Here is a 72,089-nt window from a genome sequence, read left to right as displayed (position 1 = left end):
CCTGCGATTGGAATGGCGGGCAACCAGTTCAGGGTGTACTGCGCCTAACTCGGACATGTCCAGCTCCGGGCCTGGAGGGCCACTGTCCCGCCTGTTTTCCAGCTCTCCCGGCTGCAACACACCTGATTCAGATGATCAGCTCATCAGCCAGCATTAGAACGATCCTGATGATTTGAATCAGGTGTGTTGCTTCAAAACCCTCCTCAAAACTCACTTGTATTCTTTGGCATTTGATTCAGCATGACTTAGATTTGTTCTTGGTTTTACTGTTTGGTGTTTTCTATCGTCTTTATTACCGATTTGTTTTACTGCTTATTGTATATGTTAAATTGCTCCATGTAAATCCCTTTGTATGCAGCGATGGATGTTTGAAAGTGCTCTACAAATAGTTGAATTGAGTTGAGTCCTCTATGATGAATTCCACTTTGTCCAAAACAACAGTGGCGCAAACTGACACTGATGCATTGACCTTGGAGATCACTTTGAATTTCTTTGGAGGTTGTTCTGTGCTCTTTTGTTACCATTTGTATTATCAGTCTAAATTTGTCACAGATTTTCTTCCTCTGGCTACATCCAGGGAGGTTGGCGACATTTTCAAATGTGTGACTAATCTGTGCAACTCCTGTCACAGGAATATCCAGCTGCATGCACATTGACGCATAGCCTTTACGTTGAATGTGATATCGTCTTGAATAATTTTCTTTCTCTTTCTTTTGAAGCAACTCTCTTACTTCCTGTGGTCAATTTTTAGGGTGTTTACGAGTTATGTCACCAAACTGAAAAAATGGATCTGCTTTTTTGAAGTTGGAAATGTGAAGACACGGCTGTGATGCTAATGAGAGGACACACCTTGGTTGCACATGTCCCGGCAGTCAAATTATTTTCAATCTTGTCATTGCTGTCCACTCCTGAGTTTATTTTTTTAATTGATGAAGTTGAACCACAATTCGAAAGCATCTCAATTTTCATTCTCCTTCTTCTTTTTTTCATGAACAGGGGCATAATAACAATTATGTCTATATGTGTGTACGTACGATAAGTATGCATTTCGCTCCGAGAATAGTTATCATTATTACCGTAAATGCCATAACATCCATCTGTCAGCATTAAGGTTCACTGTGTGATGCAGTTTGAGTTTTAAGTGCTTTCCAATGTGTCTCTTTGACTCAGGCGCACAAACCGTGTCCACCAATCCTGGTTTTCATCAGGAGTCAAGTTATGAAAAAGCCAATGTTGGACAAACTTGGCTAGTCATAACATTCCACAATTTGACAAAAGGCTGCTTGGACTGTACATATTTGGAGTACGGTACATGACTGTTGTATATATGACTCCAATCGCTTGAAGTAGCTTTCCTATAAATGCCTTTACCGATATCCAGTATTTGTGCAAGTAGTTGATTCTGATCACTGGTTGACAAGAATGAAACGCATGGACCTAGTGTTATTTCATTTATGTAAACTAGGATGTAAATCTTGAAAGATTATAATTTAGTGACAACCACCAAGATGCTGTGCTTCCGGCTGGCCATCGTTACAAGGATTGACACGAGTCAACGCTGGGAGAGGCTCCAGGTTGCGGATGTCTGAAGTCTTCAAGACAGACCGATGGCGTGTCACAGTCTGTATGTTAAGAATATCTTCCAAATTCATGCATTTAATGTTTTTTACCTTTAATCTACAAAACACGAAACATGTTTTCATGTCAGTCACTAGCGTGCTTGCTGTTGTTTATCCCTTTGTGAATGCCTGACATCATTTCAACCACAGCAACCAAATAATAGAGTGCACTGTAGACACACACACACACACACACACACACACACACACACAGTCCTCCACGCGCATACACGCACGGATGCACACACGCACACTTCATCCACTCCTTTCATCGCACACCACATTCACACTTCCTGTAAAATTCCGGCTTCCTAAACGATGGCTCAGAAACCAAGATGGGTAACAGGCCTACTTCTTGTGGGCTGCCACATGATAAAGGGTCCTCATATCATTAAATGAGCAAGCGTCCTGAGCTGTAGTGCTCATTTAGGATTTAATAGGTGACATTTTGGTGAAAGTCCCAAAATATGCCATTTTATTTTTAGATCCGCTGCTCCTTTCCCCAATCACGGAATTTTAAGTTGCAGTTTTGAGTGTCTCTGACCCCATCTCCTGTCATGGTCTGTCTTTGTTGAGTTTGGTTTCAAATTTCAAATTGACTCTAATTTCATATTTTCCTTGTGTTCCTCTATCTGCCTGTCTCATAGGTTATTGATACACTCAATTTACTCTGTGTGACTTGTCCAGGTGTTCCTTGTTGTCTCGTCAGTTTATTTGTTTTTCATTCCATGTTGCCGTTCGTCGTCCTTGTTACGTCTTGTTGAATCCATTGCCGGTTTTGGTTTGTTACTTTGAATCTTCCCTTTTGAGCTTATGTGCATGTAGTATTTCTGATTACACACGCCTTGTTTTCCTTTTTGTTGTATTTTGGGAGAGTAAATACATTTTGCTTTTTGAATACATCCCGCATCGCCGTCCTGCTTCCTTGAACTTGGGTCCTCAACTATGCTGCAACATGACAGTCTCCGACATTGGTTTTATAACCTGTTATCGTGACATCATTATCCTTTATCTAGAAACGTTACTGGAGACAAAGCTTTGGGCTACATGACTTCAGTTATTTAACTTACGCAGGCAATCACAAATGTATGTCGTTAAGTGAAGCAAAAAAACTAAAGCCTTAAAATGAGAAGTGCAAGACATGAAAACAACTTTATACCCCCACTAAAGCCAATAATTAACTAAATAATATATCATTTCGTTTTTTTCCACCATGTCATTGTTGATAATGCTTGGGAAATATATTAAAGCCTAAGCTCAGCTTTTATAATGTACCACAATTGTCTTCATCGGAAGTAATTGTTCCATGCCTTGGCTAAATTGAAAACACTGGTGTATGATTTAAAAACAGGATGAGGCATAAAATTAGTATTGACCACAATAAAGTGGAACCTCCAAAGTTAAACTCCCTCGAAGTTGTACAGAAGTTTTCTGGAAAAATATACATTCAAAGACAAATCCGCTTCATGTGTGAAGTCTAAATGCCAGCACATCGTACTTGTTGAATTAGTAGATGTTCACTGTGTCTTTTTTTTTTAACTTTCTTTCATGGCTTTTTCTGATGTCAGCACAACACATATGTGAAAGAACAAAAGCGTAATGATAACCATAGGACCAGACATTATAGTCACGACAACGAGACAAAAAGAAACCGAGAGCAATAATTTAAATATCAGTTCCAAACACATATTTACATAGATGCAAGTGGAACACATAGAAATGTATTATTAACTCCAACATTATGAGGTGCTGTAGGTTCACAGGGTTTTCTTTTCTAAAAAAAAAAAAAAAATGTGGAAAGGCGATCCAAGTCTAACATGAAAGAACTGAACATCGCAGTTCAACAACTACTCTACAGAAGTGACATCCGAAATATTTTTCTCGCCCTATTTTGCTATCGCCAAAACGCATCTGTCAACCAGAACATGATAACTGAGTGTTTTGGTACACACACACACACACACACACATAAACTAACAAACACACACACACACACACAAACAGATACAGTCCCAGCAGATGTTTCGTCCGCCACTGCCTTCCCAGAAACCCACAAGTGAGCGCATTTTCCCGCCGCAGGGTCGGGGAGTAAAACCACTGGAGAGGAGACCGCAGTGCTCCAACAAAACTCCAGAGGGAGAAAAATGTACAGAAAAACCTTTCAAAAAGGAAAGCAGGGGAAAAAAAGCAAAGGATTTTCTAATCCATCCTTTATTGAGGTGGCTGGTTTTCGGCTGGGCAACTTTTTTTTTTTTTTTATGTGTGAGAAGGCTGGCCTGTAATTTTGGTAGCCACGGCGACCAGAGGGACTTGTAATAAAACGAGACTCTATTCTGGGATGCTCTGTAATAATGGACGCCACCATCCATTCCTCTTGTTAGAGATGGAATGATGAATGGAGGGATGGCGATGGATGGATATATGCTTGGATGGCAGTGGCATGAATGGATGTGGACAGTGTGTGAGGGGTGGTCCAACAGCAGGGGGTCCAACAATAAGCACAGTCACGATTCAGCTGACGCGCGCACTTCTGACCTACAGGAATAAACAAAACAGATGGAATGACGTGGAAAGGAAACAACTTCTTGAATATTTAAATTGCCCTATACATTACGCGCTGCAGCTTGAACAGATTAGTTCTTTTTTTGGAGGGGGGGGGGGGTTTGCTGGGTCACCCTGAGCCTAGCTGCTCTGATTGATACACATCAGGGCCCATTATGACCTCACTCTTTACAAGACTGTGTGGTTGAATTTCTGCGTTCAGACACCTCTCTATAATCGTCACGCCATGTTAACAGTCAGCCATTAAGCCAAAGCCATAATTAGGAAATTACATTGGCACACATCCTGTCATTAGAAGTGTCTATTGCTATTGCATTGTAATTACATTTTAGTAGGTTGTTATTACACCATTTAGAAGCTGTCCGTCTTACCTCAATCTCCTCCTTAATTGGGTATATTGGCCTCTCCTAGCCCCCAGGTCCGGCCCACCTCTTAGATGGAACATTCCAGTGGTTTTAGATTTTGAAGATGGAGAGTATTATACAAGAGACTAATACGCCACATAATGAAAGAAAAGGAGGAGGGAACATGGCCGAAGGGTGGAGGAAGAGAATTGGTTCAAAGAAAGAACTTGGTAAGCAAAGCAAAGTACTGTGAAGAAATATTGAAAAGAACTAAATCGGGGTGGAATGGGGTGAGGGGAGGTATGGGGGGGGGGGGGGGCGAACAGAGTTTTCTCGCATGACAGTTTCCCTCCTCGCCAACTGAGGCTTGTCCTTTAATACCCAGAGGTCTTCATGTGGCTTCTCAACGAACGCACATAAAGCAAAGCTGGCCACATCACTGCCGTGCTGCTTGTTAGACTGTTGCTCACACGCTGCATGCATGCTCACGTGTGTGTGTGTGTGTGTGTGTGTGTGTGTATGTGTGTGTGCGCGTGTGCAGGAGCAACATCTGTCAGACATGCAGAGCACTCAGTGTGACTTGCACATCTTAATTTGTCAACACCACTGTGATGGACAGGACAGGGTAACATTTTGGAGGAAACAGACTTAGTAGAAATATGATGGTTTCAAGATGACTGGAACTGCAAAAGCTTCTTATGAATATAGTTGCATGGGAGATTATTTGTGCATTGTCATCATTTCCATATATTTTTTTTAAAAAAGACAATGAATTTGAGGGTATCTGACCATGTACATTGTGTGTGACTTCTATTAATGAAGGTCACAATAAAATGAAGATAAGATCATCAGGGAGCCCCAAAGAGTGGCTTCCTTTCAATGTTATCACCTCCCACTATTTCATATTTCCTTCAACACTATTTATCATCATCAAAACAAAAGCCTGGCGATATTAGTTTTTGGGTCATCATTGCAATTAGTATTGTAATTTATTCTAGTGCGGTCAACTGATTAAAAAATGTTAAGTTCTACATTCTACTAAGTGACTCCTAACTCAGACCCAAAATGTTTGCATTCCACATTTTTCTGACATTTGCTATGGTGTGTTTTCATGCATATCGGTGGCATCCAAATCGCGTGTCCTGTGTTTTTGATATGTGCCCCTACTGCAACACACCGGATTCAAATGATTAGGATAAAAGTCATGTCATCATGTCACTTACTGTAAATAGGAAAATTAACCCAAAAATGGTCCTTACAATAATACATTTTATGAAGCCCTACTATCTAAACACATCATTCTAATTAATATTTCATTTGTGGAATATGAGTTCAGCAGTAAAGTCTACCCGTCTTTGTTCATTTTGCCACTTTTAATTTTTTTATTATTATTTTTTTGTTGCAACAAACATTCATGGTGCAGCTTCAGAAAACATTGTAATGCATGATTGGTCATTATCTGAGCCCTGAGCAACTGTGACGTCAACAGAAAGTGGCAAAGTGGCCGCATTGTCATGAATCTGTTTTTGTAAGATTAAGATTTGGTTTTGGATCATAGTTTTGTTTCCTCGTGTGCATTGGTCTTCCTCGTTTGGTTTTGTTGACTGTGCTTGTCATCCGAGTCCCTCGTGTGAACCAATCAGCTCCCTCCACCCTTTGTGTCCTGTCCAGGTGTTTCTTGTTGATTCGTCAGTTTCCTTGTATTTATGTCCCTGGTTTCTGTCAGTCTCAGTTGGGTCGTTGTTACTGTCATGTTGTTTTGTGGTGCTGTGATGTTTTTAAAAAATTTTTTGTTGCTGTCATGTTGATTTACTGCCATGGGTTTTTGTTTGTTTGTTACTTTGGTTAATGGGGTTTTTCAGGACTTTGTGTTTTGGATTTAGTTTTTTTGCAGTGTACCCTTGCAAGTGTTTTTTGTCAAGACATTTTGTTCGGTACGCCCTGGTTTCCCTGCCTCCCAACATTTTTGGTAGTGATGGGTCCATGAGGCCTCATGAGGCGTGTCGACACACTGACACACTGTGTTGATACTGTGCTGATACTGTGTCACTGACCACTGCCACCTGCTGGACCTTCAAGATCCCTGCAGCCAACCCACTTAACAGACTGAACTGACTGAAATTTATTTGTATATTGAACATATAAACATACAATTCGGTAATAAATTGGCAAAAAGTGAAGGTAAGATATAAAAAAAGGAAAAGAAAATAGTCATCATCACAAATATGTGTTCAAAGGAGTAGAAAGAAGTAAAAAACCTACCCCGAGTCCTACCCCTTCTTATATATGAATTGATCATTTTTCAAAATAGCAAAGAAAGTCTACATATCAACAAATGCTTTTACCCTTATGTATGCTGTACTTATACATTTTTACAACTTTAGGTTTGTATATACAGTACATACTCATTGGAGCCCGTGTATATGTCGATTTTCTCATATTCATAATGGATGCTACATTTCATTAATATATTAAATCTCATCAATGTATTTCTGATGTATTGCTATATTTCATGAGTGTATCGAATTTATCAGCTTAATTCTGATTTGTGTAGTTGTCTTGTACTACTTTGGAATTCATTTTTAATCTCAGCAAGAGAGGTACTCATTTTACTGGTCCGTTTCAGAATCATTCCACAGATTTACACCTATTACAGGTACACTCCTTTGCGTGATGTTTGTTCGTGTTTTGGATTTTTTTGTATAGGTTAGTACCCCTTAAATGATGACAACTTTCTCGAATTTTAAAAAGCTTCTGTATGTTTTGGCAAAGGAGGTTGTTGTGTGCTTTGTACATTAATTGAAGTCAACCAGGCCATGAGATTTCATTGTTTAATTTGATAAACAGTGGATTTGTGGGTTCCGTCTATTTGGAGCCAGTGATTGTTCTGATTGCTTTGTATTGTAGTTTTAAAACAGAGTGCATTTTACTGGCATTTCCCCATATTTCCACACAATAGGTCAAATATGGAAGTAATAAAAGTATAATGTGTACAAGGATCTCTTATTCAGCACATCCTTAGTTTTTGGGAGTATCCCTATGGTTTGGGATATTTTTCTTTTATTATCCATTATGTAGCTGCCAGCATGGTTTTGCATCTACAACTGTTCCAAGACATTTTCATAAGGTCATTCATCGATTTGATGATGAAGTGTATACAATATCATTCACATCCATGCATTCATTTTGCAACATTCAATGTGTTCAAATAATGTGAAGATCATTTGAATGAGGATGCTCGTGGGCTTTTATTTCACAAATTTTTATTGAGAAAAATAAGATGCTCCAATGTTTTAAACTTCAGCCTGTAGCGTCTTTTACAAGCGATTTCTCCTGCTGTGGAGAACACACGCTCACAAGGGACGGATGAGGCTGGCGTACAAAGGAACTCCTTTGCGAGGTGGGAGAGGTTTGCGAAAGAAGTGTGTTGGTCCTTCCAGTACAGCTGCTTCCTGGAACCTTGATTGTCAAACATGGAGTGGAGAGTCAACCAATATTAATTACTGATTGTCAATTAAATCATCAACATAGCAACCGTGAAAAGATGAGTGAACGTTTGTATACCTGGCGTAATACTGGGTGTATCGCGAACTTCATTCTCATGCTTGGCCCGATAATGCCTCAGCATGGTGGAGGTGCTTCTGTTGGTGTATGACAATTCGACTTGGCAAATTCGACATTTCACCTGTAATGAAATGTGAATAAGAAGTAACTAAGAGTTACCTTGAAATGTATTCGGATTAGAATGGTACAACACGTCAATAATCTGAGAGGAATTCGGCGAGTGCCTCTCGCCGAGAGGCTCTCGGCGACAGAAGGTGATTTGAATAAATAAATAAATAAATAATACCTTATTCTCAAGGACATCAAAATGTCCCACACGGCGGATGATTTGCGTCTCTGCTCCATAATCGGCAAGGAAGGCAAGGCACGAACACGAAGTCTGCACTGACACGAACTTCGACAAGCGAGCGTGAGTGAGGTCTGGCTTGTTTCGGCAGGTGGCATTGTGTCGCCAGACGCACTTCCTTATAAACACTGTGCGGCGGGCTTTTGCTGCGTCAACGCCCTCTGCACTGAGTCGATGCTCCCTGGACTAAGTGGCGCAGCCTGGACTGTGCCAAGCAGCCGATGCAGTCTAAACTGTGACGTAATGAAGCAGCACATGCATCGACACGTGGTTTGCTCTGTGAGCCCGGCGCATGTGTCAATGCATCGGTGTCGCTGGACCCATCACTAATTTTTGGGTCCTCTACCATCATGGACACATGACACGCTCCCTGAGATGGCCAAAAATGGGGAGGGGGGGAATTTTGCTAACAAAATAATATATATATATAACATATAATAATAATAATAACAATAATCATAATACATTTTATTTGTAGACTGCTTTAAAAACACTCAGTCACTTTGCATAGTAAAAGACAATAAATTTTAAAAATAATAGGAAAACATCTTATCCTGGGTTCGATCAAGCCCTACGGGTTTGGTAAATATTTCTCAGGGGTTCGATGAAGCCTCTGCTATGGAGATGAAGACTCACCCGAATCAAGATGTCAATTAGTTATGACATGCCCGTTTGGCCATCGTCGGTTGCAGTTGTCCAATTCGTACTGTAGGAAATTAAGTTTGCTCAGTAGTCACTGTGTGACTGTCATACATTTTAAAAACCAATACTTATACCATGTAATTTTATTTACTTTTTTCTGTTTTTAAACTATGTGTTTTTCAATGTTTTGAATTTGTAAAAAAATCATATTTTTATCTTTGACTAATGAAGGGTTCGGTGAATGTGTATATGAACTGGTTGGGTTCTGTACCTCTAACAAGGTTAAGAACCACAGATATCGCACCTCAACAGCTGCAGCTATAAAAAAGAAAAGTGCAAAAAAAGCTTTACAGAACATCCATCCATCCATCCATTTTCTGATCTGCTTATCCTCACCAGGGTCGTGTGGCGGGCTGGAGCCTATCCTGTTTTTGGGCAGTAGGCAGGGGACACCCTGAACTGGTTGCAAGCCAATTGCAGGGCACACAGATGAATAACTATCCACGCTCACACTTGGACCTAGGGACAATTTGAAATGTTCCATGAACCTGCCATGTATGTTTTTTGAATATGGGAGGAAACTGGAGTATGGTATGGAATAGGGTAGAGCCATCAATAGAGTGAGAAATCGGGGCAGGTTGTGTGATTTCGGGCCAATGAGAATTTCTGATTTGTTGCCATCGAGTTTGAGGAAGTTGGTCTGCAATCAGTGGCTATATGGCTATAAAGCAGTTGATGATGGTAGAATGAGTGGAAATCAGCAATGATGGATTTTGTGGAGATGTAGAGCTGGGTGTCATTCGCGTAGTAGTGGAAATTGAGACCATTGTGGCGTGTGATGTGACCAAGGATGGAAAGGATAAAAAGGAGGGGGCCAAGCACTGCGCCTTTGGGGAAAGAGGCTATGTCGAAGATGTATTCATGCCGAAGAATAGGTTGCGGTCAGTGAGGTATGATTTTATCCAGGAGAGAGCAGTGCCAGTGATGTTAAGAGAGGACTCAAGACGAGAGGAGGATGGAGTGATTTCTGGTGTCAAAATCAGTGCTGAGGTGAAGTTAGATGAGAATGCTGTTGTTGAATGCTGAGGGAGTGGTTGTCAGAGAAGAGGAAGAGGTCATTCGTGGCTTTAAGAAGGGCTGTTTCTGTGCTGTGATGAGATCTGAATCTGGATTGAAATGGTTCATCGAAGTAATTGGAGATGATGTGGGTTTTGAGTTGGAGGCAATAAGTTCGTTCAAATATTTTTTGACAGAAATGGAATGATAATTTTGTGAGAGTTCAGGGTCAAGGCTGTTTTTTTTTTTGTAGGACAGGTGTAACAGTGGCAAATTTGACGGCAGGGGTTGACAGACCCAGTGGTCAGAGAGGAGTTAATAACAACAGAATCTGTGGGGTAAGAGCAGGGAGACAGGCTTTGACTAGTGTGGAGGAGGGGATAGGGCTCAGGGTGCAGGTTGTGGTTTTTATGTTGGAAAGTCATGTACCGAGTTCAGAGGGGGGCGGGGGGCAGAGAGAACTGGGTGAGTGACTGATCAGTTATTGGAGGAGTGACAAATTCTGGGAAGCGTGTGAAGGAAGTGAAAGTGGCCAGTTGGTTATAGATGGTGTCATTTTTTTGCCTGGAAGAATGATAGGAAGGAGTTACATTTGTCTGGTGAGCAATCGTGGGAAGTGTTCTCCATGGATTTGAGAGGCTTGGGGCTGTTGGAGTCGGAGTGGATGATGCTGGATTGGTAGGGAGAGCGTGTAGTGTTAAAAGTGTCTTTATATTGCTGGATGGCATCCTTGTATGTTATGGTGTGAACTGTGAGTCCGGTTTTGTTGGCTAGTCTTTCCAGTTGACCTTTCCTGGTTTTCATTAGGCGGAGTTCAGGGGTGTACCGTGGAGCACTGTGGGTGAAGGAGACAGGTCTGGTTTTGAGGTTCAAGTAAGAGAACAATGTGTTTTTTGTAGATGTTGACCAGGTCCACGGGGGACGTGCTACAGAGAGGAATGAGGGTGGATAATTTATCAGTGGAGCCAGCTGCCAGGGAAGAGTGGCAGAGCGACTAGATGCTGAGGGAAGTGATGATATGCTAGAGCTTGCGTTTGGGGGTGAGAGAGAGAGTTGTATAGCTTGTTCAGAAGGAGATTGTGAGGATTATTGGTTTGCAAGTTATTCAACTTGAGTGATTAAATTGAGTTAGTTTGTCAGTCACGTAGTTATCCATTAATTCATTTAGACCCAGAGAGAGAAAGTTCATATCGAGTCAGTCACACAATTAGTTTGGTTGTCTGTCTTTCTATATATACTGTGTGTATATATATACCGGTACATGTGTGTGTATAATGTATCTATGTGTATATATGTTGTCAAGTCAACAGTATTTATAGAGCACTTTCAAACAGCCATCGCTGCATACAAAGTGCTGTACATGGAGCAATTTAGCATGCACAATAAACAGTAAGACAAATCGGTAATAAAGGCACCAAACAGTAAAACCAAGAACAAATCTAAGTCATGCTGAGTCAAATGCCAAAGAATACAAGTGAGTTTTGAGGAGGGTTTTGAAGATGGGCAGCGAGGAGGCTTGCCGAATGTTCAGTGGGAGGTCATTCCAGAGAGAGGGACCAGCAACAGAAAAGGCTCGATCCTCTCTGAGCCGCAGTTTAGTTCTTGGTACTTCTAATAATGTCTGGTCCACAGACCTGAGGCGCCGGGCAGGTGTGTAGGGGCTGAGCTCAGAGAGGTAAGGTGGCGCAAGATTATTCAGAGTATGCACTGTATTCATATGTATTCGATATGTGTGTGTGTATATATATATATATATATATATATATATATATATATATGTGTGTGTGTGTATACATATGTGGAAATGTATGTGTGTGTGTGTGTGTGTATATTAAAAAATAAATATATATATATATATAATATATATATATATATATATATACACATACTGTATGTATAGGTGTGAGTATGAGCGCAGATTTGTTTTTGTCTCTGTGTGCTCTGCGAGTGGCTGGCAACTGGTTCAGGGTGTTTCACGCCTCCTGCCCGAAGACAGTTGGATAGACTCCAGCACGCCACACGACCCTTGTGAGGATAAAGTGGTTCAGAAACTTGATGAATATATATTTATAGTTGAGTCATTCCGTTTATTTGCAATGCATTGTTTACAGAGTGGGCGGCCCGGTAGTCCAGTGGTTAGCACGTCGGCTTCACAGTGCTGTGGTACCGGGTTCGATTCCAGCTCCGGCCTCCCTGTGTGGAGTTTGCATGTTCTCCCCGGTCCTGCGTGGGTTTTCTCCGGGTGCTCCGGTTTCCTCCCACATTCCAAAAACATGCGTGGCAGGCTGATTGAACACTCTAAATTGTCCCTAGGTGTGAGTGTGAGTGTGAATGGTTGTTCGTTTCTTTGTGCCCTGCTATTGGCTGGCAACCGATTCAGGGTGTCCCCTGCCTACTGCCCGAAGACAGCTGGGATAGGCTCCAGCACCCCCCGCGACCCTAGTGAGGATCAAGCGGCTCGGAAGATGAATGAATGAATGAATGTTTACAGAGTATTGTGATTATTTTATTCAAACATTAATACACGGAATTTGGTGGGAAGTGACATTCTTATCTCTAATACAAACTGCAAGACTGCTCAGGGTGCAGCAGGGGTACTTAAAGAGTGAATATGAATGAAACATCGAGTAATGAACCATTGGCTGATACATGAGGGACAATGTCTCTTTGATTCATGAGGCTTTACAATGCTCATTATTTCGCAACAAACTCATAACAAAGGGAACAAACTCATAACAAAGGGAAACCAGACATGACTCAGAGAAGGATCGATGACGACCGAAACGGAAGCCTGCTCGAGGGAGCTGATTGGAAGACGGACGGGTGACGAGAAGAGGTGGAAACAAAAATAAAACAAGCGAGACAGGAAAAACACCACATGATGAAAAACATGGTTGGTCAGGCATAACTTATGCAAAAGGGGGATGATAGGTTGCATTCAAGCACCTTTCTTGAACGTGTGTAAAATTTGCACGATCCTGTCCTGCAAGTACTTCCGGTTCATCTCATGGAATGCAAACATTCAGCAACCTTGAGCAAAAGTTACTTCTGACCAACCTTTATGAAAAGTTAATCACCCACAATTATTTATGGTAGCAATATGTAAAGCAAGCTAGCGAATTGTTGTCATTAATATTTATTCAGAAAACTGAATCTCCAAACACAATCAATATGTGGGGGTGACAAAATCAGTGGCAAAAAGACAACCCATCGTATTACAAAAGAGCAAATGGAATACATCTAAGGTTTTAATGCCCTCTTAAGCTAGACTGTGAAACCAGGCCCTGGCCTTCACGTGTGGAGTTATCTAGCTACACCCGTGCTTGTATGGGTTTTCTGCAGATCCTCGGGGTTCCTTCCAAATTTCGAAACCATCCATGGTTGGATAAATGAAGACCAAATCAGGGGCGGGCGTCTCCGATCTTTGAGCTCCACTATCATGCATATTGATGTGATGCATATTTCCCTTCTCCAACACACCTGATTGAATGCAGGATAGCGGCCCTCGAGGACCGGATTTGCCGACCCCTGCTATAACTTGTGTTTTGGATGAAGAAATTCCATGAAGAAAATCAGTGTCTGGATACTTACATAAAATTTCGAGTATTTAGAAAGTTAAAACCCCACATTTAAAACAATATTATCCATTTTAATAATTATTGCAGTTTTTGAATGAACCGTTGCTTGTGCAGAGATCACTCAATTGAAAACACTGTGCTGTTTTTAATCGGTTATCTGGTAAAAAAAAATACTTATTAATGGTGAAAGTACTGTAAAATCAAATAAGTTTGAATCCTACACATTAAACCCGCATTTTAAAATCAAAATTATGGCTATTTATGAATAGCAGGCAGGCAACGTTCTACACTGTGAACAATGCTGTCCTCTGGTGTTTAGAAATCAGAAATGAAGAACAACATTTAAATACAAATAGAATTATTAATCTGCCCAAACGTTTTCGGACACGTTCCTTCATCTCATTTACATTTTTTAAATAGTGTGTATATATATATATATATATATATATATATATATATATATATATATATATATAAACAATATTCACAGGTTTCGTGATTCATTGCTGTTGTCTGGAATGACCTCCCACTGAACATTCGGCAAGCCTCCTCGCTGCCCATCTTTAAAGCCCTCCTCAAAACCCACTTGTATTCTTTGGCGTTCGACTCAGCATGATTTTACTGCTTGGTGCTTTCTACCGCCTTTATTACCATTTCGTCTTACTGTTTATTGTGTATGTTAAATCGCTCCATGTACAGCACTTTGTATGCAGTGATGGCTGTTTGAAAGTGCTCTATAAATACTGTTGACTTGACTTGTTGGCTCTGGAACTCATTCACTAACTCACTGAAGAACAGTTTCTGTACCATGGCACACTTTGAAAGACCTCTCACTGTCACACGCATACACCTATTTGAGCTCAGTGCATAAAAGATGGTCCGAAAATTCTAAAAGGCTATCTTGGACCAATTACAGTCTATTAACTGCTCCATAATTCTGTATTGGGAGTTTGTTGTGCATGTGTATACACGCCTGTGTGTTTGTCTGCCATGTGTCCAGACAGGAAGTGGTGGGAACTGGTTTGAGGTTAGTGGCAGGAAAGAATAGTAACTACTGCTGCTGCTGTGACGATGGCTGCTCCATCGGGTCTTTGGGTTTGTGACACCTGTTGCCACATCCTCCCATCAGCTCATTATTCATACCTGCTCTGCATGGCTTTTCACCTAATAGCGACACATCTCACCTGCTTGTCTTTGTCGTCCCTGACTTTTCCCTCAGAAAAAAAAAATCCCCATACCATTCAATGCCCGATGGCGTCTATCTAAAATGCTTTCTTTCCAAATACTGCTCCACCCTTCTCTTTAAACATTAAATGCTGCACAACAGTTTCACCACAGGATCTAAAAGGCCATGTTTCTGTGTTGTTTACTAGCCTGTGGTACACCACATCCCTTTATTCACATCTGGACTTTCAACCATCTCCAATGCAAAAGGGGCAGTGATGTCACCACAAAGAGGAAATTCATCATCACAACTCCCTTTAGTCATATTTGAATGAAGCACTTTTTCATGATGTTACATATCTGATGTGCCAGTGTGAAGTAATGCACGGATGTGTGTTTATGTTGGCATACAATAGAAAAAAAACAAGTGGTACCTTTGGTTGATATAGTCACCTCACAATCACCACCTGATGAATTAATATTCGCCCAATAGCCTACATAAAGACTTTTTTAATACGAAAACATTTATAGCTACATTTTTTTTGAAACGCATCCCTTTCACGTCATCATTGACTGTCTCTTTGTGGTATTGTTTTTCTACAGTGATTGTTGTTCAGTTTCACAAATCCTTTGGAATTGTAACTTCTTATAGGTCAAAGATATGGGTTGACAGCAAGGGCAAACGTAAAAATACTCATCTCAAATTAAATGCTTTCAGTTGAAACACTGGAAATCACCAATGTAGTGCCCACAGACATCAGTCAGCCTCTAAGGGTGAGAAGCCTGTTTTAAAAATGTAATTTCCCCAGAATATTGTAGAGGGTTAAATTTGAAAATTTTTACAGGGACTCATAGAAATAAAGTTTTGTCTTTTCATTTGTATCTGCTCCTGCATATTGATAATTATTCTTTTCCCTGCATCGCTAAACCATTGTTGTTGGGAGAAATAATCCATCCATCCATTTTCCAATGCACTTTTATACTCACAAGGGATGTCGGGGGTGCCTATCCCAGCCGTCTTCAGGCACAAGGCGGGGGACGCCCTGAACCGGGTGGGACAATTTCAGAGTGCTCCATCAGCCTGTCATCCATGTTTTTGGAGTGTGGGAGAAAACTGAAGTACCCAGCGAAAACCCACGCAGGCCTGGGGAGAACATGCAAACTCCACACAGGAAGGCCAGAGCCGGATCAAACTCACAACCTCTCCACTGTGAGGTCAACGCGCTAACCACTGGGCCACCCGGAGAAATAATAATTCGTAAAAATAAAAAACTCCCACGGGATACCACTGGATGAGAGGATCACAGCCCTCCCTGTATAGTAAAACTGGTTCAACATTGCATACATCTATTAAGATTAAGATATCCTTTATTTGACCCACACTCGGGAGATTTACAGCCTCCAGCAGCCAGAATGTGGGTAGAAAGAAGAAAGAAGAAAAAAACAAACGAACACCATTAAATTAAGTGCAATATGAATACAAAATGGATAAATCGCTGTGTAATTTACAATTGTTTTTCACATCATTTAATTATTATTATTATTATTATTATTATTGTTATCTAACCTAAACAAGTACTTTCATTTCAGGTGGTCCCTGCAGTGTGCCAGATGAGTGACAAAATCGTGCCTCAGTTGGCTAAGTGGAAACATTCCTTATATTGCCACCCACTGGTCAAACATTGTAAATGCAAAATAACTGCCTCAAAACCATAGACATTCATGAACTTCGTCTTGGGCACTGAACTTTATGTCAACGGCACCACCATATTGGATGTGTCAAAGTGTTTTCTGCTTGGAAGATGTACTATATCAGATGTCAAACTGATTTTCCTGTAGATCTACCAAACATTTATCATTCAATGTCAGATCACTTGGGGTGAAGAATTGTGATTGTATTAGGCCATATAACTTTATTTTGTGAATATCATGTGTTGCCTGTGTGGTTAATATTGAAGTCCTTGCGGGTACAATACTGTGAATGTCAGCAGTAAAAACAGCTTTCAAAGTGTTTCAGAAATTACCCCAAAAGGTTTTCCAGAAATAAAGGGTCAAGAAAACAGTTAGAAATAGCTGTCAGAAGGGAAGGCTTTTCTTCTTGTTCATCTCTGGCTTTTTACAGTACCATGAGCTATTACAATCATCTAATTAGAATTTACCTCCAACGTTTTTGGTGCAACAATATACTAAACTACTTAGTGAGGAAAGTAATATGTGTGTATAGTCTATATTTTACTTCACAATACCCCCACAAATGTTAGCCATTGCAAATAATAGTTAGCAATGTGCACAACCATATTGCTGGTATATCTGACTGAGAGTTAGGTTAACTAAACACTCTAGTTGCCCATGGATTTGGAAGTCAAGTGTGCACATTCTTGCTTGGTCCCTGTGATTGACTGGAGATGAATCCAGGGCGTACCCTGTCTCTCAGCCATAGTCAGCAGGCATAGGCTACAGCTCAGCCGTGACCCTGTGCAGGATGAATAGTAGAAGATGGATGGATGTATAATGTTTTGGTGACGTGACGACATGAATCCAGAAGAGGGCAGGCAAGCAGCACAAGAAAAACGAATACTGTCTCCACTCTGATTGCTGCCTGAGCAAAAAGATGTGGAAGATCCTTTTAATACTATTATGTGAGGAAACTCGTCTATTCCTGTGGGCAATGTGAGCTGGTCTTAGCCAGCATTTTCTATCTGGCCACAGCCATGGGGAAAACGATAAATTTTTCATGTTTGCGTTGTCCTTCATTAAAGTAATGGGTTTGTTAAAGAGAGGCACATTTAACTGAGGCTGTCGCTCCCATGGCGAGAGAGAGAGAACGAACTGAAGAAGTTGAATTGAAGAAGATACTCTAATTTATCGGCGCCCTGAAGGCGTACCAGACGGCTTCAACATTTTCTGCCGTCTGGATTTATGATTGGTAAGGTATCGGTCAATATGTGATGGTATTTCTCAAACCAACAAAATATGGCAGAGAATTCAATCAAATGTCCCTCTCAATACACTGCCCTCCAACCCGACAGTTTTATGACCTAGTTCACACTAAAACACCCATAGAAGCAAGTCTATTAGGAGGTGGGCACGAGGCCAACAAGCATTAGTGTTGAAGTCAGAATCCTTAGTCCTTTTATAGTGTATTATTTGCAGAGGAACTGGTGAATAGTATTTTATATTTGGTCTATAAGAATTATTTCACAGGGGGCATTAAAGTGACACTTTTATCCAGTCATATTCAAAGGTAAGCAGACAACCAAACATTTCTAGCCTATTAGATCATTGTTATTGGTTATATTTGAACCTTTTTGGAAAACAAGAATTAAACAGAACACATTTAATGAACAAGATGTCAAGTTGCCTCCATTTAGCCTCTGATTACTATGTCCTGGATGACTCTTCACAGACAAAAATAAAAATAAAAACAATTTTCAGCAATCAAGATGCTAATTTTGATTGATATTGTAACAATGGGTTAAAAATAATCTGGGTAGCTATGCTTTGACCATATCTGAGGTAATGATTTGAGTTAGTATTAGTTTTAACTGAATCTATATTGCATAAATATTCATTCATTTTCCAAACCGCTTGATCCTCACGAGGGTCGCGGGGGGTGCTGGAGCCTATCCCAGCCGTCTTCAGCCAGTCGGCGGGGGACACACTGAACCGGTTGCCAGCCAATCGCAGGGGACACAGAAACAAACAACCATTTGCTCCCACACTCACACCTAGGGATGATTTGTGAGTGTTCAATCAGCCTGCCATGAATGCTTTGGAATGTGGGAGGAAACCGGAGGACCCGGAGAAAACCCACACAAGCATGGGGAAAACATGCAAACTCCACACAGGAAGGCCGCAGCTGGAATTTAACCCGGTACCTCTGCACTGAGAAGTCAACGTGCTAACCACTCGACTACCGGGCCACCCTATTGCATGAATATTCTTTATAAAATATACAGTACATAAAATATAATACAATGTATATTATGTGACCATACATGACCTTTAACATCTTTTTGGAAGTGTCTTTCTGTGTTTGATTACACACACATTGTCGCGATTGCATCCCGGCTAATTAACTTTCTCAATCTCTGACCCAATTATGTAGTTCCGTTCCAGCTGCAGGTTAAGACCAAAGGTGGCGTATCCTTACACTCGCATCATTATCTCATACAAACAGCAGAAACGCTCGGCGGTTAAGCAAACTCACACCATTCAACCGGCAAGGGCTGAATGAAACAATCTTGAATGGTGACATACTAGTGAAGCCTTAATTAAAGAAAACAGCACTCAACATTTATTGCAAGGACAGATGAGTTCAGTTGGTGCCTATATTTCACCTGAAATAAATTGAGTTAAATGAAGTGAATGTATCGAAAGGAATGTTCACTTGTAAAAACACAGATTTAAAAAAAAAGGGAGAAACAAAAGAGTCCCTCACATTGAGATGTACTTGAGCTGAGCCTGCCCACAATGGCCTCCCCCGCTTCTCTCCCCCTTTATCTCTTGATGTTGCCCTGTCTCTCTCTCACACATAGTAGCTCCACTGTGCAGCTTTGCATTAAATCCCTTTTGTATTCACTGCAGAGGCTCCGGGTGAGGGCCTTCCTTTGGCTCAGGAACTAAACAGAGAAGATGGTGTTATCTGAACGCTGCCAGGAGGTTGTCAGCTTGTATTGGGCCAGGCTGACCGAGTGGCCGGTTAGCGGATGCTCATCGGTGCCAGGCTCCCAGCACCTCTCCTCTGCGGGCATCTGTTGTGTGTGGAATAGCTGCGTAGTTTGTCTGTGGCCGCATCTTAATCCCCCATCTCTTCAGCTGCAGCAATGCCTCACAGTGCAAAAACCAGCAGCTCAGCTTGCTTTGCTTGTATTAATTGCCCTTTTCTGGCTTGCTGCTTGCTTCTGATTACAATCATTAATTTCAATTCCCCAGGACACCATCATAACTGTAGCTGCTTTTAGACACACACACACAAATATATATTGGCATAATTGCATATTAAGAGGAATGTTGCCCTCAAGTATCTATAGCGAAAGGGAGCATTTAGCCTTTCTATCACTCATATTATGATTCCAAATAAGTGGTGTGACAGGACATTAGCTTTTTGCCAGACCTAAATGTTTCCATGCTGATTTGGAATTTCGTATATCTGCAGAAGTTAAAATTAAGACCTGGTCTATTTTTTCCCCCCTGCGCAAAACAGAACATTTTTAGGACTCAGCATGCACACACAATTTTGCAGTTATAAATTGGTTTCTATTGCTATATCAGTCTGGCTGAGTCGAGTTGCTGGGCAATGCTCTTGACCTTTGTCGACTAAAACGGCATTTTTGAATCTGTGAAGTCATGAAGCACATAGAGGACATATGCTGATTGTAATTAGCTTGATGTTGACAGTTGCCCATGTGCAAACACAGTACCATTTGTAGGTCATCGTCAGCTGCTGGGCGTGTTTCTCCTTTCCGCCTTAGCTGGTCTCTTCCCCTCGAGACAGAGGACAGCAGAGATTGTTGTCAGGACACCCCAGCAGGGGCGCCACATCTGGTGAAATACAAACATCTGGATAGGCAGGGTGGCCCTGTAATTGCAGTGGTGCTTTATTGACTTTGTTTAAAATTGCCACGGAAAGTCGGTGTCAGAGCATACTATTAGCACTGACACAATACATTTTTTTAAGCTGCAAACACTTTCCTTTAAACAAATATTGTCTCAGCGAAATGACAGCAGCTCTGAGCAAAGCTGTATTGGAATCAGTGTGATCACAACTGTGCTTTACTGCGCGTTTCACAATATTCCAGGCGATCTAAATTTGGATGACAATGCCGAACACCGGAACCCAGTAATGATGTAGCGAGATACTGTCACATGTGGTGAGGCTCGGTGGAGATGCCCTTGTATGATATGGGTGTCCACATTCTAATTATCACCCATACGCTATCATTAGCTTTTAGTTTGAGGATCCTACTTCTCTCTAACAGCCTCATCATCTCACCATCTAAGGCTCTAAGCCTTCCAAGAGAGCTCTAAAATCCTCCTGTTATCGCAGTCTGTGTGGCCCCTTACCTTCTGTCACCCTAACACTCCAGAGTGTTGGATTTGCAAGGGAGGGGAAGGTTTCTGGACGGGCTCATCAGACAGCTGTACCTTAAAGGGCCTCATGGGGGCATCAACCTGAGGGTCAGAGCTTGGTCGCTAATTTGTAGGCCAGGCACAAATGAAAACCCCTGAAGCTTGACAACTTCCTTGCTGAGCCCATGTAACCCAATTAGTGGCAGGCCCCTGTTGGAGAAAATGAAAACATTCCGGAGTTATAGTCCCACGATGCCTGTATTCGTTTATTAAATCCATTTATTGTTTCTCTCCTTGCTCAGGTTTTCTAGGAGTTAATTTGATGGGTCCGCACAAAGTTACTCGACAACCGAAGGCAGTAAGTTGCAAACATGTTCCCGGCTGCGCTTCCCCTTTAACAGGACATAATGGCACACATCATGATGTCAATCGACTGCTATCTTTTTTTTTAAGGACGCCCACATAATGAGGGGTTTCCAGAGCTCCGTGGGTGTTAAATTTCTTTGTTAGTCCACAGGGAGCAAAGATGCTGGAAAGGGTAGACAAAGACAAAAGCAAGAATGATTGCTCTAGAGGTCATATTGATTTGGAAAGCATACCGTGGATTGGGCTGTGGATGGTTGTATCCTACAACTCACCCACTGTTAGTTGCAGGATACCAGACTTTCACCCTAAAGGCCCTGAAAACAGACAGCGGGCATACCAGTGAAATCAATGACTGACTCATAGAGGCTCTGTCCTATCCAGTCATCGGTGGGGGTTCCCATGACACCTGTACTTGCATCAGCTGAAAAGAAAGCATTATTTCAAAACAAAGAAACAGTTCACAAAGGAATGGCGAAGATCGTCTGTGCTAAAGCAGTAGTCAATGCCTGGATAGATTCCTATTTTGTGCAGTCACAAGTTCTGACAATACAACCAATTCCAGACAATGTGACAAAAGGATGGTGAGAAGCGCCAGGAATGATATGTTTGCCAACTGAAACTTGGACCCTTTTGGGTTTCCCCTCCCTCATGGACCCCTGACAGAGCCAGATAGGCCGTCTTAATGCTGACATCCAAATGTCCTCATCCATCCTCATCCAGGAGACCTGCCGGCAAAAACCATGCATGTCGAGGCTCCGCCCAAAGCAGAAATCTGGCTTTTTTTCCAAGCCAAGCACACGAGTGGTGCTGGGTGTGTCCCTGTTGAGTTGCTGTCAATATGTTATCATCACTGCTGGCAGCAAACTCTAGTAGAACCATTTTTGCTGACCCATCTGTATAGTGTTATGTCAAACTGCATTGAATGCAGTTTTCTGTTTTCAACCATTGCACTGCTTATACCTGGAATGACGCTTAATATTTGTGGTAATGCATCCTCACAAAATGGATCACTGGATTAGGGAAACAGAATGAATGTAGCTGGTTCACTGGCGCCTAACAATTGATCCGACTTTGCTTTGCTAACATAATTTCAGACGACATGGAAAACCACCCCTGTAATATTGTTTTGATCAAATTCTACCCAGTTTAGTGAGTGCAGTTGTTGTGTGTTAGCATCCAAAAAAGAAAAAGTGACTGTGAAACATAAAATTTTATCCATCCATCCATGAACCGAACCGGTAATCCTCACGAAGGTCGCGGGTGTGCTGGAGCCTATCCCTGCTGTTTTTGGAAAGCAGAGCGGTAGCAGCCCATCGCAGGGCACACAATGACAAACAACCAGTCAAACTTACAGTCACATCAATGGACAATGTAGAGTGTTTCATTAACCTTACATGCATGTTTTTTCTAATGTAATAGGAAACCGGAGTACCCGGAGAAAACCCACACAGGCTCGAGGAGAACATGCAAACTCTGCACAGGAAGGCCGGAGCCCAGATTCAAACTCACAACCTCTGCTTTGTGAGGCAAATGTACTAACCAGTTCATCCCCTCCCCGTGCCACCTTTTAAAATTTCAAAAGCTGAAAATGTTTAATAAGACCTCTGCTCCTGCACTGTAAAACCGAAAAGGGCATTTGAAGCTTACAATAACTGTTTTTACTCCTGCTATAAAGAAAGCCATAAAACAATATTTACTCTTTTCCAGCAGAACCCACACTGCAAAGAAAGGCACATTGCCAAATGCAGGGAAACCACAGCAATAACATAGTCATTTCATAAAAGCAGAGTCACACCCAGTGGGAACCTCTCTGTGCTTTATATGATTAACCATCAGATGGTAATCGCCTTGCCTGAATTTAATAAGCGGCACGGCGAAACGAGCCGAAAGAAAGGAGGGACAACAAAATTGCAACTTTTGCATTTCAAGGAGGGAAGCAAATCAACACTTCACGTGCTGCCTTGACGCCTCTGAAGGACATAATATACTGTAGTAAGATGCCAGCAGGAAGGATTATGATACGATGACACAATAAAATTCAAGCTTGGATGGTACTTTGTTGATTTTCCGTGCTACTCTAAAATAATGCGTTTCATATCCACTGCCACATTGTAGTGTATTTGCGGGGCAATATTAGGGATTCATGCTCTTGTCAGCTTTAACACTCGAACGTTTATGTACCATACGTGTATTGGAGTCCATTGTGGATAATGAGTCAAGAAAGGAAATGATATACCATGTGAGTGGCTGGTATTTTGACCGTGGAATGTTTTTCATAGCTGACTAGGTCACCTTCATTTTCTCCTACAGTTTGCTGTGCAATACGGCATTACTTCACACAGCTTGAGGTGTTTGGATAGCTCAGATTCTCCATCGAGAAGCCACCCAAGATTTCTGAAACGACATCCATCCGTCACACTTTGTTTCAACATTGGATTGGGTTTACATCATGTTGTCATTTTCTTTAATTGATGTAAAGGGTGGAAATATTTTGACCGGTATACCTCACAGTAGGGGATTTTAAGAATTTGTCATCAAATTACGCATTTTACATTGACTATTTGTATCTGATCAGCCATCTCCTTTTTAATTAAAGTGGAAAACATTCTTTTTAGTCAAGCTGTATAAACATGGTAATGAAAAGTCTCATTCCTGATCAGGGATGGTCAAAATAGCCTCCACAAATGTTGAGACAGCCACCAAGTGAAGGAGCATACGAATGAACTTCATCCAGCAGCAGTCAATTGCCTTGCTCTCGAGAACAGTGACTGATATTTTTTGCAGTTTAGTCCAACTGATGCCAGGCAGTTGAACACGATGGATAGAAAGATGTCTCCTCCATCCTCTAAAGTGCCGTTTAAGAGACAGCAATATTACTGAGAAAATGAGAGGGGAAATGGAAAGGTCAAAATCAAATGACAGGCATTCCCAAATGCAATTTTCTTAAGATTATATCTTTTTTTTTCATTCTGACACTGGGTTTCATCCTTTGCTTTCTCCCTTTTGAGCAACTTTTTGTTTTAGCTTAGTCTTTCCAATCTTTTCCCATCATATTATTAATGTGTTGAAACACATGATCGACTGTCATCTGAAGGCCCTCCTACTTAAGCTATAGGCATAGTCCAGGGAGGAAAAAAAACAAGAGGCATGATAATAGGCATTTAAGAAAATGAGACACCACACTTGAAGCTCAGAATTAAATACAGCCTGACACCTGACAGACGTATTATCAGCCCATTACCTATTTAAGGCCTCCTGCAGTATAAGATAAGGTAAGAAATTTTTTATTAATCTCGCAATGGAGACATTTCCAAATCACAGCAGTAAAGTTATGAAAGGAAGAAGTCGAGGAACAAAATAAAGGAGCCACTGGAAAGGCAGCCAGTCTCGCGGCGCCATCTTGAAATCAAAATAACAAAATAACACAACACATACGACACAAGACAGTCATGCAATCTTAATCACGTTTCCTTCATACACTTTGTTGTTTGAAGCAGTTATAGATGAAAGAGGATAGGATCAAAGTGTCCTTTCACCAGTGGTTCAGAGACTACCGTATTTTCCGGAGTATAAGTCACATTTTTTTTTTTCATAGCTTGGCTGGTGTGGCTTATACTCTGGAGCGACTAATATGTGAAATGGTTAACGCATTGTACACATTACATCATTTTCACATTATACCGCAAGAGGGTGCTCTCGGCCTGTGTTGATACTTTCTACGTTGGCGGTAACTGAGAAAAACAACTGCCGATGACTGTGACGTAGAAGAGGAAGCGCTCCATCTTCTACCTCCAGAGTTGGCGGAGTTGTTTAAAAGTGACACAAGGCATGAAGATTTCATTGGATTTCGTGATTTGGAGTGACACTGATGGTTTGGTAAATTTGTTAGCATGTTCTTTGTGCTATAGTTGTCTAAATAACTCTTAATATGTTACGTGAACATACCAGGCACATTCACAGTTCATTGTTTAAGCGTCATGTAACGTTAGAATATCGTAAACTTATTAGGCCTGTTGTTCTCTCGTTTTATTTTTATTTTAAATTGCATTATAAGATGACATACTGTATATGTTTTTGGTGTGGGATTTTATCAAATAAATGTCCCTCAAAAATGTGACTTCGATATGTTTTTTCCTTCTTAATTATGCATTTTTTTGGCTGGTGCGATTTATAATCCGGAGTGACGTATAATCCGAAAAATACGGTATATAGAGCATATCTTGGATAAGATGCACTGTACCAAAATGAACAGCCCATACATAGTTGTGATTATGTTAAAATGATCCTTTTTTTAAAACCTACAGTAGAGAGATTTCAGATAAGCCATGCCAGTGTGACAATTTTTAATATTAAAAATGCACTCACATATGCAGTAGCTTTAGTACACTCTAAATTTTTCCATTGGGTGACTGAATTGATTGTGACTGACAATGTCGCTTATGTTGCAGCCAATAATTACATTTGCAGCCAATGAAACTTAATTCCATATATTTTTAGCTAAAGCCCACAGCACAATAATTTCTTTTTACACTTACGATAATTACAAATTTCCTGACACATTCCTGTACATTTAAATGTTAAAAAAGGAACTGTATACCATGAGGCAGATCAGTCATAATTGATTATAACTGTTTGCAGTGGAATATTATTATTATTATTATTATATTGTTGTTGTTTTTAGCTCAATACAAATCAACTATCGTGGTTCCACAGTATTCTGTGGTTGGTGCCCCAAAATCAAAAAATAAATACATGAATAGATACAAAGTGGTTGAATAGAGATGAATTATTTTTGCCCTCTTCAATCACTCATGATTAAAATACAAAGAGACAATTTAACATTGTAGCTATCACTGTACTAGACCATAATGCTTAGTGCATTGTTTGCACTGAGCTTGTGCAATGTCTATGCTCCAGTTTCCAAGCATGAGCGAAAGGCAAATTTAACTCCTCGGCTTCCTCCTTGCCATTTCCAATGGCATCCCTCTCATAAATGCCAGTGGGCATGCACTTAGTCCAGACACACTGCCACACACAGTGACATTAGTGGCCCCCAGCAGACACTGCCATCTGTGTGTGCATGTGTGAGAGAGAGTGTGTGTGTGTGTGCAGCTGAGCGGGTGTATGCTAAGCTCTTTACACGAAAGGAAAAGGGCGATTCATGTGGCACACATGTAAACCTTGTGGCAGTGACAGAAAGAAAAGGGGCGAGAGCCACTCCCCTCTCCACGGGCAAACGGAAACGAAAGCAGCCTGTCTACCACTTCAATGAAAGGCCTAATGATAAGCTTTCAACTGAGAACCAACGTTGTCATACCACATAATCATTCTGTGCTCATTAGAGCCAACTGAATTGGATTTGCTTTGAGAAAAAAACAAAACAAAACATTCTCATTAATTGTCGTTCACGTTAGATTAATATTAGCAGAACTCTATGAGGTTAGATGTTTAAGCATTGTAATTAATGAGGCATGTCAAAATCTGTAATAGCCTACTGATACGTTCAAAAAACAACTTTACACACTTAAAAAGCACCACACACACACACACACACGCACACACACACACACACACACACACACACACACACACACACACACACACACACACACACACACACACACACACACACACACACACACATTTCTTCCAGAAGCAAAAAGAAATAAATAAATAATCAAAAATGTAACATGACTTGTCATGCACTGTAGTACAAGTCAAAGTTAAATGGTGTGAATATTCAGTCCAAGTCAAGTCATGCCTTTAACATATTTTACCAAGCAAGTCCCAAGTCCTAAATTTCGCGACTTAAGTCTGACGCAAGTCAAGTTATGTGACTGGAGCCTCCCATCACCCGGAACCACCAAAGTAATATAATACATGCCTCCTTCTCCTTCTTGTCAAAACACACAAAGAAATGGGACTAAAATGCCGGTGATAATGTGCCCCAAATTGAAGTCATAATTTATCAGAACACACAGCACTGCTCAGCATCCGTGTGGCTAGTGGCAGTAAACTCCTGATGCCGGACACAAATAAAGAACGGCAATATGGAGGGCTTTTAATTTACAAGCACACGCATGACTTTTAAAAACAGTTTGAGTTACAGCTTCACGTAAAGTGAAAAGTTATTTGAATGTACCCTTCATCCCTGTAAATGCCTTACATTGCAGCTTTAAGTAATGTTTTGTTATGAGAATTATTCTTTGTTGACATGAGCTAAGAGGCGTAACTTGGGGTGCTATGAACTAGTTACACACTTTCATTAGGGGATTTCATTTTTCTTGCTCACAGCAGTGAGATTTATTTGCAGTGTATCAATCTGGGGTCATATAAGGAGCACTCGGGGATTATTTACAAGCCCCTGAGACGCAGTCATAGTCAAGCTGACAGAAAAGCGGTACCCTAGAAACTGATGTAATGCTCCTCTATGATGGGAGCCTCAAAAGCTTCGCTGTTCAAAACGCTTTAGTAGAGCAAAAGTGATGAGAGCAGCTTGACATCGCTGACGTAAATCCCGCCTCTGTTTGCTGATGTCTCTCGATCAAAGGTAGCAGACACAAATGGGGGGTGACAGTCAAAGAAAGACATAAGCGGGAACTTGCTATAGTCAGTGAAGGTCTGATGTCTCTTTATCTCATCGTTCATTTCAAATTAAAAAAGAAAAATCTTATCAAGTGCAAGACGACTGAGAATTTAGCGGGGCAAATATATGTTCCTCACACACCCACATTTCCAACTCCAAATTGTAAAACTTCTGGGCCATTCTTACTTCAAGGTAGAGTGAACCCCACGTTTGTCACGGTTCATTGTTCGTGCGGGTCATAACTTAGAGCTGCACGCCTTCGGTGTTGTGCCATGTTGTTAGTCTACTGGGGGATATGCCGCACGTAATTAAGAGCAGGAAGATGAGGCAAAGAGGGCCCCCACCTAATCTCCTGTAACAGTCATTGATCCCACAGAGCAGAGAGAATACAAGCTTGTGAATATCGTTGTAGGCTCTGTGTGTCTTTAAAGTAGCAGTTGTTTGAAGGTTTACGATCGCCGTTACCTCTATGCTAATACACGCTAGCCAGGGTTTCAAATGATCTGTTAGCATTTAGCGATCATACTTTCGATCAAACTAAAATGTATTGTTTAGTAGATAATTTTTGGTTTTAATTTACAATTCGTTTTTTGTTTAATGTGTCAATTCTACAGTAACTTTCAACTTGAATGAGCAATGAGCAGATTCAAGCAAGTACACTGTGCCTTTTATTAGGATAGCTGTGCGAGTGAGTCTAGTTTTCGTTTCCTTCAAGTGACGTTCACGACTCTCGTTTCTTGAAGAGAAGGTGAGAACAGGTGGCCAGGCATCCGCACATCCATTCAGCTCGCCATCCATATTCAATTTGAGGTTTTTGTTTTGATAAGTTTGAACATGTGTGTGGGAGGTGTAAAATTATGAAAAGAAATATTTTTACTCTTTCGCCATGCATCTTTCTATATCACAATTTCACCTACTCTGGTTCAATGAACCACGATAACGAATCCGTTTCAATACTACTTTCAACAGACCAAACCACAAGTTTTGATGTACAGTAACACTCCAGGTCCAGGCATCTGGTTCCTTTGTTTGCATAATTTAAAATTCTTTCGACGCACACTCCTCTTAGATCTCCGCTGACCATTTACCACTGTTTAGCTAGGTTGAAATATGAGCCTCTTATGAGCCGTGACAAAGATTACAGCCATAGCCCTTGACGTCTGGCTCTCAACCAACGGATCACGCCAGCCAATTGACTCTGTGTGATCTTTTTTGTTCCTCCAGCTGAACTGTAGAGATACGATCATTGCCAGGGTTAAAATGTGAGGCTGGGAAATCGCAGCGCTCCACTGGAGTTGGATTGTGCCCCGGAGAGGAGGAAGTGTAGCTTTCCTATCAGATGAAGAGATCAGAGGAGACAGATAATTCAGTTATCACATCTGCTGTGATTAGGGCGACAGGACATTGTTTGCTGATAAGAATTTGCAGGCTTCTTGGAGGTTCAGTTTGTTATTGAGAAACTTTTTTTTTCTGGCGGTGTCATCTAATTTTTGAGGACATCACCTTGACATGTCTGCTTTCATTTTTCTCATCCCACTTTTTACACAGTGTTGTCTTTCATATTATTCATACAGGGGATCGTTGCTGTTATTATATAAAGTATTTTTGCTGTGTTATCCTATTTCATGCACTTATTTGAGACACACAATAGACTAGAGTGTCTATCCTCATCATGATTCATTATATTTTTGCTTTGGTCCCTTTTAGACGTATGCCGTTTTTTTCGATTCAGGAGTGATTGGAATGCTTTTGGGAAATGGGACCCCTGCAGACAATTGTGTTATTGTTCTTTTTCTCTCAATCATATTTCATCCCATTTAATCTTGTCTTTTCTTTTGTATAAAGTTTCAACATACCCTCAGTTTATTTTGCAGTGGTTACAGAAGTTTTTAAAGTCATCCATATGTCTCCTTGTTTCATATTATTTTGCCTGTCGGCACCGTTCCTGTTGTTCGAGGGTCAGGAATGTTACATGTGGGACAGCCTGTTCATGCATCATGATGCTGATGTGTTGTGAATCTGCGTATGGCACAAAGAATGTCACAACACACAGATAAATCTTTTCAACACGGATATTTGAAAGACTGAACATGACAAATGACGATTTACTTTCTTGTCCATCAGTATCACTTTGAGACAAAGTACACAGGTGTAAAAGACTATTCTGAATTCCGTAGTGCACACAGGGTTGTCTGAAGAGATGACAGTTTTTTTTAAACCCTGTTTATTTTGTTGACCTGCTTACACTTGGCATGCACTCATCACACTGTCAGGGTGACTTTGTCAGATCAGACTTGAGACATAAATTACTGGTGAGAGCAGATGGGACGCTGTTTACACTGCATGAAAGGCTTCTTGTACTAGATACACTGGGGAAAAAAAGATTGAATTGAATTTACCCAATTGTATTTTTTCAAGTAGCTAAACAAAATAGAATCATCTGAAATTAGATATTTTTTTAAGTCGATGTATTGTGTCCTGCAGGGGTTCCCAACCACCGATCCGCAGATCGCGACCGGGACTCTGTCCATTTGGGACCAGGCCGCACAGAGACAGACCTGCAAGCTGTGAGCAAATTTACTCCATCAGACGTGAGTGACGGTTATGTGCGTGACTCTAGCCAATTGGAGTCCATCTTCAAACATTAGTTTGCAAGTTGAAGTAAACAGAATTCACCGATAAATGAAAGAAGAAGCAGTAAACGTAGAGTAATAGCAACAAAACGGCCAAACGTACAGGTATACACGGGTACAGGTATCCGTGCAGCTGATGGGCAGCCATGACATCCGAAGATGAAGCTATTTTAGCAGGGGTAGTTACTCTCCCAGCAGTATCTCCAGAGCGAGGAGGACGAGGAAGCTGGTGTGCATGGTATATTGTCATAAACAAGACAATACAGGAAACCTGTTAAATGCGTTGAACAAGTAGCACCCAAGTGATCAAGTGGAAAGCATGAAAAAGTGAGCATGAACATTATTGTGTTGACATTATAAGGCGTCATTATTATTCCTGATTGGTCAATTTCTTCATAGTTCTCTGTCTTATGATATTCTACATTTTTTTTTCTAAAATCCTTAATTACTTGATAATTTGTTTGGTTTGTTTGTCACTACCAGTGCTTTAAAACTGGCAATTTAAAAGCAATGAAAAAAATAGTGTAGTGCAGCAATCTGCCAACTGCAAATAATAATGACTGAAACAAACTATTGAAACTGTTGCTTGAATAATGATTTTAAAAAAAACTGACAGACTAACTGATAGATTGACTAGCAACTCAAGCAGCCAAGCGATCACCCAACCAACCAACTACACTAGCGTTGTCCCGTGTACACTCATGAAAAAAGGACAGTGACCAAACATATGGTTTAGGTGTAAATAAACACTACAGATGGGGGCGTTAGGCACAGATGGTGCACCTATACTCCAGGTGCAGGTTGACAGACAAATACAAGGTGTATGAATGCAACCGCGACCTGCAGGTGACATCAAGTGGAAAAAAAGCTCATTGCCCTGGATGGCTGATTAAATTGTACTCCCATATTGATACTGGAGGTTACATGCACATTTCTCCTAAACGACCAGATTGGTAAGGTTGTGTTTTGTAACTAAATGAAGCCAGTTGATGGCCTGCAGGATTTTTTTTTGGGGGGGGGGGGGGTTGATATGTCGCCAGCATTTGACTATATTTCACAATGCACTAGAGCACACCAGATATTTGCATGCAAAGTGATGCCACTTGCTCCACCGCCACGCCTCTTGAAGTTTATTAATTGAAGAGAGTGAAGTTTTTCTTCTGCCTCTCAGACGGCAGTTTGATTCTGATTTTATAATCCAGGCTTGGTTCTATAATAAGCAGGAACTGTCCTGTCTGATTAGGCAGGCTCCACAGAGCCCTCAAAAGGCCTCCACCCCTCTCCCCAACTTGCCAGACCCCCGCTGCCCCCATCATACTTATGCGGTGAGAATGAGAAGAGGCTCCAAAGAATCCCCAGGCTCTATGTCCCAATCCCTCTGTCTGCATGGGGGCAGGAGGGGAGCTGCCCTGTCGACTAAAGCCTTTAATTGCTGCAGTCTTCTTCTCTTATCCGCGTTGTTTCTTTTATAGCTGTGGCTGCCGACGGACGAGGCATACGAGAGCAGAACACCGATGTAGTGTTTGTTGGATATTTTCCTGGACCGTGTTTTATTGGGATTATATGTTAATAGATTTTTTAGGTGAGGACATAGTTGCCGTGTGCTACATGGTGAGTTTAGGTAGCAGTCTAGGAAGACAGTAAACACAATTGGTTCAGTAGGATACAAAATAGTCACCATTTTTTAGTCAAATGAACAAACAAGTGTCTAGCTCGGTCCTGGACTTTCATGACTCAGACAAACCCACTTTAATTTAAAAACTTTTTCAGAAATTTATATATATATATATATATATATATATATATATATATAATATAATCTTTTTTTTTACTCTTAAATGTATCAGTCTACAATAGTTTACCATTCCTCCCAACAATATTCATATTGTATTTAATCAAAGTTACATTTGAATGTGCATAGAAGATTATGTTTAGTGTTCATCTGAACAAGTGTGAGAACATAGACAAGTGTACATAACAATGGATAGTTAACAAGGCAGATTATTCAGCCACATGCTTTGTTGCTAGTTGAAGTAACAGTGACTCTGTTGTGAATCTTTATACCTCGTCTGTACAAATAACATTTTAATCTAGTCACAGTGGTGTTGTTTCTAGTCGTGTCGTCATTTATTGCTACTTTTGGGGTTATTGCGACTTGGTCACACCCTTACTCGTAAATGCAGTGCAGTCAATACGATATTTCACATGAACTTCAGCCGAGAGTTTGTATGAGAAGGTGACACTTGATTTGTATACTGCATGAGCCTTTTATTTGATGATTTCAAAACCGATCCGCATACAAAAAAACTTGATTCTCGGGCTAGGTTTAGCGGCTCCAGCGGCGAATGTCCACCTGGAAATCATAGGCACATATCACCATACATAATACCACTTGGTCTTGAGGCATTTCTCTTGATCGCTCATTGAGAAAATGGGCAGGGCGGTTTTCTATTCCATCATGGCTTTGTTTTAATTGCACAAAGCAAGGCTCCTAAAAGCATGGTTGGATGACTTGTCAGAACTTGACTGACAAAGCCCTGACCTTAGCCCCAACAAATCATTTGGAATAATTACTTCAAACATACTTTGGGATAGACAGACTAAAATGTTGACTTTGAAAGGATTGTACAAAGTCACAACAGAACAGCGGAAGTTGAAATCGCAACAAAGCGGGGCCATTCCATATTTTCCATTAATTATAAAATACCGACTTTTACAGATATGTCTGGCAAGCAGCAGCAGCAGCAGCAATAGACAGGCTATGATGTAGGAATAAATAGCACAAAGCAGATTTGTTGACAGATCCTAAAAAAGGCCAACTTTAATGCATAGCTCAAGGAGATGAGTTGTTTGAGGAAGGTACTTTCTGCAGTTTGTTTATGTATTTTTTTTCTTTCTTTCTTCTCACAGCACCAGAAAATTGAGCTAGGACTCATTTCCTGTAAATAGGACAGGCCTCACATATGCTGTCTGCACATGTTGTCGTTGTCTGAGAGGGTCGGTTATGCAAGCCCCTTTCCCCGTTAATTTCATCAAAGGTTTGGGATCGCTTCTAATTGGGCATCTCTATTTTTGGTCGTCCTCCAGCCCTTGTTTTGCACCGTCTTTGACAAAAAGCAGTGCGGTGAATTTTAAGCTGTGCGATAACGGAACCATTCGCCACAGTACTGAGTTTGACCCCCTCAACCAGCTTCCATGACGGATGTGGGATGATTCAAACCCTGCAGCTTAGTACGCCCTGCTCAGCACAACACAAATAAACCCGCTCAATTTCGTTCTCATTTTCCCGTGTTCCCCGTCGTTTCCTTCACCACTCACTTTCTGTCAGGGGCTTCGAAGCTCTAAAGATAGACACACTCTGCATACTGTCTATTTAAAGGCGCCGTCTCCACCCACTGCTGCATTAAGAAGTGGTGACGTGCGCTGTAATATATCGATTGGGCTTTCTTAGGTTGCGTGGTTGTCATCAAACTGACATGAACATGATTGCCGTAACCGTGGTTTAAGATAATTAGAATGACAGAATGTTATTTATGTTTATTATGTGTGCGTCGTGGGAGCTTGCTCCTCTTCACAAGTACAGTAAAAAAGAAACCCCCCCAAAAAAATACGGCATGCATTTTCCTCCCTGCACAAAATACACAGGGTGATGTCAACTCCGAACGATGAGCAGATGAAGGTGGTAAGACCGTGAAGAAACAGTTTGCCTGCCAATTAGAAACAATCAGGCCGATGCATATGGCGTGTTGTGTCTCTGCGCCGAGGGCTCCAGGCAGGCAGACTTAGCAGTTTTCAGCACCATGCTTTTGAGTCTCGCCTTCACTTCTCTGCATTATTAAATAATCGCTGAATAATTCACCACCTTTCATATAGCAAACAAATATTTTGCAACTCGCACCCTTAAAAAGGTCGGCCGGAGCCGCTATTGTGTATTTACCCAAAACTCCAGTTCTAATGTCTGTCTTGTTGGAATCAATGGATCTCGTCCCCTTTGTCATGAGACATGTGCCGCTCCATCCACGCCCTTCTTGCATAGAATCTGTATTTACCATACATCAAAGAACCCGTCAAAGTTTTTGCACGGCAGCCTACGGGCCTGCAAGCGTAAATAAATTAACTACAGCTCTCAGAGGATGAATAAAGTATTTCCTGCATTTATCCATCAACACTTTTTACATACATTATAATCTCTGTATCACCGTCCTGTAACATAGTTGATGTTTGTATCACGTATGTCCGTTTCATTCACTTAAAAGGCAGTGAAATGTTTTATGCCTCTGATAGATGTTACCTTATTCCCATGCAAATTGTGCGTTATCATGCTCATATGCTGCCCGAGCACTGACAGGCGACAACTAAATCCCAGAGATGACGCTGCAAGGACCAGAGCGTGCGCCGACGTGTTAGTACTGCTTTGGTGCACATTTTAAAAAGGACTCCAGGAAGTTTTTGATTGCGCATGCGCACTGCGCGCACACCATCACACACACACCCATAAACACACGCTCCTTCTGCACGTGCACATGTACGCAAAAGGACACATTACCGTTGAGTGCCTAAAAAGGAAAGCAGCAGCATCATTTGGTAGTCTGACGGAACTTTGTGTGAATATGTGGAGTAACTTCAGAATGTTTTTTTTTTAATTATTAGACAAGTTATAAAACTGAAAAATGCACGTAAACCACGGCAAATCTGAACAATAAACATCAATTTATCATACAGACCTAAATAAAATAATTTAATTTCTATTCAGTTTTATATCAATAATTGAGATTTTATTACACCACACTTTTGTAAACCTAACTTACTTACTCAATGTAAGATAATCTTTCAAGAAGTCAATTAGTCCAAAAAAACACTCCAAAGGCTCATGATAATCTGAACAGTTTTAAACTTGAAACTCATTACGAAAGATATCGAAACTTATGAGTAATTAAAATTCTGCATAGTTTTATAGATATCATAGCAGCTAGAACAAATTAAGCAATTGGTGGATGTCATTACCCAAAAGATAAATGAGGTTGAATGATTGTTTGGAATATAAATCGGCATATTAATGTTCAAAGGATTCAATGACATTTTCAAGGAAGATTTTTAAAATATATGCTTTAATTACAACTATGCTCATAAGATAAGATAAGATAAGATATCCTTTATTTGTCCCACAATGGGGAAATTTACAGCCTCCAGCAGCAAGGATGTATGTAGAAAGAAGAAGAGAAAAAAAACAACAACAAACATCTTTCAATTAAATACAATATGAACACAAATGGATAAATCGCAGTACTATTTACAATTTACCTTCACATCATTTAATTATTATTATGATTGTTATTTTTTATTCATCAGCCTGACAGCAGTCGGTAGGAACGAGCGTCGGTATCTCTCCTTGGCTCGATTGTAAGAAACAAAAGAAATGTGGTCAAAATATCCTTACATCATATTTTAAATGAAGGCAAACTTCATAAGAGATCATTTATGAGCTTAATACAACCGATTTTAAATTGACGACAAAATTATGCGAACAAAATAAATATTATTAAAATAAAACAATGGGCACATTTGTTTAAATACAATACTTGATTACATATAGTGTCACATTTCCTGCTTTTTTTTCTTTCCTTTTTCCGTTTGTGTAAATGTTTGTGCTGGCCTGATCAAAAACTAATTTAGTCAAATTCAATCTATTACTATACTGTTATTCCTCATGGCAATCTATATTTATTCATTTCTGCCTGCCCCGCCAATTCATCAGACAATAATCTATCACATCAAGTTTTATTTTCAGTCGCAGGATGTAAAGAAAATATAAATCCAATTTTAAGTATATTGGTATTGGTAAATACCAATTACTCAAATCAATAATAATTGATGTTTACAACGCACAACATGAAATATTTAAAAGTACATCGCTCAGTCAATTTGGTTGGCTACAGCCATGTGGACACTCAAGAGGCCTAATGTCATTTTTGTGTTCCAGCATCGCTTTACATGATCCACCTATAAAAAACAAAACAAAAAAAGCTGCTGCCTCATTATTTAGCCAAAGCAAAGCACCGCCAGCAAGCAGCTCTTGTCGTGCGATAAAGTTTGCTGCCTCATGTGTGGGATCTCTCCTTTTTTGAAGCAGACTTTTTTTGGTCCATAATTTATACATTTACCTTACTTGCTTCTGCGTGCGTTGGCCTCCTGCATTTTTAAAGCCCGGGTATTGAGGGATTTTCTGTCATGCTCTCTTGCTTTGTTCCGATCACGCAAGCTACTGCCATCCCACAAACGGGAACACCGGCAAACATTGAGGCCTGTAACTCCTGCCATCTCCACCACTACAACCTCCATGCCCGGACACGCAGATGTCGTTGGCATGTGTCACATTAACGCAAACGCTAAGTGGAATTCAGCTCAGACAGAGACGATCTCGACGGTTGCGTGTTTACCGGCTGCATCGCACAGCCAAAATGGCGTCATTCGCGTGGGTCTTGGCGAGCGAGGAGCCTGCACTTGCGTGAGTGTTTTCACACAAACACGCCCAAAACTGAGTAGCCCTCGTGTGTCTCAGCAAGTGAAGGAATATCGAGTCTTTCTCACATGCCCATGCATGCGGAAGGAGTTGACTTGGTCTGCTCCCTGCAGAGGACACATGGCAGACAAAAATAGACAACTAGGGAAAGATTTACGTGAAGATTAAAAACAAAATCGCAGAGAATTCTGAGATAAAGTTAAAAAATAAGGCTAATTTATTCTCATCTTGTTCACAATAACACACCATCATATATGAGGGCAAATTTTAAACGATCCTCAACTTTTAGGTCAGATTTCAAACACTTATCTCGGATTACCAAAATTGTCCAATATCGGGTGTTGGCTAGCTAAAATGCTTATTAATCCCGCAGTGGAAAATGCATTTGTTTTTGAAAGCAAACACAAGTACTTCATTTACTTCATTTTTTTTTCTGTCCAAGAAAAACACTTTCAAAGCGTCAATAAAATATCACATCCAGTCTCCTAATGTAGTGCTGAATTTGATATCAATTGTCACCATCTAGTTTTCCGTAGAAGTTGTTGTTGCTATTTGGACAATTCCATTCAATTATGTAAAAGAAATAAAGAAATATAAAAACACATAAATAAATTATTCAATATAAATCAACATGTATTGTAACATAATAAATGTTTTATGTTTTAAATAAATTTAAAACATAAATGTGATCCTTGCCCTAACCAAAGCTTGCTAAAATTAACAAATAAATACATAAATGAAACCGAAAGGAAGTCATCATGTCAGTCGTAGATGTGTTCATATCATTAGCAGGAGGGGAAAATCACAAACAGGCCACATGGAGTTTTAACATTGGTTAACGTCATTATATAACGGGAACCGGATGTTAAATCCGCCAATCACAAGCCTGTAAAAGATGGTAAAAGGAATTTTGTGACTGGTGAAAGGAGTATTTTTGATCAATCCCACAGTGGGGGAATGTACAGATAAAAAGATTTTGCCTGAACATAAGATTATCAATATATTATAACATGTACCTTAAATTGAGGATAATAATTACGATTGGGCAAACACCTTTGGTTTCTTCTGAAAACGGAATAATTGAAACTTAATTTCCAACTTTTTGAGATTTGTTTTTGTTTTAATTTACGTGTGAGTATTTGTACCTGCGTGCTTGATCTTATAATTGAAATTGTATTTTAAAAACTGAATCATTATTCGCTCTCATTTCAAATTATTAAAAAGAATATTATTAATTCACTTTCTCCTTACTCTTCAAAAATTCATTTTGATTTTTTTCCTAATGTGTGTGTGTGTTTGTGTGTGTATATATATACATACAGAGAGAGAGAGAGAAGCGTGTAAATAAATACTTTTAAAAACATTTTTAAATGATCACTGCCAATATTTTGTCCACGACAATGCAACTGCACCGCAACCTACATTTCCAAATATTCTACGTGAAAGGAGCAAAATATTATAAATGATGCATTTCAGTTCTACATGATTTCTAACTGCAACTGCAAGGCAGGAAATTTACCTGAATACGTTAACAAGAAGTGACCATTCAGATCATTTTTGTAAAGGAAAAAAAATTCCCATGTCATTCCATCTTTCAAATGGTGCAGGTGTATCCAGCAATGTACGACAGTGACATATAACTTTCACTGAACATAAATACAGTTTATTTGTTCTTACTCTCCGTAGACAGCCCCCCGATGGACTCAGAGGCCCCCCTCCTCTTCCCTGGCTCTGTCTCTCTTCCTCCTCCGTGCGCTGTCATCTAGATTCCCTCCCTAACATGTAAATTTAGGTCAGGCCACAGTCTTCTCTCCAGGCTTCGCAGGAAAATGTGGAAATGGATCGCTTCACACTCGTTAATCTTATTGGGAGGGATAGAGAGAAATGGGAAAATAACAAGGACTCATGGACGACAGGAGCAAGCGAATTAAAAAAAAATAAAGCGGTGTAAAGTTTGAAGGGAAAAACACAGCATAATGGGAAATGGAGTGAAATATTGGGCTTTTATGCAGTACGAGGAGAAGTTGAGGAGCGTGGAGGTGGGAATAGGAAAAGAATAAAGAGGAGCGGAGAGAATAAGAAGGAGGAGAAGACTAAATGAAAGAAGTTTAGGAGACAACAAAAGAGAAGAAAGAAGTATGCCATCCACGTCTCATCACAACTCTCTGCCAGCATCGCAGCTCCCAATGCTGGCAGCCTAACAGACAGGCCATATGGCTTCATTATGACACACACACACACACACACACGGACACATTCAAAGATGTGCACACCCACTTGTATGAAAAAAAATGCATGTTCGAGTGATGAACATGCACGTGCATTCCCATGTTCGCAATTCTCAGTCAGGTGCAAATGCGTGGAGAGGAGGATGAATGATGGATGTAAAAAAAGGGTGAGGAAGAGGACACACATACATTTAGAGAGATGTCAAACTTGTCCAATCACCAGAGTTCATAGTTCACAGTATGTTTCAAATGCTAGACAGTTCCAAGTCAGGATTACGAGCCACATGGGGGACAACTATTTGTGCACAGCTAATCACACTCTTCTCCAGTGGGGAAAAGCATTGTATTATTGATGCACTTTTTGGTCCTGTATCCTTATGTTTAAATATTATTATAGTTTGTTCATGACATGTATCCATTAATTTCAGCACATTTGTGCTCATTAGTGTTGATGATGAGCCTAAAGCTATCCCATTACCGATAGATGGTGCACATCTCCTGATCGCCACACAATCACATGGCACGTAGAGACCAGCAATGTCGCTACACATGCTGCACATACCGTATATATTTGATTAAACTTGTACTTTGTACTTATACCTTAAAGCTCACATGCTTGGCACGCACGACAGTCATTTGGGTCATTGTCCACATGATGGATGAGTGTAGCCATCCAGGCAGAGTGCAATGCTCAGGGGGCTTCTTTGGGGCTCATGGGGATACGTATCTTTCAAGTACAGACTGTCTGTTAAGCGGCCGACTATAACATGTAGTAAAAACAACGATGCATGAATGTGTCACCGTGCTGCCGGATTTAGTTTCAAATGACTTTACTTAAAACTATTGTCAATGCTTCACTATCGCAATATGTGACCAATGAGGGGGGAAAAAAACGCTGACTATTCAGAGCTACACTACGAGCTTTACATCCACCCTTGTACTCTTGTTTAATATTCATTTTTTAAATCTTCAGCTTAATATTTCATCTACGTAGTCTATTTATTTAATCATTACTTAATCATGTTTTCAGATAATCATTTGCAGTCCTATTGATTGACTCATTGAAAATGTTATTTTCAATGAAAATATGTTAATATACATCATACATCCTTAACCCAATAGCATAAATCCGTAAAGTCATTTTTGAATTATTGTCACATTGTTTTTTTTTTTGTTGTTGTTGTTGGTTTTGTTTTTAGGTGGCACGGTTGTCATTTTGGCCTCACAATGCAGAGGTGCAGGGTTTGATTCCGGCTCCGGCCTTCCCGTGTGGAGTTTGCATGTTCACCCAGTGCCTGTGTGGGTTTTCTGCGGGTCCTCCCACATTCCACAAACATTCTTGGTCGTTTTATAGAACACTCTAAAGCGTCCTTAAGTGTGGCTGTGAGTGTGAATGGTTGTTTGTCTCTGTGTGTCCTGCGATCGGCTCGCAACCAGTTCAGGGTGTCCCCCGCCTACTGTCCGAGGATGGATGGATGGATGAATAAATGGATGCCTTCTTTCATGAGTTTACAATTACATTAATCACTTAAGTCACACATTAAAAATGGAACATTTATGTAAGACAATCCTCAGTCATTGGATGTATTTAAATGCCCATAATATGCAATGATACAGCTTTGATAAATACAAGACACTTTAGACTTCTTCTTTTCAAATTATCGAGGCATTTTTTTGTTTCTATTTGGAGTGGAATCAAGTATTTTAAAATATTTCACAGAGCCCACCGTGCTGCAAGCAGACATTTCTATCCGATGATGTTGTAGGTGTGGATTTTCCACTGGGGTCCTATTACCGTTCACAGAGCTTTATTAAATTAAGCTATGCATGTAATCCTGCTCAGTCCCGGAGCCCTCATCATTTCAGATCACTTTGTTTTCCAGCTGGCGAACAAGTCATACAGTATATTATTATAATACAGTCACTTGATGATGATATGATTTTGAGGTATTTTATTTATTTGAGCGCATGATTTACTGATAACATTATCGCACTCTCATATAACTTGTATACAGCCTTCTCCCAAAATATTTATTTCTGTTTGCTGTACACTGACAACATTTGGATTTAAAAATCAAAACACAAATATGGGACAAGAGACAGACAGTTCAGATTTTATTTAAAGGTACAATATTGCAATATGGATCTAACATGCAATTTAGATTTTATTTACATTTTTTTATATGAAATATTACATTTTTAGGCAAGTGAAAGTACTGCAAATACAACCCTGTGAGCCATTGACAACACCAAAGGTTGGATTCGTGTTTTGCAATGCTTATCCAGGCTATCACTGAAGGCGCTTTCTGTCAATTGGTTCAATGGGACCACTTAATTTACGCATTGCCTGGGTTTCTGGGTTTAAGTCTGGAGTGTGGCATTTAAAAATGTTTCATTTATTACAGTACCTTGGATCAGTTTAGTTAGATTTTTCTTGAAATCAGTAGACAAAGTTCCTGTTGCTTCTACCGTCATGTTGTTTATCAATGACAATTAACAGGCCCTTTCTTGATGTCAACCCAAGCCATTAAATGACCTCCACTGAGTATCACTGATGAATTTGTAATGGATGTTCTCTAAGTTTTAGCCTTTCCATCACTCTAGTAAAGGTGATTCTTTGTCTCATCAGTCCATACAATTTTTTTACGCTTTTGAAGCCGGCCTGGCCTTCCAATTTTAATGGTTGGGATCTCTTAGTGTAGACGTCACGTAATGTCACCTGCTAGTACACTTGCGTTTTATTTATTTATTTATTTTTCTTCACCACAGGAACAGTTGTATTCTGTAATTACTTGTTTTTCACACCCGTAGATGGTGCTCTGCTTTTCATGTTGGTTCTACATCTACAGTCTGCAAAGGAAAAGTTTGACTCTTAAAACTGGACATAGATATTCATTTTGAATAATAAATGTAATGGGGCAGCAAAACACACCTGTATTTTTGTTCACTTAGGCTCTCAGTCTTATGTAATATTTTTGAACACTAACATAAAAGCCAGAAAAAAAAGGAAAACTCATGCAGATCCAGTAAGATGGTATACTGCAAAATGATCATTCAAATGGATTTTTTCCCCTTAACATTTGGCATTAACATTTTTGATGTGCTGATTCCTCATTTGCAAAATTAATAAATAAATACAAATAAATAAATACAAATACAATTAATAAAAAATCTTTAATAATAGATGACTTGTCCCTCATGAGGCATTCTAAGTGGAGTTAGTTCGAAGAAAATGGCAAAAACATGTATAATGATCACATACTATTGAGCCTAAGCTATTTTTTCCTCCATTCCTTGATCTTGACGGAAGGGCTGTAAAATTAAATTGCCATTAGAATTGTTTGCAGCCAAAATGGTGCAAACTGAACATCTTGTTTAATTGCCCATTGTGTGCACATTGTGAATGCTTTAGTACCCCCTGCTTCTATTGTCCAAGTTAATTCATCTGGGCCAAGTTAGAAGAGCACATGAATGGAAGCTGATCAAGAGAATGGAGCCCTGCAGTCTCAATCAACACCAGCCCAGGGCTCTCATGGAACTGGGTTGGGGACGGGGGTTGGTGGGGGGCGGGCACTGTCTGTTGCCAGGATACTGGCCGGATCCAGTTCTGAAGTCCCGCTGTTTTATTGGACAACACGCTTGACACTGGGTTGACCCTGAATTGGCCCCTGACCCGTGCAGTCACACCGAATCAGTCCAGCCATGCGCACGCTAACTCAGGAGAAGCCCGGTGCTGCTTACCTGCTGGTCCAGACGCTGGACACCATGTAGGCCCATGGATCAGTTTCATACAAAGTGACATCTGCAACCATTTGAAATCACATTTTGGATAATTATTCTTTGATGTGTTGTCATCAATGTGACAAGGGGCATCTCAAAAAATTCTTTTAAGTGACTTCCACTCTGGGGATTTTAGCTACTTAATTACCAACTCAAAAAAGTGTATTACTTACACTTGTGGGAACTAAATTTATGAAACTTGATGTGAGTTTTACAATTACTTTCTTGAAATTAAGCGTATCATGGTAGTGAGTAAGAGGCCAAAGAAAACAACTATGTCATATTATCCCGACAGTTAATACATCAAATACCGATATTCATAGAAATGAAACTCATTTCAGGTTGTGTTGAAGAATTGGTTACTTAGTGGTGTTCGGGATATGATCTGGTTGTGAATCATTTTTCAATCCAATGCAACCCAATCCAATTTATATAGGATAATTAAAAACAACAGGGTTAACGAAAGTGCTGCAGAATTCTTTAAAAACAGAGGACGGATGACAAAAATAATAAAAGACTGAGAGCGGTGGTTCTCAAACTTTTTATACCAAGTAACACTTGAAAAAAATACATAATGGACATATTGTTAAAAAAATGAGGCAAATTTTTTCCTCTAAGAATTCGATTTACTGAGTCAATGTGACATATACTGTATGTCGTTTCAACATTAGCACTATGCTTGTGATTCCATTGAAATGCAATGCGCATGAAGATTATGTAAATAAAAGAAATGTTAAAAACCAAAACGTAAGAATTCATTGAATTTTTTTTCTATGATTGTTTTAAGACGCTTACTCTGTTGGTTTAGAAAGTGTGTGTAATGAGACTCACATTAAATCTTTGCTTCGCTGGAGTTGCGTGAGCAAGTTCATTTTTTGTGAATCTTGTGTACGGACATTCTAGGGCAGTGGTTCTTAACCTGGGCTTGATCGAACCCGAGAGCTCCGGTGAATCGGTCTCAGGGGTTCGACGGAGTCTCTGCCATCGAGGGTAAGACACACCCGACTCAACATGGCAATTAGTTATGACACGACTGCTTGGCCATCACTGGCTGCAGATGATCACATGACATTGCTTGTCCAATCAGTGCTGAGGGAAATTTACTTCGCTTAGTAGTGACTGTCGTGATAGTACGTCGTACAATTTTTTTAAAAAAAGTATTCTTATCTCTTATTTACTTTATTTTTTGTTTGAAATAAATGCATTTTTTAATATCTTCAATTTGTAAAAAAAAATATATACATAATTATTTTTCACTCAGGGTTTGGTGAATGTGCATATTAACTGGTTGGATTTGGTACCTAAGAAGGTCAAGAAACACTGTTCTCAGGTGAATGTCGCCGCTAAAGGAAATACATATACATGCCAGCATCGACTAAACAAGTGGGACAAAACGACAGCTTGTGTGTTGTGATTGAAAATCGGTCTTGTGGAAACAAACCCTTCATATTTTATCCCAGAAGTCTTTAGAACTGTTTCCGTGATCAGTTGCTGACTTCTCAGGCACGCCATCCACGGCCTCCCTCGAAGATATAATTGTGACTTCTTTGTCACAAGTGACCCACAGTGAAGGTCTCTTCCAGAGGCGCGGCTGAAAACAAGAGGTGTCAAAACGTTTGCAGTCACAGCCCCGACCTTTGGAAATGAGCTGCCTAAGGAAATCAAATCCACAGAGTCAGTGAATAATACAAAATCTCCTTTAAAAAAAAAAAAAGGTTTATTAGACAACCTTTTGGAGCAATTCCTAATTTTATTCACTGATTTTTTTTAGATTTTGTTTGTTTATTTAACTTTAAATGTATGTTTTCCTTTTTTATTACTTGATCGTTGACAGAGCAATTTGTCAGTACTGCCTTGTTAAAAATAGACTACATAAAGTGCTTAATTAAAAGTGCAGTAGTTTTATTGGTGTACCAAAAATTCTAGGTTCTCTGGTACATTTACCATGACAAAACCTCGATGTGTAAAATTGAACATATGGATTGTAAAACTACTGTGGGTACATTGCCACCGATGACGTTTCCTGTCTTTTAATCGATATTTATTCCAATGTGTCCTGTTTAGAACGTCAGCATGAATTCCACATATGAGTCACTCTTCAAAAGATACCTGAATAAAATAATTGTTTAATTTGAACATTATGTGTGATACGTGTGTGTGGGGGGGGGGGGGGGGGTTGCCCCTGTGTTTAATAAAAAGGCAGGTGCAGCTTGAAAGGATTAAACTACTCTGCAAGCGTATGATCACACCCATGGCAGGATCTGTGTGCCTTTTGGAAATAGTGAATCTCTGTGCAGTTCTATATTTGTGCTAATCTGCCTGCTCCGAATGAGCTATGCGTTGCGCTTATTCACTCTGTAATCATCTGAGCAGATAGTAGTGCTGAGGCAGCAATGGTAAAAAGCCATTTACAGCATTTTACACCCCTAATACGGGACGGGGAAGCACCACTTCACTTTGAAATGTATACACATGCAAACACACTTGTGCATTCATACACACATGCATGCACACTGAAGTGAAAAACTAAGTTATTGAATACGAAGAAGATGACGGTACTCTTTTTATACATTTCTTCAATGCTGAGTCATATGTTTCCAGAGTATTTTTTTTTTCTGGGACAAATTACTTTAAAATGCTAAAAACAAACAAACAATAAGATGTCCTATAGTTCTGGATGTGGCTGGATTTCTTTTGGTTTTAAGCTTTCCGTTCAAGAATCTATTCACCACCAAAATAGGTTTAAAGGTTCACTTCCTTCGTATGATTCACTTTTAGAGCAGACTGAAAGAATAATTTTCTGGTCCTGTGGAGAGTTTTTTTCTTTTTTTTGTGGCCTTAGCAGTCATTATAGGAGCTTTCCTAAGTTAGACGGGATAGGTTACCCCACTATGAAGTTTCCAGTTATTGCGGCCAAAAAGGCAAAGCATGAAACAGGAAGAGAGGAGCTGGCAGAAATTGAATCTATTTGGATAAACACAACACGAATGTCAAGAAGCCCTCCAATGGAATCCATATGCAAAAACACAGAATTCCAAGGTTCTGGTCAACATCAAGCTTGCTTCAACGTTGCCATTTTGTAACATCTGACTTCATGTCAAGGTCACATTTAAAAAAGAATGCATAACAATACTCGGAAGTCCCAGAATAAGTGGATCATAGCTTAGTTAAAATCTTGCTATATGTCATGTCACCTGTGTGTCATGTCATGCAAAGTTGAATGCAGATGCAAGTGGCGTACTATCAGTGAAAGATCTTTTTAATAGTCAGTATTACACACAGTGTAATATTGGGCTCTGCAGTTGAGTGTTTGCTTTTGCTGAGCACATATGCAACATATCGCTACATCTCTTTAAGTTATTTTCTCATTTACATAAAAACCTACTTTCGCAGATGATTTCTGAAGGTTTGTCTTGGCTACTGAAATTACAGCTGTGGCCCACCTTGGAAGCGAATCAGTCACCTGACTGCAGCACCTACTCACATTAATCAGACTACTGTTTTTTTTTTTTTTTAAATATACCGGTAAGTACAGTATATGAGTGCAGTTCTGTGTGCCATTTCATGTTCATCTAGATGGATTTCTCAGCTCTTAAGTAATATTTTAAATTAATCCCCCAGCTCTGTCCATATTTAAGCAAAACAGTCAAAGGTTTCCTGGTCCATGGTGTGACACACACACACACACACACACACACACATGCACACATGCACACGTGTTACAATCTACATATCGGAAAATAGAGTTTTGTTTTTATCTGCTTTGGTACACAGTGGAAATTTAAAAAAAATATGGGCACATCCTTATTGACAGGTTTTTGTGACATTATAAAAATGAGACCAAGCTGAGTATAAACATATCCAATATTTTTTAAAAAGAATAAATTGTTTCAAGAGGGGAAAAGGCATGAAAGGCAGTAAATGGATACGATGGAACACAATGAAGACAGTCATAGACAAAAATACAGCACTACTGGTCTATTTTAAAATGAGTCATCATCCCCCAAAAATGAATTGCAAAATGTTTCTGTTGTGATTCCAAATCATTTCTCTCGATCATATACGATGGTTTAGTCAGACTTTTCTCACTTTTTGTTAATTTATTTTTCTTTCTCTTCTTTCTTTCATAATTGTGGGACTGCAATTGCATTAAAATCTACAGAGCAGTGAAATTTAACATGCTTGGTCAGCACCCGTAAACCTGTCATCCTAGAATCACCCTTGGGTGTGCAGACCTTTTGGTTCCACTGTCAATTGGGTCTTTATTAACATTATATCAAAAATGATTTCAATCGCTCAGTGCAGTGCTATTTATTTCCAAGTAATTAATGCTAACGTTAATCGTAATGACAACATGGAGGCCAAATGTGCCCATCAAACTTTACAGAAAATCCACGAATTAATGAGGCAAAGAAAACTTTTGAATGTGTATTTAAATAAATAAAAAGAAAAAATAAAGCTGTCTTTTATGATGAGCGAAGAAGACATGCATCTGTCTGTCAATTGAGTTTTGAACGGAATGTTCTTTTTGTATGCCGGGTCAGAAGCTGTGATGTTAAGCCAAGTTTCACTCATATTTGATCCAGATTGCGCATTTGGCAGCAATTTAAATGTAACATGGAAACGTACATTGAACACACTTAGACACTCATATCTAATTCGAAACTCATCAGTTTTAATCCACGTGTAGGTTCTTATTACATGTTTCGTAGCAAGCAGAAGAAAACCTGGATCAAGATTAAACGCCACCACTTGTTCGCACTCTGATATGAGAGGGCAAATCTTAAATTTTCACAATAATAAAGTAACAATGAGGATGAAAGGAGAGCGGAAAAATGTCCAAATCCACCAACCAGGCAAGGAAGAACTTCCAGGAAAATCATTTGGGTAAGAAGGGATCCCACATTGAGGAGCCTCCCATCTCAGATGGAGCGTGTAATACCGGAGACAAATTCCTTGTGTGTTCTACATACTTGGCCAATAAAGATGATTCTGATTCTGATTCTGATACTGAGTGTGCAACATATAATCACATATATAATAAATACTGTGACTTATAAATAATGTTCGTTTAAAAGCCATGACAGGCCGTTGTTGAAAGATCGATTAGATTCTTGCACCCATTATCCAATCCGCTTATCCTCACAGACATGCTGAGTCTCTCCCAGCTGTCTTCGGCAGCAGTTATTGAAGGAAATTGGTTCTTAGTATGCAAATCTGCCACCTATTAACCACGGGAAAGCATTGAAAGCAGTTTTGGAAAATATACTGCTAACTGACACACAAACTGTGCTTTTATCCTTAGTAAAGGTACTTAAAATAGAATAAAAATTAGATGCTAAACTTCCCGTCCGTCCCATTAAAGTGGATTTAAACTTTTTAAATCCACATTCAACACATGATTGATAAAGCCCAATTAGCATGAAGGTGATGATAACATATCCAACTATGAGTGTCAGCATTTTAATGATTTATAAAAGGCTCGGGAATCTATCTATCCATTTTCTGAACCACTTTATCTTCACATGGGTCGCAGGTGTGCTGGAGCCTATCCCAGCTGTCTTTGGGAAGTAGTCGAGGTACACCCTGAACTGGTTGCCAGCCAATCGCAGGGCACACATAGACATATAACCATCCGAACTCACACTCACACCAAGGGACCATTTTGATGTGTGCCAGGCATGTTTTTGTTGGAGTACCCAGAAAAACATCACACAGGCATGAGGAAGGAATGCAAACTCCACACAGCAAGGCCAGAGCCGGAATCAGGCCCTGCATCTCTGCACTGTGAGGCTGGTGTCACTCGGAATGTATTTTATTTAAATTGAATTAAATGGTTTCTGTGTACTTCAGAAAAGACTTAAATCCAAGCAAGAAAACGAACAAAACTAATACACCCACACACCCACACCGACATATACATATACAGATCACAAGGTCATGCTTGGCTGCACTGGATGCGTTGATGCTAAAGTATCTCTAGCTAAAATCAGTGGACTGATGTCATGATCCTGTCCTGTTTGCTTTGATTGTCCAGTCTCCAGCTGGAGAGTGAGTGTTCCCACATGAGCCACACCTGTCTCTAATCATGCCTCATTACCAGCTGCCTTTAAAGACTCTGCCAGGCCGACAACTAGTTGTCAGATTATCACAGCCTTGCTTTCGACTCTAGCCTCCACGTGCCTGAATTTTCTCGATGTTCATAATTTTTGCCTCATTGTAGTGATGGGTCCATGAGGCCTCATGAGGCGTGTCGACACACTGACACACTGTGTTGATACTGTGCTGATACTGTGTCACTGACCACTGCCACCTGCTGGACCTTCAAGATCCCAGCATCCAACCCACTCTACAGACTTTACCGACTGATAATTTTTTTGTATATTGAACATATAAAATATACAAATCGGTAATAAATTGGCAAAAAGTGAAGGTAAGATATAAAAAAAGGAAAAGAAAATAGTCTTCATCACAAATATGTGTTCAAAGGAGTAGAAAGAAGTAAAAAAAACCCTAGAGTCCTACCCCTTCTTATATATGAATTGATCATTTTTCAAAATTGAAAAGAAAGTCTACATATCAACAAATGCTTTTACCCTTATGTATGCTGTACTTATACATTTTTACAACTTTAGGTTTGTATATACAGTACATACTCATTGGAGCACAAGTATATGTCGATTTTCTCATATTCATAATGGATGCTACGTTTAATATATTAAATAATCTCATCAATGTATTCCTGATGTATTGCTATATTTCATGGGTGTATCGAATTTATTAGCTTAATTCTGATTTGTGTAGTTGTCTTGTACTACTCTCAAATTCATTTTTAATCTCAGCAAGAGAGTTACTCATTTTACTGGTCCGTTTCAGAATCATTCCACAGATTTACACCTATTACAGATACACTCCTTTGCGTGATGTTTGTTCGTGTTTTGGATTTTTCTGTATAGGTTAGTACCCCTTAAATTATGACAACTTTCTCGAATTTTAAAAAGCTTCTGGATGTTTTGGCAAAGGAGGTTGTGTGCTTTGTACATTAATTGGGCGATTTTGAAGTCAACCAGGTCATGAGATTTCATTAATTTGATAAACAGTGGATTTGTGGGTTCCGTCTATTTGGAGCCAGTGATTGTTCCGATTGCTTTGTATTGTAGTTTTAAAACAGTGTTTTACTGGCATTTCCCCATATTTCCACACAATAGGTCAAATATGGAAGTAATAAAAGTGTGTACAAGGATTTCTTATTCAGCACATCCTTAGTTTTGGGAGGATCCCTATGGTTTGGGATATTTTTCTTTTATTATCTATTATGTAGCTGCCAGCACGGTTTTGCATCTACAACTGTTCCAAGACATTTTCATAAGGTCATTCATCGATTTGATGAAGTGTATACAATATCATTCACATCCATGCATTCATTTTGCAACATTCAATGTGTTCAAATAATGTGAAGATCATTTGAATGAGGATGCTTGTGGGCTTTGATTTCACATTTTTATTGAGAAAAATAAGATGCTCCAATGTTTTAAACTTCAGCCTGTTGCGTCTTTTACAAGCGATTTCTCCTGCTGTGGAGAACACACGCTCACAAGGGACGGATGTGGCTGGCGTACAAAGGAACTCCTTTGCGAGGTGGGAGAGGTTTGGGAAAGTGTGTTGGTCCTTCCAGTACAGCTGCTTCCTGGAACCTTGATTGTCAAACATGGAGTGGAGAGTCAACCAATAATAATTACTGATTGTCAATTAAATCATCAACATAGCAACCGTGAAAAGATGAGTGAACGTTTGTATGCCTGGCGTAATACCGGGTGTATCGCGAACTTCATTCTCATGCTTGGCCCGATAATGCCTCAGCATGGTGGAGGTGCTTCTGTTGGTGTATGACAATTCGACCCGGCAAATTCGACATTTCACCTGTAATGAAATGTGAATAAGAAGTAACTGAGAGTTACCTTGAAATGTATTCGGATTAGAATGGTACAACACATGTCAATAATCTGAGAGGCACTCGGCGAGTGCCTCTCGCCGAGAGGCTCTCGGCGACAGAAGGCGATTTGAATAAATAAATAAATAATACCTTATTCTCCGGGACATCAAAATGGTCCCACACGGCGGATGATTTGCGTCTCTGCTCCATAATCGGCAAGGAAGGCAAGGCACGAACACGAAGTCTGCACTGACACGAGCTTCGACAAGCGAGCGTGAGTGAGGTCTGGCTTGTTTCGGCAGGTGTTCCTTATAAACACTGTGTGGCGGGCTTTTGCTGCGTCAACGCCCTCTGCACTGAGTCGACGCCCCCTGGACTAAGTGGCGCAGCCTGTACTGTGCCAAGCAGCCGATGCAGTCTAAACTGCACCGGTGCAGTTCACGTGTCAATTAGCAGCCTGGACTGTGTCAACGCAGCCGATGTGTCAATTAGCAGCCTGGACTGTGTCAACACAGTCGATGTGTCAATTAGCAGCCTGGACTGTTTCAACGCAGCCGGTGTGTCAATTAGAAGCCTGGACTGTGTCAACGCAGTTCACGTGTCAATCACGTGACGTAATGAGCCAGCACATGCATCGACACGTGGTTTACCCTGTGAGCCCGGCGCATGTGTCAATGCATCGGTGTTGCTGGACCCATCACTACCTCATTGCTTCTCTCTGCGTTTCTTGTATTTTCTTGTCGGCATTTCCTTATTCTTATTTCCTCGGGTTAAAAGTATTGTCATGCATTGATTTACTTGTCCTTTTGTGACAAGCTATTTGTTTGTATTCACTATTCATCCTTAACTTTTGCAAGTGTTATTGTTTTGTTTCATTATTTTATGGGTCTTTGTTACCAGTGTCTTTTGTTGCATTTTCTTTGATTTTTTTTATTTTTTTGCGTTTTTGTATTTGTTGTTGTTGGTTTTTTTTTTTTTTTTTTTTTTTGTAAAAGCCTTATCTGTGTCTTCCCTTGTTGAATCCACCTCTCTCCGGATTATTCCATAGAACTAACAAGTGAGAGTGCAGTCAAGTGGGCTCATATTTTTATTTATTTATTTATTTATTTTGAGTGCTAGCTGTCCATTTTTACAAAGCGGCTTTTGCATCAGACATCTTAGAAATGAGTGTTCCTTTGAAGTGCTTTAATCTGTCCTCCACCTTCACACAACCTTTCTTGACACAAAGCAGAGTCCTGGTCTCAGCAAACTGGCCACGCCGCCTAGCCACTCATCCATACGTGTAAACGGAGCTCTGCACATGTACAGCAAGTAGGCTTGGATTTTGTGACATTCAACAAAAGCTCACAGCCACATCACAAATGTAAAGAAAAAAATTTAGTAAAAATAAGTTTGTGATGAAGCAAAACATTCTCACGACTGTCCAATATCAGTTTCAATGTCGTTACGAGCCCAGGCACCCTTCAAGAACAAAAGTTGATGTCGTTGATTCGGGATTATGACAAACCACTGGACTGTATCCAATCGTTGCTTTTGTTGTCGGTGGGTGGTCTCTCCCCTTGCCTCACAGTTTCAACCAATCATGTGCCAGATAGGTGGTATCATTCACAACCGCTGGCTTGGCTTGTACAAGACAGAAGAGTAAAAAGACAAATCATATCAGAAAATGGCATGCGCATGTAGGGATTGTCATATTTAAACCTAAATTGTTGGAAACTTAAGAGTGAACCACATATTGAGTATGTGTATGTGTTGCGTGTGTGTACCGCATGAATGCTGGAAGCAGATGGTGCATATTGGCTGCATCTCTGCTAGCTCTCCCATCTCTCTTTGTGCCAGTTCTCCCTCTGAAAGGAATCTAAAGTTTTCAAGATGCTTTTTGTGAACTGCGCATCAAAGTTTCCCCGCTGCTGTTGATTTTTTTTTCTTAACTTCAAACCATCTCTCACCCTCTGTGTACGCTCTATGGCACGTTTTATTTTAGTCATTAAAAGACAAACATCCACAGTTTCTAACGTGAATTAGGTTATTGTGAAAATATTCAGATTGTCCCACTCTTTTGTTCCTCTAATGCTGACGTCCTATTACCATTGTATATTGACCAAACTGACTCGCATTATGGAAATTCTCACTGGGCAATTGCAATAATCCTAGTTGAGGACTACCAAAAAAAAAAAAAACGGAATCATTTAAGTTTCCAACGAAACTAAATTTATGCGCCACATAGCACGTTTCACAAATCCTTCTGGAAAAGAGCTGATTGGAACAGGCCAAGAAAAAGAATGGTGAAGTTTTATGGTGGTAAATTGATACTGTGAGATGGATCAGTCCTTGCTCTTATTCAAAGAAGAAATGTTTCGTCTTGTTCATCTAAAAGGGAGGCTTTGTCAACAACTAAGTGGGTAATCTCGAAGGCAGGGCCATTGCTGTCAAGATTTCACCTTCTTCTCACTTCCAAACCTTATCTATACCCGTCGACCCGTCACGATCTGGGTGGAAGCCAATAGCACCACCGAGTCCAAAATATTATCCATGAAAATTCCTTTGATCAAAATACAACGGCTGACTGACCAATATCTTTTGCTGTCTTCACATGGGATGTCTGTTGATCAAATCCTCAGGGACAGCAATGTAATTTAAGGGCTAAAAGTTGGAACAATACAACTGTGTTATCCGCATGCTTGCTTGTATTAAGAAGAAACTTTCACTGAGATACTGGACACTCCCTTGTCATTGCCCTAATTGAATAGGATTATGATACAAAATGATCTAATTTGCTGACGGGGGCCAATCAGGGTGTTCCATTGTACCATAAATAACCAGCAAAGGGAATTAATTTCGATTCAGTAAAAATTGGCTGCTACTGAGTCTATCAATTGGACAAAGCAGGGCAGCATCCTGATCTAGCAAGTAACTAACTATATGGTGGCTGGTTCCTCGCAGTGTGGAAGAAAAAGAACTCCAGTGCCTCCAGATGTGTCAGCTCATGAAGGATTTAGTCTTCTTGTAGCTCTGAGCTCATTCTTTTGGTCTCCACCCAAAGCCTGCAATCGTAGCTTGATGATGGGTTCAGAAGCAGATTGATTGCTTAATTAAGAGCTTTTTATGGCTTGACTTCTTTACCACTGCAGTACAGTGCAGTGTCTTGCACTTTTACCGATGCCTGACATTCAGCAGGTACACTGCGCCACGTCTGTGTTACATTGCAGTGCTCTTGGAGCCAAGGCGATGTAACAATGACCACACTGTCCGGTAAAGCTTTGGTTGCTTTTGAGAGCAAGATTAATAATGACGTAGAAGCACCAAAGTCTGACACAGAATAAAAGCTTCATGATCAGGTTATTCCAGCATTTCTTTTGAAATGAATCATAGCTTGTGCGCTGTTCGGCATTATTTATTTACTGGACACTGTAGGTGAAACGATAATGGCCAGCTCTATATGTACAGATATGAACCCACAACTGTCATGAAGATCAATTACCTTTGTTTGACGAACACACAGTGAACTGAAGTTTGTTTTGCAACAGACCCAAATGCTTTTGTTAACGCATATGGTGGCTGAAATTCTGCAGCACAAAAATCCCCAGACATTGGAGCATTGCTGCAATGACATCAGACTAATCGCATAGATACTTAATGGGTGACATTATTGTAAGTGGCATCATCGATTTGATGTTTTTGCAAATTCAGTCCAGTTTTTCAGAAGGAGTTTGCACCGACAAAGACAAAGGCGATGTGAATCGCTAAATTCAAAGTGTCTTTGTGGCATCATCTTCCTCTGCCAACACTGAACAGTTTTCCCAAAATAATGTCCTGTTCTTTTTTTTTTCCTTAAGGTTTGCCATCACGTGTTTATCAATATCAGAAGTTGCATTAATTGGATCTGAATTATGACCAAAAACGAAGCAGTTTCTGAAATGATCATTCCAAAAGTACCGTATTTTCCGGACTATAAATCAGTTTTTTTTCATACTTTGGCCGGGGGTGCGATTTATGCTCTGGAGCGATTTATGTGTGAAATTATTAACACGTAATTATGTCATTTCACATGTTATTTTCACATTAAACCACAATAGTGTGCTCTCGCCTGTGTTGATAAATCGACGATGGGTCTGATGTAAGCGACGTAAAAGAGGAAGCGGTGCATCATCTACCTCGTGAGTTGGGGGAGTTGTTTAAAAGTGACACAGAGGATGAAGATTTCATTGGATTTAGTGATTTGGAGTGAAACTGATAGTTTAACTTGTTAGAATGTTCTTTATGATAGCGTTATGTGAATAACTCTTTTATTAATATTGCCTTTCAAGATGACATGTTTTTGGTGTTGGATTTTATCAAATTAATTCCCCCCAAAAATGCGACTTATACTCCAGTGCGACTTTAATTATATATTTTTCTTTCTTAATTATGCATTTTTTTTGGCTGGTGTGATTTATATTCCGGAGCGACATATAATCCGAAAAATACTGTATGTACAAAAATGTGGTCTAAAGTCAATCAAATTCATGAGTTAGGTCGGTGCCTGCTGTGTCACCAAAAGTTGCGACTAGTCGATCAAACTCTTGGATGTAGTTCTTAGACTCCAAGCTATCAACACTCCCCCTGATTCTAGCAAATAAAGTCTGTCTCGGTAGGATGCATCTGTGAGAGGCAATTTTCTCATCTGCTGTAATAGATGAAAGCGAATGATAAGGAAGAAGGTCAAAGTATCAGGTGAGCAATTAAACGAGAGCATCCTCTTGTCATCCTCCTTTCCTCTCCTTCAGTTCTTCTTCCTCCTTCTCCATTAGTGCTACTCAGCATTCATGAGTTCTCGTATACACAAACTCTGTTTTATCTTTGAGAAACTTTACAGTGTTGAACTCCTGATCACCCTGATAAAAATCACCAGGCTAATTAAACAGAGGCTAATACAATGTGTTCCCGCATTTGTATTGGCATATGTATGTGTGTATATGTGTGTAATCCGTGAAGTGTGTCTCTTTATCTCGTCTGATGTTCCTCCCACTCTCTCCTTGTCTCTCAGGCTCAGGGAAATGATGCTGAATGCAGAAAATATGGCACACGCTGAAAGCAGCATTTAAATCTTGACAGTGGTTGGGATTAGCTAGGTAACGAGGAGGACAGCTTGGCAAAAACAAGCCGCCGAAGTGAACCCGAGGACAGGGAGGCGGGGGAGGACGGTTCTGGATCTCAGTTGCATGGAAAAATGGGACAAATTTCAGCTCAAAGTTTCATAATTATCCTTTTTTTCAAGTTTCTCTTTGAAGTTTCTTCACTTTTAATGACTGGCAAGCAGTTTCTGCGTCCTCTCACCCAAACCTCAACTCTACTGGGCACATGTGTCCTTTTTATGGCCTCTATGTATGCCATCGTTATCTGTGTTCCTTAAAGACACCGCCAAGTGACTAAGAAAAAGACTTTAACGTAGTTTTTTTTTTAAATGATTAACCATGTCCCATCTTTTTTAATCAACTCCCATATGATGCGCTCTAAGCGTGTCTTTGCCATCCTGCAATAACCCTCAGGCTTGAGTCCACAAATCCTAATCCTCCCTCTGATGACACTTCGGCATACGTCAACTTGACAAGCGTGTTGAAGTGAATCCATGGACTTGCGCTTTGGTCCATCAAAAGACAAGAGACGAGATGGCTGAAATTAAGCTTGTCATCGCATAGGGCACGCTTTCTGACACACACATTTTGTGATCATAAGAGCATAGCCACACATATAGCATATACACTGTGTGTATATATATGTATATATACACCGCTTGTAGTCCTTGTCAAGAGGAGTTCCTGCCTGATTGTGTGCGCTGTGCATATGCAAAACTTGTGGTATGTGTTATGCATGAACTGTTATGCAATGCAGTCTGGTAGCAAGGCTTTGCCAGGCGCATTTCTATGCTGTCACCTTATGCATTTCATTTTCTACTTCACATCCATACCTTTGCATTATGTCCATTATCTCCTTCACAGCAGAGAGATATGGTTAGCTAAAATGTCCTGGACTAGAGCTGTTGAAGTGCAAATTTAGGGAGAGAAAAAAAAACCACAGGTCTGTTTGCTATCCATTTTATGGGGGAGGTCAATCTTTATACACTTAAAGAATAATTAATGAATGTCTTTGGTGAACAGTATTTCAGTGGGAAAAAATGTGATTTATCTTGAATCCACATCTGTAAATGGAGGGAGCACACTACTAATGCAATTTCAACGAGTCTCTGGAGAATTGACTGGTATTTCAGACAAAAAGTCAAATACAAATTACATCATTAGTCGACTTTTTCCCCTTCCTGCAACATTTGTGTCAGTTCCTTCCAAAGCAAGCTTTCAAAAAAGTAATGGAGTCTTGTTGCAGCACACTTTTCCAGACATCCTGTGGAGATACTTCACTCAAAATGTTTTGAAACCAAAATACAATATTTCACAAAACTCTCCAAACAGAGAAACCCACCCGTTTAGCGTACGTGTAATTTTAGCATTATTATTTCTAAAATAAATTAGAAAACTAAAACCTCAGACAACCCCGCCAAAATATTGTGTAGTTTTCCATTCATTACATTGGGATAAATTTTGTTGGGCATTAGCAGTGCACACATTCCAAGTGTGAGTAAATTGAAAGCTGAAAAGGGAAAAACTGAATACATAGTACATGGATTCATTTTCTGAACGGATGATCCTGTTCAGGATCTTAGCAGGAGCTCAAGACTATGACCACTGTCTTGGGCAAAAGGCAGACCACACCTTGGACTGGTCGCCAGTCAAATGTTCAAGATTTTGAATGGGGAGATAAGCAGTGATTGAATTCAACTGCATGGAAGTTGGCTTTGTGAACCACCGCAGTACGATGCATGCAGGTCCTTTGAATTAAAAACAAATAAATGTAATTACAAAAATTATGTGAAAAAGCCTGTACATCCTGGTTTCAAATTAAAAGTAAAATAAATGTCTTTTTGTGCGTGTGTGTGTGTGTCTCCGTGCTTTGGCCTTGTCACTTCACTCTCTTGTCAGTGGGAAGCCAACAGGGAGCATGCAGACAAGTCCTTTGCACCCAACACTCACTGGTTCAAACCCTGACACAGACAGTGCATACACACACATTCACGTGCAAACACACTCACGCGCACACGTGTGCGCAGACACAAATACACACACGACAGACAGCTCGAGTGCACGGCTGGAATACTGACCAGTAAAAGTGCGACACGAGGTCACTTGGATATAGCTCCAATCTATTCTCCCTTTCGTGATTCTTGGCATAAATTCTACCGAATTCTCCATTTCATGCTCGATTAGCAGAGATGACACGTAGAGCAATGCCAAGCTGGAGCTCAAAAGAATTCTTGTTATTGTACTCAATGTATTGCGATGGCTTAAAAAAAAAAAACATCAGACAAAATTCAGTCAATTCTGTCCTCGCTATATGTCAGAGTTCCGTTCCTAGACATCAATTTGGTCTGAGTCTCAAATCCCTTAACAATTCTAGACCGTAAAACAACAATGTCCAAATGAAACCAACCTTTTGTTGTTGGCTTGCACACAGTTCACCATCTGTCACCACAAAACTTTGCAACTCCAAACCTTAATGAACAAAAACAATAATTGACCGGGGTACAAGCAGCGCAAGACACAGCTCAGACTGCCTGTCATTATTTTTGCAAGTGACAGCAGCGGCGAATGGAGACGATGTCCAGGTAGCTAATTTGACAATGACAAAGCAGAGATGGCGACACGGGTTGAATGGTGGCTTGTGCGAGGTGTGTTGGAGGACAAAAACAGATGTTGGGAGTCTCCGCTGTGAGTCAACAACAACATAATCGACTCTGGAACATTGAACGCTCCACGATTGCCGTGTTCTCTTATCCTTGCGGCTCAGCGGCAGCTTTTGTTGCTGCTACAATAGAGGTGTTGTGTTGGCATGTCATCCTTTCACGGTCATTGTTTCTCACCTTTAGCTTGGCAGTGAGGGAGGATGCCTCTGGGGAAAAGAAACGGTACTGTATTTCTTGTTTAATCACTCTCCCTTTTTTGCCCACGTCTCTCATTATATGTCTCAGTGTGGCCAACAGTATTTCAGGCCTTGAATGGCCTGGGGAAAGCTAGTTGGAAATTGCGACTGGTTCATTCCGCATCAACAAAAGTGTCCTTAAATTGAGCAAGGTAGGGAGACCCAACTGCTTAAGGCGCACAGGATTAATATAGGGGTGTTTTTGTGCCTGATTATTTCAGAATATGACCATGGTTAGATGCCTCCCATGAGCAAGGCACCAAACTCCCTTCAGTGCTGGAAAGCGGCACAACTCTTGTATTGCACTATTGAAGCATACACAGTATGTTTCAATAGTGCAATATTGAAGTATCATCGAGTATAATCCAGTATGGATATTTTTTATACACATGTACATTTGTTGACGGCATTCAACCAACCCTTGAAAAGAACTTCTCGACAATGCAGAAGAGCGACCAACTCCACATATTGAACCAATGCTTTAGTCAAAGGAGAAAGTTGGAATTCAGCCAAGTACAGACTCACAGAAAATCCCTAAAGCGAGATGTGAGCAAAACATTTTGATGTGAGGCCAGAGTAAAAAAAAACCCTTGTACACTGCACTATTATAAGCTTAAATGGATGTGGCTGCATGGTTGGATGCAAGTGTTACATTTTGCAGTTTCATGCAGTTGTTATTGGAGGAATATTGTGGCCAATGATCATCTTAAATAATCCATAGGGCACTTATTGGAACACTTGCTAACTTTAGTGCTGTGCAATACTTTATGACTTCATAGTGTCGGAGAACTTTTTTTTTTTTTAAAGAATGCTCATAAATACTATTCAAAACAACAGGATAAAGATGTTCCGGCACAGTAAATAGTGCTGCATTATTGCTCTAATTACCTGTCCTCCTCAGCACGTCATTCGCACTTCCTGCGTCTGCGTCCTTTACGATCTCCCATGCTCTCTCGTCCTCTCACCCACATCAAGCCTCTGGTGCTGCTGATATCTCTGTGTCAGGGGAGCAGACATGTTTGAGTTCTCAGTAGACCTCTCACACGCTCCCGTATGCACCCTCATCACAGAGCAGCAGCTGGAGTCAGAGGCGGTATTAATCCTATTTCTGCTTGTTAATGGGATTATGTATTTTAATTAAAGGCAAGTGGGGAGCAATCATGAGCTGTGAGAAGATGTGGCACAGTTCACTGTCATGTCATCATGACAGTATTTTTGAGGTGCCATCTCATGGTATGTCCATATGATGCTATTTTCAGTTGACAAACCAGCTGTGGTTATGTCACAGTTATATCCATTTTCATCACTGATTCTGAACTGAGTTGAAATTGCCGACCTATCATGTACTTGTATTGGATGTTTATTGTACTAAGAAAGTAGTGTTTATTCATGCCAGATCCATGACGCCATGGAATTTGAAGCACTTCACTATACAATAAAAGGAAATTAAGGTCCATTAAGCTAAACTTGAATGAGCCTGATGAAGTAAAACTTGACCAATCCCTGACTCTTATCCCGTCAAACAACCGTGGAGTGAATTAGAACAGAGATAATCAGCCACTCCTTAGCTTCCAGCATCAGTGACTTCTGACTTTACTGTGCGCACAAACATTTACAAGATTACGATCTGAAATACAGTGAGTGGTGAAATACGCAGGCACATCGACTTTAATCGTTGATGGTGTTCTTTCAGTCTCTTACCTTGTAAAGGAAACCAACACTCAGGCACTCAAACACACAGAGACACACACAAACACACACGCACACACACTTCTCTTGCGCCTGGCCTATGGCCAAAATCTAACTCGGGACCATCTTGCCGTAAGATACATGTGCTAACTGTCAGAATTCTATCTTTGAGATATAGCTCGGATTTAACAGCATGCAAAAGAGGAGGAAGAGAAAAATTATGAAAAGGAGGAGGGCCAAACTCCGAAAGCAGTGACTGAAAATGGCATCAAAGTATTCAAGCCAAATCATAAATAAATGGTGGAAAGTATTTGTACTCATTTTGGTTTGTTTTTTGAAGAGTTTTCTCACACTCTTTTCCCTCTTTCTTTCAAAATACTTGTGAATACCACACATATACTGCATCTTGTTGCCATAGTCCGCGTTTGCGTGAACAGGCCATCATCCCAGTGACAAGCAGAAATACTCTTTCACCTATGTTACAGAAAAATTGTGAAACTGGGCGATTTTGGTTACGTGTGAGAGAAAAGGGAGTTATTTTTGAAAACGCAATGCTTTTCTCTTGAGACACGATCATTATTTATTTATTTTCTGGGTGGAATGATTTTTTTGGGGGGCGGGGGGCTCTTATGTAGTCATGAAGACATTTTAGGTCATTTCTCCGAAAAAAACAAAAACAAAAGAACTCCATTTTGTAAAAGGTAAAGTCACCACTTTATTTTAACTTTAGACTTCATTTACGCCTTTGTGTACCCCAGTTACATGAATCAACCGTTCTTTACCGTATTATACTCCTCAGTCCAACAAAGATCCATCTGTGTCCTGTTTGTTATCTCTTGCAATTGATGTTTATGGCCGAAAACCTCTCCTGCTCCTCTCCACCTGCTGTGAATGCCCAAAGACCGGTTGCTGCATTCATTCATCACCAGTGACCATCAACTTGCTGTAGCTCTCTTACCTCACTGGCTTAAACAGATGAATCTGTGAGCTGAACGTACACCTCAGTAAGCGAACTTCCTGATTTTATACTAAAACCCAAAGGCAATTGGAGATCAGATAATTCAAGGTGTTATGTACATACTATAAGTTTTTTTTTTTTTTTAAGTTTGCTTGGACCTACCCATCTTTTCTTGGTTTCAAGCTACAGATGTCTGAGTTACATAAATGTGATGAGTTGGTCAGACCAGTCAAACCGAGGAATAAAACAGTAATCAAGCCAGTGTTATATAACAAGCATAAACAGAGAAGTGGCCATCAAACAGATCCTGCCTCATAACAGTCACTGGCTGTGGACTCGAACACACATCAGTAATTATTCTCCAAACAGAACAAGTCTGATTTAACCTGACAGATTTAATAGGCTAGCCAAGCTGACTATTCACTAAATAGGCGGTCAACTTTTTATTAAAACACCGATTGTGTGCTTGCACCGTAAGAACAATCAGGCAGCCATCTCCTTCCTACATGTTTTTTTTCTCCCCTTAATCACCCTTCAGTGCTTTGTATCTGCCTTTTAAGATTAACCTCCAAGTTCAAGCAAACTCATCTGCTGCCGCCAGCTTGCTTTATCTCTCGCACCCACTCCTCTTCCTCAGTCTTAATCTCCTTGCGGAAGTCAATATCATATTTGCTTGCTACAATCCCTCAACAATGACCCGCAGCATGCTGGACCCCAAAACTCATTACCTCTTATTACCTTTGCACATTCCATTTGTGTGTGTGGTATCCTGCACGAGCCCAGAGACACAAATGTCTGAGTTTAAAGAAGACGATTACTGTCAGACAAATACTGAATTTGTAATTAAATATTTGAGGCCATCGGGAGAAATGCCTCACAAAAAAATTAAGAAGTCAGAGCAGCTAGTCTAAACCTATTCTTATGTTTGCATCGTTTTGCTTGACAGTAAGAAAGAGGACAGGAAAGAGTGAATGAGAGATTCGTTGATGCGGGGGTGGGGATTGTAAGACAATGAATCTATTGATGGCATTAAGTAGAGAACACAGATGACAACTGTGAGATTTGACAGGAAAACCGGTTCTGTAGTCAGTCATGGTTGGGCTAGCAATGATGTTCACAAAGACGCATGCATTTGATTTCCAGGGTTTGGGTGGAAAAAACAATAATTTTCAAGAACTTAATGATTTGTTTTGAAATGTTACAATTTGAGGGCTTCAATATGCTGTTGTTTTGCGAACCACTGGCCACAACTTTGATCTGATTTAAGCCTAAAAATGCGTAGTGTACAACCACCTGACACTCGAGGGGGTAAACCTACTTAACTGCCTTGAAGGATTTTCCACCACGGGAATGTGTGGCATTCAACAATAATTTGTATATTTTTAACATATTCCATTCCCTTCTATTGTCTGCATTTCTGTGCTGACTTCATGATGAACTCAAGATCTAATTTCCCTGAATTGAAATAAAAAGGCAGAGTAAGCAGAAGCACTAGAAGAATAGCAAAATCAGCTGCAGACAGAGTACACGCAGACCAATCAGTCCTGAACTGCAATTAGCAGATTCCATGATACAGAACGCAAAAATGAAATGAAGTTTATGAGGCTTGTCTGGTAACACAATTGACACATTGTTTTTTGAAAAATGTGGTTTTCTGAGATTAGAAAATGGCGTCACTGTTTAAATCATGCCCACCAAAGTAGCAAGGTTTTAGGTGACGAATGATGTCACAAGTATCACAGAACAAAAATGTGACGGTTTACATTCATATGTGATGACTCAGTCATCACTGGTGATTGAATGTACTCCCCCAAATGAAGAAGACGCTAGTCTCATAAGAACATCTTCTAAAGGCTAAATAAGTGCTAAATTTTGCAGGTCCGTCATTCGTCATCAGACAGGATGTCAAATGCATGTACATTTGAAAGAGAATGCTGAAGTGAATTGGTCACACACTCAGAAAACCTGCCAGAAATCGCCCAGCAAGCCCTGAAATGGAATCCCCAATGGGAAAAGGAAATGTGATCTCTCCAGGAAGAGCTGGACAAGAAGAATTGAGGCAGAAATGTCTCAGATCGAGCGCCCAAACAAACCACTAGTGAAATGGATGATAGTTGTCAATAGCCTTAAGGACTTCGCTCCTCTTGGGTATTTAAGTCAAGTCAGTCAAAGTCAAAGTATGCCCCATTCTGACTAAATCAATCAAATTACTCTGTAGAAGAATCTCTTGGAACTCTTGGAAAAATAAGTAATTTACTTTTTGAACTTTCTCACACTTAACAATCCCCGTAACCTGACTTTGACCTCCGCTTTCACATAAAACAATGGCACGACAAAATTTAAAATGGCATAAAAAATGATTGAACTTCACTTTGTTTGGCATGTCTGCTTTTTTTTTTTTTTTAATATACAAGAGTATCCTGTTAAGCACACATGCATTGCTGAATTCAGGACATATTATGATAGTGTAAAATAAACCCCTACAAACAGTGATCTACTGTTGAGAAGTCAGCAATACAAGTCGAATCAGGATTAGGGATAAACCACAATGTTGTTCTTCAAATTAAATCCTCCCTATCCCTGTTTGTCTGCTAGAATTTCCACTTCGGTTTATTCTAAAATCTGGAACGCATTAGAAAATTCCAGCCTATTTATCTCGGAATGATGGAGATGAATCACATCCATTGCCAAAAGCACAGCCATCCGAATGTAGCCGGACTGTCTGTGGACGTGGTTGATTCATGTACAGATCACAAAGGGTGGCCAACGACAGCGGATCTTCCAAAGATGACACTGGACATTGACATTTTTCTTCAAGGTCAAAGTGAATTTGGAATGCTTTTTTTTTTCCAGCGATGATTTCCATACATTTAGGCCTGTGTTCTCAGTGAAGTCCCCCTGCCCCGTTTAAAAAAAAAAACAACAACAACAGATAGAGGTAGCCCGAATTTATGTTACTGTAAACATGAATATTTTAGTCTCATTTTCTGACCTAAATGTGGTTGTCAGTGGAGATAACTGCCAACCGTTCTTCAAAATTCACCCATAAATGAACCCTAAACTTTCTCTTGAAAGTCTATAAATGTTTAAAACTGTCACTTGGACCACCTTCTACTAAAAGACAGAGATATGCAAAGGAGTTAAAGTCACCCAATACAATTCCTGTACATTGAAATAATGATTTAAATATGGCGGCAACTGTGAAACCATTTAATTAACACGGGCAGTATCGCTAAGCTACCGAAGTTTATTCAGTCCTGCAAAGTGAATGAAAAATTATGACATTTACATGTTTACATGGTTTATTTGCCATCATTGCACACATACTGTGCTAACACCAACTGCCCTAACTGTGCTGGCATTCTGCTCCGCTCACAATGCAACCTGGCAGCATGCTAACCATCAGCCCTGCCATCTGCTGGGCTCTCGGCAGCTTGTTTGGAGGTTAATAGCTTCATGATCTCTCTCTCTCTCAGTCCTGTCCATCTTCAAATGGTTAAGTCTTCCACTTTGGTGGTGATTAGCATGGCCCAGAGCGCAGCCTTTATTGCTGCCTTTTCAGCAAAAGTCGAGCCTTCGTCGGTACAACAATCTCAGGTTGTTACCGGACATGTGATATCGGAATAGATTTTATAAAGCGTGCAGCCACAACACAATGGCACATCTGGAGCCAAAGGAGATCGATCAATATCCCATTCTCAGAGGCACCGGGGTCTCTAACAGGCCTATCCTTTTTAATAGGCCACAGATCACGCATACGAAGGCAGCATATAATTGCATTTCTGTTGCTGACAGCTTGGTAGTGAGATGGGACTTTATACAGCTGGCACGTGAAACGTGTTCAGTTGCATGGATTTATTGTATGTTGACATAGATCAGAATGCTGTGACTGATCATTTCTCCACAGGTTTTGCGTTGGCTGACACAGAGCAAAAAAAAAAAAAACTAGATGCATGTGCGGATTTTCTTCAGTGGGAGATCAAACACGCTGCATTTTTATTGTATTCAGATGTCACATCCCACCACCTCATTTGTAGGTTGAGCTGCATTAAATTAATGAGAGCAGAGATGCATTTACCGAGTGTAAATGTGCCAGGTATAGAGTTTCATCGGATCCAGGCCTACTAAATGTACGGAGGTCTTCTTGAGTGAGGACAACAGGGACCTGCGTGCCCTCCAAGGACTCTGTCACTTTGACTTCTATTCAACCCGATCCATAACCGAACGATTTTCTTGGAAAAATCTTAAACTGCCTCTTGAATTAAGTTTAAGTTTTTTTTTCATATGACTTCTGAATGACCCCCATAAATTTGCATATTACATAGCTGAGAACGGAATATTAAGCTCTTCGGCGAATTACTGTCTCTGTCGAAATTCCCTGTGCAGCTTGAGGTGGGGAGCAAACCAGCGGGCAGACATTTAAACCCCTTTTGAAGATAATGTGATTTTTTTTCTCCCCCTATTCGTTTTGGCCGATAAGAACATGTCATGGAACATTTCTTTATTTTTGAACACTAAGCATTTTTTTCTTCTCCTTCATAGCTTGACAGAGTGGAACAAAAAATTAATCCGGCATCATATTATTGCTGGTTAAGATGAGGAAAGAGGGTGGGTTTATAGAGGGGTGGGAGGGGGGGTTATTCACTACGATTGCTGCCAGATAGTCTTCAGGGATCTGCTCTGATTCTGATGATGTTGGCAGACATCAACACTTGCAGGCTCGGGGCCCAGAGATGACATGCTTTCACACCAGTGCCACCGTGTTTGCTCATCATCCAGAGGACACAACAGGCGTGAACAAGCCAGTGCATATTCCTCAGCCTTTTGGGGTAGACGTGAACTTTTCCAGTAGGTGCAATTGGGTATATGACCATGATTGCGCCCCCTCCCCACCCCTCCAATGCATATGCATTATACAAACATGAAAAGGCCCGATAGCTCGAAGGGAAACAAGGATCTCTCAACACATTCTAATTAGTGATTCCTAATTACACCCAAAATGGCTGCATCTCGCCTTTTTACGCATTTTCTGTTATGTATTTTCATTTATAGGTAGTAGACAGTTATCGTTGACATGTCTGCTCATTTGCAAGATGACGATGATCGTTCTCAAGGCTGAGAATGATGAGTTTGACAAGGCCACAGTTGATTAAGGAGCCACTTAGATTTCCACATAGCGCTGCAACCTCCCTTCGCCCCCGCCTCTGGATGAGACCACTGAAATAGATTTATGAGATTTTGTTTCCAATACCTTGGCTGACATCGTGGTAGTGCCTTGGCAGTAATGGAGGACAAACATTGGCAGACAGCAGACAGACAAACCCACCACACACATCTCATACAAGAGCGCAAATCAAGTCTGAATATCAACAACAAAATAAATCATGTTTTTGTCTTGTCTGGAAAGAGAGAGCTTGTGCTGGAAGGTTTTTGAAGTTGTCACAATCCCAAATGCTCCATAAGCACTTTGTCTAAAGTGTGTTATTCCTTATTCGCGGCAGAGATGTCGAATTGGTGTTTATACTACAGTCTCATCCAGGCAAAATGTGTCCTTGGACACATCTACTCTTACAACACTGGTGATGAAAGCAAGGTTTATGTGATTACCGTTGCAGTGACTGTTTTTAATATGTGATGATTGATATTGATGTTGCTTTTCACAAATCACAAATTGTATCACATGTTGGGATTTCCCCCTGCTGCTCTGATTCATTTATTGTATTGTCACAAATGGGAACAAAATTATACTCACATATGCTAAGTGATTTAGCCTGGAACATACAGAATACTGTACGCATAAATAGATTAATGAACTTTCTACCAAAAACGATCATATCCCTATGAAGCTAATTCTAAACTTTAACGCTTATTATTCAGCCATTTACAAGCCATTTACAATATATGCTGTTTTAGTGAGTCTGTAGGCACAACAAACAGAACATTTTTATTTTTATAAAACCCGTTGTTGCAGGGAAAAAAATTAAACCGTTTTGCTCGGATAGCGCAATTTCAACTATGCTCAATTCATTCTCTTGAAAAGCAAAAATCATATAGAATCCAGAGGTACGGGGGGGAGCAGTTGGGGGTAAATGTTTTGCTGAGATTCATAAAGGTTAATGAAAGAGCTTGCGAAAAAGAAAAGTCCGCCACAATCATATGGAGAGTAAGCAAATGTCTAAAACCACTCAATGTTAGCTACCACATCAATTACTGTGGATTTAAAGTAGTCAACATTCAGTCCAACATGTCCATCTTAGATCTTAGTCACACCATCGCGGAAACACTTCATTTGACTTTGGCTCATGATGTCAGTATTAGCCTTTTCATGATCTCTGGTCAATGCAGCTACTACTAAATAAAATACACACTCTTCAACTCAGACCAGCGTGTTGTTTGAGATCAGCCGCTATGTTAAAGCTCACCTAAATATTTGGACAGCATGGAATGGGTAATCTTTGCATGAAGAGGTAATACCGAACAAATGTGAGTTGCAGCTCAGTCAGACAGTCCGCTTATTTAACTGTCCCGGTGAGGCTGAGATCAATGTGATTGTTAGAATCCTGTCCAAACAGGGTGATAGCAGACAAACAGTGACCCCTCATAGGTGGATCATTCCTACCACATGGAGCATGTTTGTGCAGATCTGCTGGGTTCTCAACACGGGAATGCATGTTCGATTCCTCTCTATCGTTTTGTTGAGTGCCCTTTTTAGTGTTCACTCGGCAATGTCAATAACAAGCTTGATGGACATACATTAAAGGGATTGAAAAGGATATTGATGATTATTAAACTGTGATGTATTGCCTTTGTCTGTTTTTGCTTGGTGATGGCTGAAGCATGATACCACGTCAAGGTTAACTGATAAAGGTTAAGAGGACAGCTCCAGGCTAAAAGAAATGACAGAGACACAGACTGTTGACTTTTCTGAAACGGACCAAATTATATTACAAGCTGATTTAAAAAATAAATTAAAAATGCAGATTTCGATAACTGAAAATTCCCTGGTGCATGCTGAAACTCAGTTAAAAAAAACACTATTAGTGTGCTTTGGTTATTTCTAAGATTCCAGACAAATTGGGACAAATTGGGAGCAAAAAGGCAACAAGACCTTAGTAGAGCCACTAAGACCCCGTCATGGGAAAGTAACCATATTGAAGTCTTAATCACCTTGAAATGTTCAAATGGAGACCTCCTGTTGCCTGGTTTCAACATCTCAGTGCCTTATCCTACAAGAATGTCTGCGTTTGGGATGGAGAGAAGGCAATAATAACACCGGTACATAGTTGTTGTTTTTATTGTACCATAGCTATGTTATTTGTAAACTCTAGCCCATGAGAATTTCTTGTAGCTGTACTTCAAAACATGCGACTTGACCAATCCAATGTAACTCTTTTTGTTTCTGTATACGATGTGTAACCCAAAACCACAGTCAGGACCTGCCAAGAGGGGAAAACACTGTCTGGCTTCCAACATGCATCATCTTTCTCACTCTTTTCTTCTTACTTTGCTGGCACTCGCCATGTTCCAATTTGGGTCCTTTGATTTTTATTTTATTTTATGTTGTTTTTTTTTTGTGAAATTTTTTTCAAGTGTTTTCACTATCGTCATGCATCATGACCCTGTCGATCACACAGATATCGCCAGTCATAAATCGGTTTGCTCTTCAGAAGGTCTGTCTTCACTTTAATGCTGATAACTGTCGATATATCTGACATCTAGAGAGTGATGATCTATGGATTGTGTGTGTGTGTGTGTGTGTGTGTGTGTGTGCGCGCGCGCGCGCGCATGTGTGTGTGTGTGAAAGAGATAGAGAAAGAGAGAGAGAGATTGTGTCTCTAAGATCAGTGGAGCCATTCTGCTGATTTGGTTGGCTTGTAAGATATGAGAAGGTCAGGTCTGCTTGGCTCGGATCAATGACTTTGGGGCCTAACTGTCTGTTCTGACTAAAAGCAAGGCAAACACACACAAACACACACTTACCTGTGTATAGCAGATAAAATGAAGCCCGTTGTTCGGATGCTTAACAAGTGGAGAAGAACTGGAAATGACAGGTCATTTCTGTTAAGTCTGCGAATCTTGAGGGACCGTGGCGAGCAGATGGGCAGCTTTGTAAGCACTGGTGACCATACTGAGGTCGTACACCTAATAAGGCTTATGTGCAGATGAGCGTTATAATCAAAGTGCTGATGTGGTGCAGGACCCCGTGATTCCATCCGTCATTTGATATAATGCCTGCGACAATCATGATATCCCCCCCCCCCCCGGTCATGAATAAGAATCATTTAATGAATGCACCTCATATAAATCAGAGGTCGGCAATCTGATCGTTCATGAGTAAAGGACAGCAGTAATTGACCAGTCTGGTGTGTGTGTTTTTTTTAATCAGAAAACCTATTGGGACTGTAATTTGTGTGCAAGTGCATGGAGACCAGGGGTACAGCTAATTTAGAAAATGTTTAATTAATACACGTGTTGCCTTCCATTCTTTTGTCATAGTCTCCAGAGAGAAGCTTAGTCTTGTGTCTTTGTACTGGGTCACCTCCCTGGAAGTAAGTACCTGGATTGTTCCCATCTTTGCCAGCTGAGAACACGAGAGACAGTGGAATAGAGGATCGAAGGTGAAACTTTAATACCTCGGTGAACAAGATTGGCAGTAAACATAGCTGAGAATATCCATCCATCCATCTATATTCTGTTTCGCTTTATCCTCACAAGGGTCGCGGTGGCTGCTGGAGTCTATCCCCGCCGTCTTCGGGCAGTAAACTGAGAATATAACTATAAGTTATAAGTCATTTCTTTTTCTTTTTTTTCATAAAAAATTTGTGGTCGCTCATCTAAAATGCCAAATAATTATCTTGATCATTATAACATCCATCCATCCATTTTCTAATATGTTTATATTCACAAAGGTCGCGGGCGTGCTGGAGCCTATCCCTCTTTGGGCAGTAGGTGAGGTACACCCAGTCGCAGGGCACACATAGATAAACAACCACTCATCCTCACAATCACACCAAGGGACCACTTAGAATGTTCCATTAACCTACCTTGCATGTTTTTGGAATGTGGGAGGAAACCAAAGTACTCAGAGAAAACCCACGCAGGCACGGGGAGAACATGCAAACTCCACACAGGAAGGCCGTAGCCGGACTCGAAACCTGCACCTCCCCACTTTGAGGCTGACGCGCTAACCAGTCAACCACTGTGCTGCCCTTCACCATAACATTGTAATCTATAACATAGCCTAGTACGCAGTCTGACTCAATGCCTAGAGCGTGTTTCCACCAAGTGATCTGTAAATTCTGATCAGGCTTGCATTTCTACCGCAGCGTGTACGTGCGATGTGGTTTATATTTTGTGTGACATCATAGTTCGAAAGAAGTAGCAGAACTTAGTTTTCTTCCAAGCCTTCACTTCACTAGTCACACAGAAACATCTCATGTACTTATTTACATAGGCCTACTGTCATCCAAATGTACATTTTTCTGAAGCACATCCACAAGACCCTGTTATTGGAACCACAACAACCAAGAGGAAAAGTTGAGTGCATGTCACACATCGATATTTCTGATGACCTCATTTACAGCCACCAAAATATGTCTTTGACTATCCTTGCTCTTTAATTTGAATGTTACCAGGGAAAGCACAATTAGTAGTATGCATGTTCTTCAAAAAAATATGAAAACCCAATTGAAGTATTTTCAATGTTTCCATGGGAATTCACACACTGCCCATTTAAAACATGGCATAAGCGACTGTTCAGGTTGTTTGCTTGAATCCCAGAGAATGCTTTTTTTTCCTTGGCAGCAGAACAAATGGAAGTGACTAAAAGCTAAATCTTTGAAGTTCAAACCACCATTGTGCATTTACCGGACGGGTGCTCAGCTCAGCAAGCATCAAATAATTTACATTTTGCCTTTTCTTTCCATTTTTGTCACTCTCAACAGAAAAAAAAGAACATGAGAAGTTGTAAACACCAGAAGATACCTGAAGTAAGCCGAATCATATTTAAAGCAGTTGGATTCCAAGCATCATTGTCATATTTGTGAAAGAGAGAATTTTTACATTGCCTCTAATGTGAATTTGATTTTGCTGATTCAATTACTCCCAAAGTGAAACCGTATTTGTAATATCAGCAAATCGGTAGGCCGTTCACCTTCACCGAATGGCTTGTGTTTTTGGTGTACCCGCAAGATCATTTCATTTCTTGACTTTGCTCAGTACACATAAACACAAGAAAGATGAGGTGGACAAAATGCCACACTTTATAAACAAGGCAAATGAAGGCAGCCCAAGTTTTATACGGGAAACTGTGTACTTATGTAAATGACTGCAATTTTTGACAGCTCATAAATATAACATATATATATATTTTTTTTTCTTGCTGACCACAACATCCCTACACCCCACCCAACCACTGTAACTGAAGAATTTCATTAGCC

Source organism: Hippocampus zosterae, chromosome 12 (assembly GCF_025434085.1).
Source record: "Hippocampus zosterae strain Florida chromosome 12, ASM2543408v3, whole genome shotgun sequence".
Lineage (NCBI taxonomy): Eukaryota > Metazoa > Chordata > Actinopteri > Syngnathiformes > Syngnathidae > Hippocampus > Hippocampus zosterae.
Note: the sequence above shows the minus strand (reverse complement) of the source record.